This window comes from Esox lucius, chromosome 18 (assembly GCF_011004845.1).
Source record: "Esox lucius isolate fEsoLuc1 chromosome 18, fEsoLuc1.pri, whole genome shotgun sequence".
Classification (NCBI taxonomy): Eukaryota; Metazoa; Chordata; class Actinopteri; order Esociformes; family Esocidae; genus Esox; species Esox lucius.
In genome coordinates, this window is record NC_047586.1 from 22,403,329 (window position 1) to 22,454,492 (window position 51,164).

Consider the following 51,164-nt stretch of genomic DNA (forward strand, 5'->3'; position numbering starts at 1 on the left):
ATAGTTGCATTTGGCCTAAAGCTTGCTTGGGGTTCATTTGGACAAGCATCGTTGGTATAAGCGTAGCTGCACTCCCCTGCTAGAACCTCCAAAGAAACTGAAGGCCAAATATTGACTAGGCAAGCTCCAAGACTTCAAACACATCCATATGAGGAACTTCACATTAAGCCGGAAGGATATATGAAAACTTCTAAACTGGTTCTACACTATGACAAATAATTCAGGACAGTAAACATATTAAATAATAGTAGCAATATAGTTGCATTTGGCCTAAAGCTTGCTTGGGGTTCATAGGACAAGCATCGTTGGTATAAGCGTAGCTGCACTCCCCTGCTAGAACCTCCAAAGAAACTGAAGGCCAAATATTGACTAGGCAAGCTCCAAGACTTCAAACACATCCATATGAGGAACTTCACATTAAGCCGGAAGGATATATGAAAACTTCTAAACTGGTTCTACACTATGACAAATAATTCAGGACAGTAAACATATTAAATAATAGTAGCAATATAGTTGCATTTGGCCTAAAGCTTGCTTGGGGTTCATTGGACAAGCATCGTTGGTATAAGCGTAGCTGCACTCCCCTGCTAGAACCTCCAAAGAAACTGAAGGCCAAATATTGACTAGGCAAGCTCCAAGACTTCAAACACATCCATATGAGGAACTTCACATTAAGCCGGAAAGATATATGAAAACTTCTAAACTGGTTCTACACTATGACAAATAATTCAGGACAGTAAACATATTAAATAATAGTAGCAATATAGTTGCATTTGGCCTAAAGCTTGCTTGGGGTTCATAGGACAAGCATCGTTGGTATAAGCGTAGCTGCACTCCCCTGCTAGAACCTCCAAAGAAACTGAAGGCCAAATATTGACTAGGCAAGCTCCAAGACTTCAAACACATCCATATGAGGAACTTCACATTAAGCCGGAGGGATATATGAAAACTTCTAAACTGGTTCTACACTATGACAAATAATTCAGGACAGTAAACATATTAAATAATAGTGGCAATATAGTTGCATTTGGCCTAAAGCTTGCTTGGGGTTCATAGGACAAGCATCGTTGGTATAAGCGTAGCTGCACTCCCCTGCTAGAACCTCCAAAGAAACTGAAGGCCAAATATTGACTAGGCAAGCTCCAAGACTTCAAACACATCCATATGAGGAACTTCACATTAAGCCGGAGGGATATATGAAAACTTCTAAACTGGTTCTACACTATGACAAATAATTCAGGACAGTAAACATATTAAATAATAGTAGCAATATAGTTGCATTTGGCCTAAAGCTTGCTTGGGGTTCATAGGACAAGCATCGTTGGTATAAGCGTAGCTGCACTCCCCTGCTAGAACCTCCAAAGAAACTGAAGGCCAAATATTGAACTAGGCAAGCTCCAAGACTTCAAACACATCCATATGAGGAACTTCACATTAAGCCGGAGGGATATATGAAAACTTCTAAACTGGTTCTACACTATGACAAATGATTCAGGACAGTAAGCATATTAAATAATAGTAGCAACATAGTTGCATTTGGCCTAAAGCTTGCTTGGGGTTCATAGGACAAGCATCGTTGGTATAAGCGTAGCTGCACTCCCCTGCTAGAACATCCAAAGAAACTGAAGGCCAAGCATTGACTAGTCAAGCTCCAAGACTTCAAACACATCCATATGAGGAACTTCACATTGAGCCGGAGTGACATATGAACATTTCTAAACTGGTTCTACACTATGACAAATGATTCAGGACGATAAACAAATTCAATAATAGTAGCAATTAACTTGCATTTGGCCTAAAGCTTGCTTGGGGTTCATAGGACAAGCATCGTTAGTATAAGCGTAGCTGCACTTCCCTGCTGCTAGAACATCCAAAGAAACTGAAGGCCAAACATTGACTAGTCAAGCTCCAAGTCTTCAGACACATCTTCATGAGTCACTGCACACTGATGCAGAGTGGATATTGTTAACACCTTTACTGGTATTGTACTATTACTACTGACTCAAGACCGTAATCACATGAAAATATATGTACTGATTTGGCCTAGACTGGTGCTCTACTACGTCTGTTTGCTCAAATTAAAGTCTGTATTCAAAATGATCCAATCCGGAATCCTAATAATACCACAACGGTTATGAATTCATTAGCTCATTTGAAACATATGGATAAGAAATAATTATAATTTTTCAACATTTCCGATTAGTCGGGAGACAAAAGAAACAACAATTACAAAATAGTTATTTCATTTCTGTAAATTATATGCAGTGTATATTATACATAATGTCTGTACTGGTGCTTCTATGCGGGCCGTCGGTATTACAGCTCAAACCATTTTCCTCTGCTATGTAGACACCTGTTCAATCAAAAATCCCTACAATGCAATGTAAGTGGAGATATTTCAAGGTGTGAAGTGAATTTGCTTGTGTGACCTGCACCCCAGTTCATTCGTAAGTATCGCAAGACAGCAATTATGTCCAACAACAGATTTACTGAAGAAAGCAGTAATAGTGTCTGTGCTATTGAGGCCATAAAATGTATTGTGTTGAAGATATCTGCTACATGCATTATAATTAGAAATGTGGCCCGATGAATGTTGATGCCTTCACCAGATTCTAACCGGGGTTTTTACAAGTGAGAGGATGTGTCTGTAACCACTACCCCACAGCGCTGTGCTGTTGCAGGGTGTCGATGTAGCATCTCTAAATTAGATCATTTTGTTACGCATTATCATCACGTCAAATTTGAATATTTTTTTGCCAGTAATAGGCTTACTACTACCTACTAACCAACTACTTGGAATAGTCAGTCACTCCCACATACATTCGCTCTTCTTGGCCAGCACCGCTCACGCGGTCCGGCAAAAACAGTAGTCCCTGCTAGTTACATCTATTGCACTACAGTGTGGAAGAAATTGACACTAATGAGATGGCTTAAAATAGTGCAAAACATGTGAGATATTGTGTCTTATAGTGTTAATATGAGCAAATACAGATACAATGTTTTCTATTACCAATCCTCTGACCTTTGGAAGCTTCTGGCTGAGGTGATTCACGACACTTTCCATGGTCAACTTCTTTTAGCCTTTCCATAGTTATTGCTGTGTCTACCGGCTTTAAATGGAGACTGTTTGCGTCTTATCCAACCTACCAGAGACACGATTAAAAATGTTTTAACATTTTGCTAGCTACAGTGTCAGTTTAGCTAAACGTGCCATTACGGTGGTATAGCCTTCGATTTAGCATCATTCTTTCACAATGATCTTAAAAGTTCACAGGACAACACAAAACAGATCTGGGATAAGGCTACAATTGCAAGGGGTGGAATGCGAAACTACCGAAAACGTCCTTAAACAGTATAAGATTAACCATCTTATAATGTCTCTATGAGACCCACAGAAGCATTATAATAGCCCTATTGCCTACACAACGTAAACAACAATGAAAAGTAAATTAAACAGAATATCTTTTTTTAATTTAACATACAGACATACATACATCTTAATGATTACGTTACTTGCCTCAGCTGATAGCGGCGAGTCAATATCTTCTTTGCGCTGATTTTTCATTTCACTAGGCAGTCTGAAACCTACTCATCTGCGCTGCACTCAAAAATCAAAATCGTATTAGACTATTTGTAAAACTTTCCTCTGTGGTTAATGTTTCTTGGTCTTTCGTGTGCTGATATTAAGTTTACACAAGTTACAAAGAATGCATTTATAGCAGGTTCGAAATTCCGTTGAATGACGTCACAATGAAGGCGAGTAAATGTGTCATAATAATGCTAGTGCGGCAGGTGCTGGATGAGCGTATCCTACAACTAACGGCTGTATGTCAACAAACAGCCTAAATTCACCCTCACTGAGCCCTGGTTATCCACTTAAGTGTTTTTAAAGGAAATGTTGCACAAAGACTAATTTAAATTAACCTTTAATAGGCTAGTTCACATGTACAATTTCTTCAAAGCGGTAAACTAGAAAATAAACAACATACTGAGTCAGCGGGCGGTCATGTAAACCTATGTTGATTGATACGGTGTAACGACGGCGCTGTCCACCAGCACCGCTAAGTACTTCTCTGACCACTTGTGGATCTGTTCCTACGCGATAGGCAATGATTAAGGTTATTTAAACCTTATTCAAAGACAAAGCCCAAATAAATATAATTTAGAGACGTAGGTTACCTTTGAACTTTGTTATTTCGTCCTCAATTTTATTATCAAAGGCCTACTGTGTTTGTGTTCATGTGAAGGTATCACGCTGAATGGACATGAAGCGCATGGAAACAGACTTTGTTCCATGTATCCTACCATCCATATAACCTATAGCTTTAGCTTTGGAGTAGTCAAAGTTTTTACAGTATGACTATGGCGTTGAATACTGTGGTATTGCATTTGCATTTGAGCTTTCAGTTCCACTTCTCTCAATATGTTTACCCTTTTGTAATATGATATTTTTTATATTTGAATAGTTTGCTGAATGACATAGCTAGGTGATCTTAGAAAGTGAAAAATTGATAGGGTCTATATTTAATTTTAAACACTTAAATTTAGACATCAACGGTAGTTAAATACTTATGTGTTGATGATGATATGCTTGGGCAAGGATCAAATTTTGTATGGTAATGTTTTCCATCCCGGATAGTAATGATTCGGCGGATCGGAGGCGGTCCTCCAGAGACAGTAGAAGCGTCAGAATGTCTAAATCGCAAACACTTTTGCCGGCTCACCGCCAGCTGCTTTTTAAAAGCGTCAGCCGTTTTCCTACCACCTGTGTTCTGCGGCCGGCCCGTGGGCCAACCGCCGTTCCACAGAAGGCGGATCTTCCGCTGCAAACGCTATTTTCGAGCGATCTGCCGCTTTTATATATATACACATATATTTAATATTTATAGCATACGGTTTATCGAGAATAATGATTGATCAAACCAGACATATTTCCATTTGGTGTTTTAATTCCATATTTCAAAGTACAGTCACTGTCATTCAAACAAGATGTGTCAGATCACTGAAATAAATAACAGGCAGAAAAAAATGGTTTCCATTTACATTTTGGTAAAAAAAATAAACAGCCATACAAGCAAATTATAACACAAACACAATAATTGTTAATAATATAAAGGTCAGCTCTTGGATGAAAATAATTACCAGTAAACATAAGTAATGAGGATATTTAGTACCAAAGAATGTGCAGGATACCAAATAAATCGAGGTATAACATCACATTTTCAAGCCATTTCTAACAATAGGAAAAGTGGTAATAATTTAGAGTAAAGCTCTAGAGTAGAATAGACCGTTATAATGGCATTGCTGACCTGGAGCACAAGATTTACACCGCACTGCAATAAGATCTGTGTCTCTTGTATCTGTGATAAACTTGACATATATATTTATATAAAAATACAGAGGTAAAAACAGTATTAGAACAGACTATTATAACTGCAATGCTGACCTGTGGCACAAGGATTTACAAGCTATATTTAACAATAGAATAACAGTTAAGCACTGTGATGGAATGAAAAATGCTGATGTTAAAAACAGAGTAAGTAGAATATTTGGTACCAGGTAATGTGCAATATCAAGTATCAGAGATACGAAATAGTATTTCCAAGCTATTATTAATAGAATAACAGTTAAGCACACTGATGAAATGAAAGTAGAATTTTGGTACTAGTTAATGTGCAATATCAAGTAACAGGTGGTACTGACTGCAGGATAAAGAAAGTGTTCCAGTTGTCAGTGATGCTGGGGTGTCAGTAGTCAGCCTAGGTTTAAGGGGTCGGCTGTGGGTCCTTCTCAGCTGTGCGGCGCCTTTTCCTGCCTTCACGGTCAGATGCTCCTTTCAGGTAACGCATCTACAGGGGTTCCCAGAATAAAAGAATAAAGTAGTCAGTCCTGGTCCCTCAAATACTAAACTACGACATTTATATCTAGGTCTACTACATGTACAGTTATTAAACTAACAACCACAGGTGTTGTTTGCAAGTTGTACCTGATTGCCCAGTGAGAGCAAACGTCTTCAACATTGTCCCAACTTGCTTCACCTGCTCTTGAAGTGAGCCGCTGTCATCCGAAGCTACAAAATCAAAGGCATATGGTAATTCTGAACCTACATTACACACAAAAATGTAAAATTTAAGAAAGAGTGCACGTTCTCACCTGCTTGTGCATTGCATTCCCTCAGGGCTTGGTTCTCCTCCCTCAGAGCTTGGTTTTCATTCTGGAGTCTCTGGAAATCTATATAAAAAAAATTAAATAACAACTACTAAAGGCAATATTTTCAATACTGTTAAAACACTGGACAATAAGACATAGGCCTAGAATAGCTGAAAACTTTGTGCTGTACACGAGATGCCAGGGGCGTCCAAGGGCCAATAACAAAGTGATTACTTTCTCCTATTGATAATCATTGACGTAAAAATATGTTTGAAGTAATTGCATACATTTAATTAATTGGACTTAAATGTAAAACTTAGTTTAGCGCAATGTATTTACATACCTCCAGTGTTTTCACCCATATGCTGCCAGAGTAAATTTGCTGCTGGTGGTGTAAAGCTTAGTACTTGACAAGCTGGGGGAACAAACATAACAGCTTTAATTTCACGGCAGAGATTGCATATTCAGTAATGAAACAATAGTTGAAATGTGCAAAGCTAATGATATGTACAACACACCGACACCTTTTTTCCAGAAAGTCAAGTGCCCTAATGAAAAACAGATTATGGATAAAAGGATTCCTAATCTTAAATAGAAGCAATAGTTTCCAAGACAAAAAACGTCACAAATAACATCACTTACTTATACTCAAACTCTGGGCTCTGTGAAGTGGAGTCTGGATTACTGGGGAGAAACCTGGTTCTGAGAAAGAGGGAACAGAATTTTGAAAATCTAACAGTGTATAGTTTAGTTAACCGGATCACAAATTAATCACAGCAATACATTTTACATACAGCTCTGAAGTCTACAGATGGCTCAACATTTTCCTGGTTTTCTGGAATCGATGCAACATCTGTAGCATGTAGTGATTCAAGTGAATGTTCCTGTTTGTCCCTCTGAACTCTTTTCAATATTATTTTCCCTTTGGCCCAGTAAACAGACATTGTGACTAACAATGCATTTACCTTTAAAACCAAAACGATTGACCAACCGTAGGTCTCTTGGGTGAAGATAACCGGTTATGCTCAGGCCAAGGTATCTGCAAGAAAACGTGAACAAAACCGAATTGTTAACGTTAGGAATATACAGTAGCTTTGCTGTGGGGGGGAAACACTATCATCCAAATGTGTAACAGTGAAATTGTTAAAAATAAAATGTATTCACCGAGTGTTGTGATTCAAGTGAACACAGAATTTTCCTCAAACATAAAAAGTACAGCAGTTCAGAAAATTTGAAATCATAATCGCCTTAAATCCAGTACAGTAGCAACACAGCACAAAACTTGCTAGCCACGGTGTGTACTGTAACAAGGGCAAAACAGTATGTGCTAGCTAACACTTACTAGACACTCTAGCTACTGGACTAGCAGCATACTTGTTCAGGCAAACAAAATAATTTAAACAACATATATACATCGTTATTTTTGTAAGAAAACCCTAAAAGTTAAACTTAGTCTTTCTAGATGTAAAGCTTTTTGCTACCTATTATAGTTCGTTAAAATTCTAGTTGTACTAGCAACATTGCGTAAACAAGGCTACTTTAGCTAGTTAGGCAAGAACAAAGATGACTACACATTTTAAATATATAAACTAAAAACAATGTAAACATAATATTGCGTTACACAGAAAGGAAACATGTACTTACCATAGACTGTATATAAAACGATGGTAGTCGATGACTTTGCTAGCTAGCAGGCTGTAACTCGCGATTGAGCGACGAACTGATGCGAATGTGTGTCCAAACCAACATGGCCGGTCGATTTTGAGAATAGCCTTGTATTTAAAAGCGTCTTGCCGCCGGACGACCGCGGTCCATTAGACCGAGGCAACCGCCAGAAATGGGAGCGACGTATTCGGCGGCAAACGTTTCATCCCCGCCAGCAGGACGCACCTATAGCCGACAGCTTAGGGCCGGCGGCAAAAAGAAGCCGTGCGGATATTTTTTGCTATCTGGGAAGCAGACAACATTTGTCTTTCATTCATGTGACGCATATGGGAGTTATGATGTGAAAAGAGAAACTTACCCTATAGTCTCAAAATGTCTTCTCCTCATTGACACCGGATAGACACTGTGGTATTTGGGTGTTGGGATTGTTTACCAGTTTTAATTGAAACGCACCAAAATTCTGCATATTGATAAAGGTTTTGATTGAAAACCTTTTTTTCCATGTTTATATATAATAATTGACTTTTAATAAACGGTCAAATTCAACAGCTCTTGTGTATTTATTGTGAAGTGTTTACATAAAGTGCTCATGATCGTGGAATTCTGGAAGATGAGATCGTTTACAAGTTGATGCTTTCGTCCCACATAAGCGACTGGGCCATTCTAGCTGTTTGCCTGCTGGTAGCCAATCATCCAAGCTGACACAAAATGTGTGGTATAGCTCAAACTATTGATAAAACCATTGAAACATCCAGACAGCAGGTTCATAGGTTCATGGTTCCTTTTTTAGTATCAAGCCTTGCTGTAAGGAGTGGGCCTAGGCTATATTGATGAACACAGTCAAATGTGCGATTTGTCATTTCCTGCGCTTATTTCATCCCAAGTACAGCTATAAACACACAATGTTTTCATAACATGCTTTTAGTAGACTTTCATTGGATTAAAATCAGTCAGTTCAATTAATTCATTTCAAATTATTCCCCCATCGCTGGCCATATCCTTACATAATGTAATAATTGGATACTAGGAAAAAATCTAATTTTGTTGACATGGTGGGGTTTGTAACAATTATATATGTATTTTTATTTAAATGAATCTGCAGAATGGTGTCTCAATCTTTGCGAACTGAGCCTACAAGGGCTGTCAATTACTACATAACTGCCTGATCGTAATTATTTGAGTCAGATCGCAATGCTTTTTATAGACAACGGTCTTCTTGCACAATATTTTGATTCCAAAATCATATGTTTCCAATCTGAATAAGGGATTTTAGGCCAATGTTAGAAACGTCTCAACAAATAGCCTACAACGTGAATTGTGTTTCCATTGGATGTCTAGACCACGCGTGCAGTAGTGTGTTTGACATGCTCTGCATAAAGTTGTCAATTTACGGAAACTCGTTTGCTTCTTAATTTCAGTATGTTTAACCCTAGTTGAGAATGGTTTCGCAATGCACCTTAATGTAGCCTAATTTCGCAACATTATTATTAGACAAACAGGTTTCATTCGCTTATTTGTTGCATCTACTCTGATCTACAATAGAAAAACACTCAAGCGTGTAAGTCGATTTTAGTCATTTCCAACCATATTTCCTAATTAGATAATGCTCAATAAAATGTATGGGGAAAGAGTTAGAGACCACTGCAACTTTTTCTTTCCTTTCCAAAACAGTTGCAGTGGTCTCTTAATTTTAACCCTTCTGTTCCTCACTCAAAACCTTCCTTTTTGATTTTTTGGAAAGGAAAGAAATAGGTGCAGTGGTCTCTTAATGTTTTCCTGAGCTGTATGTTGTCCCATTGCAAAAATGTTGAAACCCCGTTTTGCTTAGTCACACAACCAAACACTTAGGAATGTCTTACTGTAAGAGCGAGCAGAGGCTCGCTGTTTTCTTGGCAACACATAATATAGGTCACACAATATTGAGCTATTTAATATTTGAAAATGCTTTTAATCAATGTATTTATTCAATTGACATATTTCCCAACTGACATTTTGGCCGTTGATGTTTTCATCTGCATGACACCTGATACCTCTTGCATTTGCCGGCGTAAACCATGACATGCACACACACACACAGACTAATCAATATCACCAAAACGTGGTGTCACCTGGTGACAGATAAGGAGAATTACAGCTTTAAAAAATAAAATAAAAATGGTGTATAGAGCATCTGGCAGAGATTTGGGCAAAAATTGCTTTATATTTGCTTTTCCATTCGTTATATTTTCATACAGAAAATGTGGTGATAAAGCATGCATATCTAGGAGGATTCCTAAAAGGAGCATCCTGTAAATTTATCAGGTTCCATTAAAAATATTTCTTAGGTACCTCTGGGTCAAATTGACCCCTTCCGGAGCTTCCAATTTGTTTTTATTTAAATACCAATAAGTAACCAATATCGGGGTCAGTTGGACTGTGATTTTACACATCATCCTGAACAGATACTTTTTGTGTAAGTGTAAACATTTACTGAAATGTTCAGCGTTGTATTGAAATGTTATTAACATTACACAATCTGCATACAGCTGAATCTTTGTATTCTATATATCAACCAACAGTGTGGAGCGGGTGATTTTGGAGACTGCTATAACACCATAATGGCTTCAGTTACGGATCCCCCCCACCTTGTGGCTGTAGTTTTTTGTTTCATTGTTGCCCCATTACACAATGCTTGAAAGCTGAAGGTAATACATCTTTACAGTCAACTCATCAAAACTGTGATGTATGTAAATGTATGTTTGAGTTAGAATATTATTTTTACCTGAAAGTGGATCGTTATTTACATACTAACCTAGAGAAATGGCGATAGTGCCAACAAGACCAAACGCTGAACAATCAACAACCTCAACATGTCCAACAGACCGTACTTAAGACGCGACAATACCACAATAGATACTACTCACAATACAGCGAAAAGACCCTGCATGTCGTCGCCAGGGTCACCCCATCAAGAGGTACAAAACTGTCAATCTGTTAATCTAAGGATTACACATGAACTAGTCAATACATATTTGCACAGCGATACAGACATTAATTCACAGATGCAAGGTTTGTTAACCGAGATTAGTAGCCAACATTTTTTGGATGATCTAGTTGACTTAGAGCCGCTGCTCCTCCACATCGAGAGGGGTCAGCTGAGGTGGCTTGGGCATCTGTTTCGGATGCCTCCGGAACGCCTTCCTGGGAAGGTGTTCCGGTCCCGTCCCACCGGGAAGAGACCCCGGGGAAGACCTAGGACACGCTGGAGGGACTATGTCTCCCGGCTGGCCTGGGAACGCCTCGGTGTCCCCCCGGAAGAGCTGGAGGAAGTGTCTGGGGAGAGGGAAGTCTGGGCATCCCTGCTTAGACTGCTGCCCCCGCGACCCGGCCCCGGATAAGCGGAAGATGATGCTATGCTATGCTATGCTATGCTAGTTGACTTCCCCACAAACTCTCTGACGCATAGGCCTACTCTTTACAACAACCTGGCTGATTTTGACAGGTTCAGATCTTTAACACAGACCGGTAATGGTGATGTTACAGTGATACAACGGAATAATTTTGACATTGTGGAAATACATGATCGTCTGTACATCTCCAAAATATTGGTGAAGTTGTTGATTTCGGCGCGTTCTATGCTCGCATTGTGGAAGGCTTGGATACTTTGATTGTTAGAGCTTCATACTTTGTACTAGGGCCCGGTGATCGTCTACAGATAGTGGGTCGGTGAATCTCTGATATCCTCAGTACGTGCGACCATAATAACTGATGTATATAATGAACACACGTTTGGGGGTTACTCGAAAGTGTTATACAGAATTATGCAAAGCTTTTGGTTGATTAATCATTAGAGCTAGTGGTGCAAATTGTCAACAACCGTGAGGGTGGGGGGGGGGGGCTTGACGTAAGACTCAAACGATATTGCTAGATCAGATAATCACCCAAAAAAAGAAGACATTTATATGTGGTGTTGAATAATTAATCTACATGCTTTTCAATTTGTTTGATGGGTATATTGAACCCAAAGTACACGTATGGTGAGGCCGTGGCTAGTGGTCGTGAGTTACATACAAATGCTGGTTTAGCCTTAGATGATTGTGTGACATTCACGGATATTGTCCGGTTTGAACAAATGACAGGGTGTAAAATTGTCGTCTTTCACCAAGCCCAATATGGGGTTTTACTAAGTTTCAAAACAGCGAGGACCAACATCCTAGAACTTTCTTTATGCGGATAGGTTATGGCCATCATAAAGGCTTGAAGTTTCACAAGGTCGTTGGGTTAGCAGGTCTGATCACAAGAAATACTGTGTTCAAGTTTGTGTGTGCAATAAGCTTTAATAACGAGACGTTTAGGCAACCGAAATATGTATACTGACTACACCTTTATATCACACAACTTGAAAGGTTTTGATGGTTACATCTTGATGCAACACCTTGCTAACCACAGTAGTGGCACAACACTTATTGCTTATGGTAGCAAGCTCATGATTTGTCCAGACAGTACATTCAATCAGAGATACACTGATAGTCATTGTTTCGATGAAGCTGACGGCTTTGCCACGTGCTATGGGTTTTAAGGATTTGAAAAAAGGCACCTTTCCTTACAAGTTTAACGTCAAGGAGAAGGAGAACTATGTTGGCCCCCATCCGGAACCACATTAGTACGGTGTGAAAACAATGATGGCTGAAGAAAAGGATGAGTTTTTGCAATGGTATGAAACGGTTTTCGCAGACCCCTTTATGAAGGATGAAGTAAAGGCTTGCTGCGTGAATGATGTGGTCATCTTGAGAGAGGGGTGTATGTGTTACAGACTCGAGTTCCTGGAATGTGGTGGTGTTGACCCCTTCAGATCAATTATGATTGCTTCGGCTTGCATGACAGTCTTTTGCAACAGATTCCTCACCAAGGACACAGTTGCATTGGTCCCCTGCTAACTACAATAGTTAGCAGAAGACATTCTCAAGCAGCTTAATCCAATGGCTTGAATATGTGGCCTCTGATGAGAATTCTTTGATACAGCACACCCTGAACCGGGGTAAAATGAAAATCGGGGCATACTATGTTGATGGATATGCTGAACGCGATGGTGTGTGCACACCCTATGAATTACTGGCACGGTCACCCAAAGTGTCATTGGTCAACAAGCACCAACCTACTGACAAAGATTCAGTGTGGGTTGATGCACCAGCAATGGCTGGCAAAGCTTGAAGCTTTAAAAGAATAACACAACGTACATGTTCAGTTCATATGGGAGTGTGAGTGGAATCAGCTTAAATTATGACCGCCCCCGCCCTCCCACGGTGTTCCATCAGTCTGATCGCTGGGAGGCCTGGGAACTTTGTATCATCCCACCCCACCTAGCGCAACTGAATCGGTGGGGAACATTTCCCTACAATTGACGTAGCCAACCCCGCTGGTGACTGGGATGGTCCCCGACTAATTTCAGATGGAGTGTTCCTGCAAGAATAGAGACAGTTCCGGCTGCCCCTCTGGCCCCACCACGGGCGACCCAATGGGATCACGCAGGAACCCTAAACCGCCTGAGGTAGGGTGCTGATGGTCAGAGGAGGCGGGCCAGAGAGCATCAACCGGTGAGATCTTTCCTTAACACAGCTCTGGTTTTTCTCTGACATATTTAGAATATACAGGATTTATACCTTTTCAGGATTTATAAACTAGGTGGTTGTTTCGGTATGTCAGGATTGATGGATTTAAGGAATGGTAAATTGAAGTAATTCTTTAGGGTATTTCAGTTATAGCTAATGTAGTTAAGCACCCACAATTGTTCTGTGTCCTGATAGCACTAGTAACACTCCCATGCTCTTAACCTATTGTGGGGCGATTCCTGCAGGATTTTAAGCAGTTAGACTGCGGCAGTTGGACTGTGGGAAAATCTGCAATTAAGGTTGGACCTTAAAATATGCAGTTAAGGTTGGACCTTATAGTCAAAATCTGCAGTTAAGGTTGGACCTTATTGTTAAAATATGCAGTTAAGGTTGGACCTTATTGCTGTATATTCGCGCGCACCGATTCCGGATACGGTCATGGCCCAAGTTCCGGGCATTTGTGAATATCTGGTTATGGGCGACCTAGTAAATACATTTTCCCTTTTTGTATTCCCTGTGCATGAGGGTTCCGATTGGCTGCATTTTGTATTCCTTGGTGGAATATTTGATTTCGTTCATCGAGATTGTTGTTAACCTGGAAGTTTTTTGAATTCACCAGGTTTTGCTTTGTTTGGTGTACGCTTGGGTGAACGCATTCATTGCATCGGTAATGTGATTCTTTGGCGTGGCCCACTCTTTCGGCTTTTGCCTTAACACCAACTCTTTGAAATTGAAATTTGCCTTCTAGTGTTGTGCTGGTGGCTGGCACACATGGAGGTATTCGCCTGGTAAAATATTGTCTTGTGGTTTTCTTGCAAAAGGTTTAAAATATTGTGTTTCTCTCTCCTTGTATGGAGTTGAATGAAGAACCATATGGCAATAGTCTTAAATGGTAAGAAAACACACTGTTTTCCATTTAGACTGGATTTGCATCCAATATAGTCATAGCCTGCAAACGAGCTAAAATAGCCAAAGCCGGTGAAATTAGATTTGAAATGTTGAATTGGGTTTGGTTAAATAATGTAGTTTCACTTTCTTTGTATTTACAATAACTGGGATAATACATGTGTTTTAAGACCAACACCGGATACTTGTTATTAGAGTGTATATTATAAAATGGTACACTGACAATTGGACAAATGGGGTCGATTGTGACAGTGTTTAGAGATCTAGTTAGAGTATCCTGGGGAACACTCATTGATTGTACCTTGATTTTAGTGACATTGTGAATCTGTTTTCTGTTAACTTGGCCTTTCTGGAGATATTGGATGAGTTGGGTAATAACTCTCACTACAGACAGTCTGAAGACCATGTCATGTTTCATGAACATTTTAAACAATCCATTTGGCCTTCATGGCCTACCAGAAGTGGGTAAAGTCCTGGGCTCCAGAAAGGGGGGCAGACCCCCCGAGATGGCTTCTACCAACCTTTCCCATTACAAAACGAAATGTAAAAAAAGTAGCCTATTACTGCGGGTTAAATTTGAGTGTTCTGACTGGTCTCACCTGTGTATTCACTTTTGGGTTAATCAGACGTTAACTGGAAGCTAAATATATTCTCCTCTCAGTAGCGTTCATCTTGAAATGTATGATTTTGAACCCAATTTGTTATCTTACCACACACCTTTTTCCCCTTTAAGTACTGATGATTGTACTGTATTAATTTAGAGACTCCTCAGATGATTATCCTGTAAGCTTTTGATGCGTCTCTCTATTTGCAAATAAACTGTTGATTGTGCCAAGAGAATTTTGTACTTACTCCTTTAAGAGTGTCTATCGATGGAATTACCGTCACACCTTTGATGCTCCAGAGCGTCTTGACTCTCGGGATGCTGTTTTTGGTGGTCGTACCAACGCAATTAATTTGAAGTTTACGGCTCAAGAAGAGACTATTCAGTATAACGATGTCTGTAGTCTTTACACCTTTGGCATCCAAACATAATCGTTTGAGATTTCAAACCACTAGACACCTACTTTGGTATTGTTAAGGCTACGGTGTGTCCGCCGAAAAGGCCTTTATCACCCCACTTTATCGCACAGAGTCAGTGGTAAGATGTTCTTTCCCTTGTGTAGATTATGTGCAGGGTCTGAAGATCAGGTAACTGATTGTTCACATACTGATTCAGAAAGAGCTTTAACTGGCACCTGGATTTCTATTGAGCTGGTTAAGGCTGTTGAGAAAGGTAATTGCATTGTGAAAACATTCAAAGTCTGGGATTTCAGAAGGACATCAGAATCTTTTTGCAGATTACATGAGAACATAACTTGACCGATGAGTTACCAGATAGTGACAGCATTGCACAATTTGTTAGTTTTCCCCCAAAGACATACAGTTACAGAACCGTTACAGTTTTGATCTTTTATTGTAAATTTGGAGACACTAACAAGACTGGATCGATAACTTTGTAAGAGGCAAAGGTGGTGATGACAATTATGTCCTTGATAAATCAGACACACAATTGTTGAGATAAGAGTGTTCTCGTTGAAAAACAGAGTAGTGTCCAAGCGCTTCAGAGTTGTATATAACAAGTGTTTACTGCTCCCCGATTACAGCACAAGGCCTTACGGGTACTAAATCACATTCTAGGATGGATAGTTGACCATGGCAGGTTTGACCCACGACTACAACACCCATTCTGCTGTGTCATTAGTGGATAATGATTGCTGGATAATGCTGATGTTGTTTTTGCTTAAGAAATTCAGAATATAGTCTGGTATGTTGGCAACCATTTTATGACGAAATATTGAAATTGAGATGAATTGTTTTTATAGAAGGTTTACCAGCATCATTGTGTGATGACAATCTGTTACCGATTCAGGAAAAACAACCTTTTAATTATTGATGATTTAATGAAAAGTGCATCAGATAAAAATGACAGACCTCTACATGCTTTGTAAGTAGGAAAACCTGCAAAATCGGCAGGTTATCAAATACTTGTTCTCCTCACTATACAAGATCTTGTCTCTCTTAGCATTTTTAAATCATTGATGATGGACTTGGAATCTGATTCCCTTACTTGTCTATGTTTTTAATTATGTTCCTTCCACATCTGCAGAATAATGGTGTAATTGTCTTATGGTTGTATTGATTATAATTGTATTTGTTGTATTGTATTCTGAAACATTTTATGTTACGACTTACGGCTACCTATTCTTAGCCAGGATGCTCTTGGAAAATAGATTTTTAATCTCAATGAGCCTATCCTGGTTAAATAAAGGTTTAATAAAAAAATAAAAAAAATAATTATCAATGATTACAAAAGCTTACGTTTAGCTCCTATTGTCGTCAGTGAATCCTCCATCGTTGATTCCTGGATCCCATTCATGGGACATTTTTGCATGCTGCTGCTCGGCATGTGGGCAGAATGCCTTGTGTTCAAACTTCCTGACTATCCTGTCTTCGTCCTTTGGTTCTTTTCCTTCTTGCGACACTCATTCTGCCAGTGCCCAGGGATTTTCACACTTCAATGTATAATCAACATGTAAGTGCATGAATCAACTGTCGAAAAGAGACTGCACAAACTTGGCCTTCATGGGAGGTCAGGAAGGAAGAAGCTTCTGCTCTCAAAAAAGAATATCAAGACATGACTGACACTTGCCAGACAACACCTGGGTAAAGACCAAAACTACCGTAACGGTGTTCTCTGGACAGATGATTCAAAGTAGTAGTTTGTCCGCAATGCCAGACACCATGTTTGCTGAAAATTTAAGATTTCCATTGAACAGAAGAACCTTATATCAACCATGAAGCATGGAGGTGGTGGCATTATGGTTTGAGGCTTCATCTCTGCCACAAGGCCTGTCAAACATGCCATCATTAAGTCAACCATGAACTCCAAATTGTAATAGAGAATTCTTGGGGAGGATGTGAGACCATCAGTCAAAAGGTGGAAGCTGAAACAAACATGGTTCTTTCAACAGGACAGTGATCCCAAATACACTAGTAAAAGTATAACAGAGTGGCTCAAAAAGAAGACATGAAGGGTTTTATGGAATAGCAGAGTCAAAGCCCAGATCTAATTGCTATCAATGCTGTTTGGGAACTTGAAGCAGACTGCACATGCAAAAATGCCCTTGAACATGACGCAGTTAAAACAGTACTGTGAAGAGTGGGCAAAAATTATTCCTAGTTGATGGGAGAGACTGAAAGACAATTACAAGAAATGGCTACATCAAGTTATTTCAGACAAAGGGGTAGCACCAACTATTGAAGCTTTTGATGAAGATTTATGTTTTATGTTTTCTTTATAGGAGATTAAATTAAGCGACGACCGCTTTGTCAAGGATCGGAAGATGCAGGCAGAACATATGGACCTCATAATTGAGAGGATGGAGGACTAGGTCAATTTCTTGATTGGCTCTTACAGGGATGAACTGGTCCAGTTTGAAGTAGGATACAACCCCCCTAGGGGCCCCCTGATTCACACACCAACATGACTCCTGACATATGCCATCTCCTGAAGATTTAGATTATAGAAGCTTTCTGCTTTGGTTGTTCGCTTTTACTGGGCTGTTATGTGGTTATTGACATATTTATTGATATTTTCGATGATGGCTGATGATCTGTTCTGGTTGATCTGTAGAATTCCCTTGAGCAGGAGAGGAGGATTCTTTTGACGGGGAACAGGAGGAAATGGGAACAGCACATGGAGGAGCGTCATCACAAAGAGGTCAATAGGACTCTAACCCTTCATTCACACATAAGTGGTGAAATCGCTTGCCGTTCCGCTAGTGCCAACTGGACACAGCTGAAATTGTCCTGCCTTTGCTGTTTTGACCAATCAGTTACTTACTTTAAGCTGGGAAAAGTAGCCTATTGTGTTCAAAACCATACAGTAGTAATCTCTGTTCATTAAATGAAACCCTGTAAAAGAAAACTTAGGGGATTTGAGCAGATTTCTCTGCTATAGCCTACAAGCAATTCAAGAGAACCGTGACAGCCTCGCAGAAACGGTTCTTTAACGAAAATGGGTGCATGGCAGTTGTTTTAAAAACGACATATGCTCTAGCCGGTAGCTACTTATGGAGGACCAAACCTGCCAAAATTGGAAATAAACTAACAAATAAATATATGCATCAAATATTTATGCATAACAATATGTATTAAAATGTATTAATCAAATATTATTTCCCGATTAATTTAATTCCTTGATCATTCACTTGTTTTTGTTTTTTTATTCATTTCCATTATCATATATTTCTGTATTTATTTATTTCCATATAACTTTATTTGTGTATAATTTATTTCCGTGTTCTTTTATTTCTGTGTATTTATTTCTGTATTTCCTTGTCCTTAAGCTAATGAGTAGGCGGGACTAATAGTCAGACTTAGCAATCAAGCCCAGAGCAGCAGGTAGAATCTGACTGAAGACGTGAATGCTGTTTTACAGTAGATCCTTGGCGCATCCCCATGTTGCCAATCACTATTCCTCGCACATGCATCCTTTAAGCATAGATGACATGATTAAGGTATCGATAAACTGAGAAGAGTTTTCAGAAAAACACTAACACTATCAAGTGAATAGGCTAAGAGAACGGCACGTCTTTGCGGGTCTGTCTCAGGAGTCCTTGCATTGAAATTGGTTCATTTCAGTGCCTGTGTATAGGACCAGACTCATAATTTAAGCGATCGTATTCTACCAAACTCCTTTCGGTTTGGACCTATGCACTGGTGTTTAAATGAAGACGTTATCCCTATCAGATCCCTGCAATGATCTGCAATGTAAGACAGCGTGTTTCCTCACTACTACGGGCAGAGTTGGGGAGTAACTGATTACCTGTAATCAGGTACATTACCAACCAAATTATTGTAATCGGATTACAGATACTTTTGAAAAAATGTATGATTACTTTTGGATTACCTCTATTGAAAAAGAATAGGTGCCCGAAATGAGTTTATTATTTAATGTTATAAAAACATCGTTATTTGAACCAAAATATGAATAGCGCGTCAGTTGTGTGTGATCATCATGAGCACAAAGTTGTACAGGAATTGTTGAATAGATTAGGCAACTATTTGTTAGACAGCTGTAACATGGCGCTGTTCAAAATAAAACATTATATGGAATTTACCACGACATTTGAGGAGAAAATGTGTGTTGGGAATCACTCTGCCAAAAGATGATTATTTGCATTTGACGCAGCCACATCAACTCTGTCCATACAGGTAGGCCATGTGATTCTGCTTGCTTTGCATCTCTGAAAATTGTGTTCATTGGTTATCATTGGCTGCTGACTTCATTTACTTTAAGCTAAGAATGCATGTTTATAATCACAGTTTATGTCTTTCATTTGCGTTTTGAAAATCCTTCATGGAACCCATAATAATCGCAAGTTACGTTCGCGCCGGTAAGTCTTATTTCTATGTGGGTGTTCAGGATTGCATACGGGCATTCGCGTGCGTGGGGTTACTGCAACATTTTGACAACAATGTTTTGAAGCAATTAAAAACATGAATAAAACACAGAACAGAACAGGCTTAAGCATAATTAGATTTCGGGTTATGTTCAGATAGTCAGTTTCTGGAAGATCGAGATTTATTGGATTCATTGGAATGACTGAATATCTGACAGACCTTTAGCATGTAATGTAGAGATGTAGCCCAATCATATTGAAGTAATAAGCAAAAAGCACTGTAGCCTACACAACCCATAAGGTAAAATGCGAATTCCATTTCTGGCCAGCTATGTAAACTAACAATGATTGATCCCGCAAAAGGTGTTCAGTTTGTTGTAGGCTATTCCTGTTTGTTTCCCAGTGCCTCTTAATATGAAAGTAATCTAGAAGTTATTCAAAGTAATCGGATTACGTTACTGAGTTTGAGTAATCAAAAAGTAACGTTACTGATGACAAATGTGGACAGGCAACTTGTAACTGTGACAGATTACATTTAAAAAGTAACCTACCCAACCCTGCGCACAGATTGTGAGAGGCTCACTTCGCAGGACGAGGGCGTTTAAAGACCGTGTAACTCCTTTAGTTTACCCCAATGTTGTTTTCTAATAAAGATCTTTATTCTCATCTGAGGGAATTCGGTAACTTTGTCATCATTATGCTGCCTCCCTGGCTTTGATGGCCGCCAAGGTGTTAGGTTTAGCCTTTAACCTTTCTTTAAACTCCTCATAACCTTTATAAACGTGCATACTTCCAGGAAAGAAGATGGAGCATGAGCCATTGTGCAAAAACTCAGCCTGGGTTACCATACGCGCCCTTTTTAGTCAACTAACATAATCACCGTCATAGTACCGTTTAACACCACTGTAGGCAATCAAAGTGTGTCAACCCTGACTTTACTTGATTTTCAATATATATATATTTTTTAATGTTATCACTTAGTAACAGGTAGTGTGTAGATTAGAGTTTTTACAATTAATCTCACAATTTATGTCTATAACACAACAAAATGTAGAGAATCTTAACTTAATACTTTCCAAAGAAAGCAGTGTGTGTACACACAAACACTTATCAGGCATTTGAAAGGGCCATATGTATAGTATATTTGTACTGTACTACTTGCATAAATACAGGCAAAAATTACCAGTAGACATCTGGAGTTAATGTTTTAATTGATTGACTTGTAATCTGTTCATACTTGCTTTAGCAAATACTAACATACTGAAAACTGAAAATTCAAGGAATGGATGTAAAATGTATTGAAATTATCAATGAAAAATATGATTTAAAAAACAATGAGATTATATTTTGTGGGGGGGGGGGGTTTGGCAGAGAACAACCAACAATTGCACAAACAAGATATAAAATGTGCTAGTCAACATTACAAATATACTCAGAAAAAATTGGCATCACAGGAGTAGCGTTTAAGAACTTAAACAATACATTCATAAATGAAAAGATTTATTAAATTTTTAGTCTCTAATTTTAATAGCAACAATAAACTGAGACAACCCACCACTGTACATTAACTTAAAAATAATTTTAAACTCAACTTGATGAATTTAAACAGAAACTTTACATAATTCAGTGAGGACTTCAGTGAGAAACCGCCTTGGATTAACTCCTTCTTTACTCCTCTTCCTGGGTCCTATTTTCCGCCACGGTCTGGATCATCAAGACGCAGGATCCGAATCAGGTTGTTGACTGGGAGAGAACTAAAGAGAAGCCCCCAATCAAGATACTTTCAATTAAAGCACAAGTTAAGTGCAAAGCAAATAAAGTACAAAATATTTAGGCACAACATTCTTAAAATAATTTTTTTAATTAATCCCAGAATAAGAAAAATTCTTCTGCACAACCTTTAACCTAATTGATCTCCAGGCACTCACATTGACATCTCCCTACACCACTCAAACTTGGGTTTGATTTAACAAAGAAGCCAAATCTTGTTTGAATGCCTGTAAATACAGACAAATAACCCATTTTCCAAAAATGGAACAGGCAGATGATGGGTGAGGCAAGGGGTATGGTTGGAGTGGCTGAATTTTAGAGAGTTTTAGAGCGGGAGTAGAGAAATGCATACATGTAAAAGCATATTTCCTGCAATTTCAGACTCCATGGATCCCATTAAAATATTGGTTCAGAGACCATTTATCCATGCAGAATCTCTCCAGATCCTTCAAGTCATTTTCAGCTCACCCCACATATTTTCAGTTGGGGTTCGGTCAGGGGACTGGAATGAGCATGGCAAATTCTTGATAATTGTAACCAGAGTCGTGACATTTCCCCAGTGACCTTTGAACTTTTTAACCAAAAGTACAACAATATCAAAATGGATAAATCGACAGTCTTACACCCAACAACATCTCCACTGAACACGAGAAACCATCCTATCTCCCACAGTTATCCACTTTATCAACAAGAACAACTACTAGCTAATGTTACTCAGTGTGAGGGCAGATGAAACTGGAGGCCAAAATACCTCATGCTCTGTGGGGTGAGGAATATGAACTGGCGGTAACGTTGGCTTGCAGCGATCTTCAACATCATGTCCATTGATATCCTTCGGTTCACCATGTCCTAAAAAGACAAAAAGGTTACAGTAATTGACAATGAACTGAAACAATTTAACAGCCATACAAAGAACAACGTGTCAGTTCAAATAATTCATCCATACAAGACATTATTACCATGTATACATCAAACTCATCCAAGGCACGAAAGGGAGCCTCGGCAATGGCCCAGAGAGAGAGAACGAAGCAGACAGTGGAGAATGAGCGCTCTCCTCCAGACAGAGAGCGCATGTCGCTCAGTGCAGCCTTATCCCCCAGACCTGGCTGGACCTGGGGATGGAGGAAGAGAATGAGGATGAAAAATACATAAAGTAGGGCCGGGGAATGGGAGGGTAACAGCGATAATGATAACTATGATAATGTCATCCAGTGTGTTTAACCTAACTGCTTTTGTGTTCCACAAGGGTACATGAGTAAAGTGTTAGTACTGTGGTGCGTTCTTACGGAGATGGACAGGGTTTCATTCTTGTGCTCGAATATCATCTTTCCCATGTAGCCTCTCTGCGACAGCATGGAGTCAAAGTACATCTTGCAGCGTAATGACAGAAGCCTAGAGAGATATATACAGAAAAGGAATTCAAGTCAATGAGAAATCCATAGTTACACAGTTTTGCTATTGAGCTATATCTAAAAACATTTCCAGCTTGAGATAGCCTTTCACCTTTCAATTAGTACTTTATGGCATTTTCTGAAAACGTAAATGAATGGTGTTTTTCCATAGATGTCTTTTAGTACACAGATTGTCCATAAGGGGGTGACATTCATCAACTGAATTTTTTTAGTCCCAAGCAATCTCGACCGGGCACAAACGATACATTGTCGAGAAACGCGTTTAATGTTTTCTTATCTTAATGACCAAACAAGAGTCATGTTTGATATAACAACTGATATTATATTAGACAGACAGCTGGGCTGGGCTCAACTCCATTTTAATTAAGTCAATTCAGGCATGTTCCTCATTGAATAAAAATTGCCCCCAAACTACACAGGATAGGAATGTAGGGGGTACCTCCTCAGCTCCGTGTAGGCCTGGTGTCTATCATCCATGATCTTTGACAGGAGGACGATGAAGCGCTTGAGGCCCTTCACCTGCTGGTTAATGTTATTGTAGTTTTGCAGGGCCTCTTGGTACTGCCTGCATGGGGGAAGAGACAGGAAAGCAAACAACATAAACCTCATAACCCATTCATAATATTCAAATGGACAAACTTAAGGAAACACTGAGAAAACATCAAATTTGCAAGAAACCAAAATGTCTATCTACAAACAATAGGGAAATGACAGCCATAGCAAGTGGAAAAACCAGTTTGAATATTCAGGGGGAAATTCCTTGTGTGGGGTTAGAGGGTCAGAGGATGTGACCTGATGATCTCTTCTCTGTCTCCCTGCTGGTCCTGCTGTGTGCTTATCTTCTGCTTTAGACGGGTTATCTCGCTGTCCAGACTCCTGGCCGCCCGACGCACGTCGGAGCGTTCTGGGCAGATCTCTGTAGCCTTCGCTACAGACGTCTTGGGTACAGATCGAGGTACACAAAAACAGAAGAGATGAGCAACAAACATGATACAGCTAGTCAGTGTGCTGTTAGCATCCGTATACAGCATCTCCATCCAGACGTACAGTGAGCTCCTGCTCCTTGAGCTGCAGGCAGGCCTTGATGGCCTTGATGGTGTTGATGTGGGTCTTGCGTTTCTCCTCATAATGTTTTTTATGGTGTTTGCTTTTTTCCACTTCCTGGTCAGTCTTACTCAGCTCTTCCTGGGAAAACAAGGAAGGAGCATCAAATATATTTTGTGTTTTTATACATTTTCACAATCGACGTGTTATCTAGTGGAAAGCCCCAACCTCCCACAGTGATATAGATGGAAGTATTTGATGAGACTGACCTTAATGGGATCGGCCTCCTCTGCTAATGTGCTGATGGACTCTTTGTGCTGGCGGTACCTCTGCTCCGCCTCCTCCCAGGATGCCTTCAGCTGGGCCATCTTCCCCTGGGCTTCTTCACAATCCACACGCGCGGCTGAGATCTTACAGTTGATCTCTTCAAGCTCCTCCTCCTTTAAGCCACAAGGTGCGACAGGGAGAAGAGTGTGTGTTTTAAAAATGGAGTGCAAGAGAGAGTGTGAATAAGGGAGTGCGAGTTAAGGAGATACACGAAGGAGATCAGCTAAAACAAAATGCTGAGATACTATTGCCATTCCAAGAGCCATGTGCCCACCAGAGGGTTGAGGTCTTCAGACTGGGGCTCCTCAACATTCTGCAACTCACTGATCTCCTGCTGCAGCTTCATGATATCATCCTGGAGGAGGGGGGGGCAGAGTTTTTCAGTAGTCATAAAACTTGTTCTGGAAGCTGGCATTAAACATGTTGGATTCTGGACATTTGATTAGGGTTAGTGTTTGTACCCAGCCTAAACTTAACCACAGGTGGGTTAAAATTGGCGATATCAGAAATACATTGATATGATATTGATCGGCTGGGTTTAGGACTAGGCGCTGGCCCAGAGTGCACAGGCAGTGTTCACGCTCAAAACAGTGCAGAATGCAACGATGGCTAGGAGGCTAGGTAAACTACTGAGCCACTAAAAATCTATCAAATACCTGTATTTTAGTTACCAAGCCACGTCAACAATCCCAATTCAGCCCAATTTAACCATTATGGACCCAGACACCACAAATATAGTAAAACCTAAGAATGTGGTCCCCACAAGGCTATTTTTGGCTTAAGTTTAGGATACTCAGATTTAGGTAAGGGTCAATTTCAGGGAAATGTGTGTTTTTGTGTGTAGGAATACCTTGACTTTTTTCCTGTTTTCATAAACCGTATTTAGAAGACCTTCATTCTTGCTTATGTTCTGCTGCACCCTTCGCAACTGCTGCTCCAAATGAGACCTCTTGTTGTGCAGCTCCTCCTGCAACTGCCTGAAAGAGACATGTAGGCAGTGAGAGACTGGTAGAGGGGACAGGTAAAGAGACATGTAGGCAGTGAGAGACTGGTAGAGGGGACAGGTAAAGAGACATGTAGGCAGTGAGAGACTGGTAGAGGGGACAGGTAGAGAGACATGTAGGCAGTGAGAGACTGGTAGAGGGGACAGGTAGAGAGACATGTAGGCAGTGAGAGACGGGTAGAGGGGACAGGTAGAGAGACATGTAGGCAGTGAGAGACGAGGTAGAGGGGACAGGTAGAGAGACATGTAGGCAGTGAGAGATGAGGTAGAGGGGACAGGAAGAGAGACATGTTGGCAGTGAGAGACGGGTAGAGGGGACAGGTAGAGAGACATGTAGGCAATGAGAAACGGGTAGAGGGGACAGGTAGAGAGACGTGTAGGCAGTGAGAGACGAGGTAGAGGAGACAGGAAGAGAGACATGTTGGCAGTAAGAGATGGGGTAGAGGGGACAGGTAGGTAGTTTTTCTTTGAGGGGGTGAGGGACTACAGACACACAGTACCTGATCTCGTCCTCCACATCTTTGCTGAGGTAGTGGTACCTTCGCTGGTCGCTGGAGTAGTAGCGGTCGGTGTAACACTGGTCTCCTTCTTTGGTGAACGCCATGCGGCAGTTCCTAGGTGGCTGCCTTCCATTCATCACTCTGCGACATTCTGTCTTATCCTACAATGTTACAGACAAAGCAGCTGGAGCTACTGTTGGGCCGAGCACACGGACAAAACCAATATCGGAACAATGTAGATTTTTGCCGGACCATGTAAGTGGAGCCGGCCAAGCTGAGCGAATGTCGCCCGACTGATGGACTACCCATTGTTAAACAGCATAGTGGTTAGAGATGCCGACTATCATGCAGGCGACCGGGGTTCAATCCTCGACACCAACAAAACAAATTAGGCATTAGGATTTGTTCAGACTAAACCTTTGCTGGCTACAAGCTTTAGTAGCTACATTATTTGAAGTCAAAATTAATACTGTTCATGGTTATATTCCGATGGACGAACTACACCTACAACAAACATATTGCTTTTGATTTTGATTGATATAGCATAGTTCACATAGCATAGTGGTTAGCTATTCAAATGTTATTGTATGGACGACCATAGAGTAGTCTTTGTACAAGGGTACACTTAAGTTCCGCCAACAAACGTTCTGTTGTCCATGTCATTTCAGCAAAAATGTAATGTCTGAGGTAAAAGTTGCATTCCCGCTGTTTAAATAGCATAATGGTTAAAGACAGTCTGCCACAGAAAACCGCGGATCAAAACCAGCCAGGAACAACAACATTCATCCCTTCTAATCGCGGGCCGGCTGAACTAGGCTTGCCTGGTTCCTTTTCTGTTTTTATCAGGAGCAGATGAGCCATGAGTGAGCAGACATTATCTATTTGTAAACCATCCCTATTAGCATCATTTCAACTCTGTCCTTGTGTAGATGTGTGCACACCTACACCCCACATACTATCCTCACACAGACACACACCCAATCAAACAAAAAGTCACCATGGACAGCCCCAATCGGAGCACCCCGATCCTCAGTAGGTACTGCACAATCCGGGACAAACACATTAGGTGGGTAAAGAGTTGGTATTCCAGACTCAAGGGGGGACATAAGTCTGCATAAATAATCCTGTACCTTTGTTCCCTTGGCCATCACAGGCCTGCAGAGTAGTGTTCCTCATTAATATATTTCATTATAGTAATTGTCTTTCTTCATCACATACTTCATCACTATACTTGTGTGTGCGCACCGAAGTACGTATACAATTGTGCTCATACGTTTGCATACCCTGGCAGGAATGTAGAAATTTTGGCATTGATTTTGAAAATATGACTGATCTTGCAATGAAAACTGCCTTTTATTTAAGGATAGTGATCATATGAAGCCATTTATTATCACTGTTGTTTGGCTCCTTTTTAAATAATAATGATAACAGAAATCACCCAAATGGCCCTGATCAAAAGTTTACACACCCTTGAATATTTGGCCTTGTTACATACACACAAGGTGACACACACAGGTGAAAATGGCAATTAAAGGTGAATTTCCCACACCAGTGGCTTTTTAACTTAGTGTCTGTGTATAAATAGTCAATGAGTTTGTTAGGTCTCATGTGGATGCACTGAGCAGGCTAAAAACTGAGCCATGGGGAGCAGAAGAACTTCCAAAAGACCTGCGTAACAAGGTAATGGAACTTTAAAGATGGAAAAGGATATAAAAAGATATCCAAAGTCTTGCAAATGCCAGTCAGTACTGTTCAATCACTTATTAAGAAGTGGAAAATTCAGTGATCTCCTGATACCAAGCCAAGGTCAGGTAGACCAAGAAAGAGTTCAGCCAAAACTGCCAGAAGAATTGTTCAGGATACAAAGAAAACCCACAGGTAACTTTAGGAGAAATACAGGCTGCTCTGGAAAAAGATGGTGTGGTTGTTTCAAGGAGCACAATACAACAATACCTGAACAAAAATTAGCAGCATGGTCCAGTTGCCCGAAAGAAGCCTTTACTGCGCCAACGCCACAAAAGCCCAGTTACAATATGCCCGAGAACACCTTGACGCGCCTCACAGCCTCTGGCACACTGTAATTTGACGAGACCAAAATAAAGCTTTATGTTCACAACCATAAGCGATATGTTTGGAGAGGGGTCAACAAGACCTATAGTGAACAGAATACCATCCCCACTGTGAAGCATGGTGGTGGCTCATTGATATTTTGGGGGTGTGTGAGCTTTAAAGGCATGGGGAATCTTGTGGAAATTGATGGCAAGATGAATGCAGCATGTTATCAGAAAATACTGGCAGACAATTTGCATTCTTCTGCATGAAGGCTGCGCCATGGGACGCTCTTGGACATTCCAGCATGACAATGACCATAAGCACAAGGCCAAGTTGACCCTCCAGTGGTTACAGCAGAAAAAGGTGAAGGTTCTGGAATGCCCATCAGCCTCCCGACCTTAATATCATTGAGCCACTCTGGGGAGATCTCAGGCGTGCAGTTCATGAAAGACGACCAAAGACTTTGCATGACCTGGAGATATTTTGCCAAATCAAATGGGCAGCTTTACCACCTGCAAGAATTCTGTGCCTCATAGACAATTATTACAAAAGACTGCACGCTGTCACTGATGCAAAAGGGGGCAATACACAGCAGAGGTGGGGGACTTGAGTCACATGACTTGACTTGAGTCTGACTTGAGTCACAATTTTCAGGACTTGTGACTTGCTTGATTAAAGTATGAAAATGACTTGACTTTGACTTGAGAACAAGTTGCTTGAGACTTGACTTATAAACAAACAGCAATAAAATTATTTTATATGTGACATCAGCACCACTAATCAGCGTATGTGCCTTTAACGCTGCACAATTCAAAACGCGCCAAACATGGCAGACAGTAACGTTAGTCGAGCTCCACAAATAGTATCGTTTGGATACAAGGACTTTGAACTGGACCGTGTGAATAAAAAAAGATTTGCCAGATGCAAAATATGCAACAACGTCAAATTTCATTCGTCATTTTAAGAACAACAAGGAAAGGTAAGAAAGTAATCTCTTTATATTCAGTTTCACTAAGATCTATAACGATTAAGTTACTAATGTAATGAATTAATCTTTTGTTTGTCATAATTTGGCCTTGGTTGCATATTATGTTTAGTTTTTTTTCTTGTTAGAAATGTGACCATTATCATTACTGAATACGTCTGGTAAATAGATGTAAGGGAATTTGACTATAACAGTTGCATAGCCTGAATTTTAATGTTGATGGGCATCTTAAAATGAGCGGGCATGTACATTATTACACGTAGGCTATAATGTCTGTATTAAATGTGCGCATTTTCAAGTGTTTGTGGACTGCGTGTGGAAACTTAAAAGCATTGTGCTTACACCATAACAGTTAACTTTACTGCATGAAAGGCTAACATGGAGGAGCCGATGTGATTACTAGCACCTAAACATTTCGAAAAGTTTTTTTTTTTTACTCATACAGACAAGAATAATTACAGCGTAATTACATATTAGGCTGTTTTTCAGTCACAATAATTAGTTTATAAGGTTGTTATTATTAGCCCTTATTACATGTATTGGCTGAATTCCAGTGCAGAATGCGTGTTATTTCTTGATAACAGACCGTTGCCATGAAAAACAGCGCGTTGCTATGGACGCAGCAGGATTCTAACCAAAGACGGAACGGACTATTTTCTTTAGAGGAAGCAATACAATCGTTTTTAAATCAATACATTCCTTTTGAAATCAATATTTTGTATCAAATTATTGATTTATTTGGTAGGTATGTAATAAGCGGGATAAGGTATAGCGAGGCGGTTGTTATAGCGAATACAACCCCTTCAGGCTGATTCAAGATCCCTCCGCTTCGTCCCCCCAAAAAATTGTACCGCGGAGGAGAAAAATATTTGATTTTGAAATCGAGCTTCGCACCGAGCGCACGTCAGAAACAGAGGACAGTGTGTGTGTGTTCATCTCTTTAGTACTGTGACTTGACTTGAAACTTATAAGGACTCGACTTGACTTGCTTAGGGTGAACCCTTGACTTGACTTGACTTGCTTGATTTATCTGAACTGTGACTTGAGACTTGACTCGAGACTTGATGGTTAAGACTTGAGACTTGCTTGGACTTGACCATGTGTGACTTGTCCCCATCTCTGTTACACAGTATTAAGAACTAAGGGTATGCAGACTTTTGAACAGGGGTCAGTACATTTTTATTTTATTGCCATGTTGTATTTTATGATTGTGCCAGTCTGTTATGACCTACAGTTCAATGTGAACTGTGCCTCTCTTAGGTCTTAGATGTAGAATTTCCTAAATATGACTTCTGTGTCACAGTAAAGGATCATAGTTGCAGTCAATACTGGCAAATATGACGTGTTAGAAATCGGCTGTTTCGTATAGTGGTCAAATAATGTAGAACCCGTATCAAATCGAGGGAGAAGTTTGCTCACGTTTATTGGAAAATTACAGCACAGATGTCATTCGGTGAACGTTCTATCTTCTTCTCACTGTAATGTTGGTTGCCAGCTAGCCTATACATTAAGGGTGTTACTACATAGCAAAGATCAGGTTTCCAAGACAGTAACCCCCATGCCATATGGCCATCATAAAAATTCCTATGGTCATTAGAGCACCATCTACAGAAAGATAATCTAAACAGAGATGTTTCTGTTCTCATTATTTAGACACATTCACTTCCAATGAAACGTACATTCATATTGTAATTGTTAATGCTCAGATTCCACAGAAGTGATATGAGATCTCTGAACTCTTAACTATTGGTGCACTAGATTCCATGATCCTACCTTGATGAGCAGAATGCATTCAATGCCTCTCTGGTCAATCAGACAGTTGGCCACCACTGGATCCTCAATCTCCAGAGACTGCAAGACTGATGGGTAGTTGGAATGGTATACAGCCCTGGCAGACAAAGACACAGGTTCTTATGGGGTTACAGAGCTTCAGGTCATTTACCTCTCCCTGGCTGGTTTTGATCTGCGGTTTCCTATGTGGCAGACTGTGTCTTTAACCATTACGGTATTTAAACAGCGGGAATGCAACTTTTACCTCAGACATAAACATTTTGCTGAAGTAACGTGGACAACACAACGTTTATTAACGTAACTAAAGTGTACTCTTGTACAAAGATTACTTTAGATGGCTAGCTAATAGCTATACAGCCTACCTATAAACAGAACAATGACTACAATAACTTCATGTCTGGTTCGTTTAAAAAACAAAACAATAACAGCATAAAAGGGACATGTAATACATTTTTTAAATATATGATATTCATGGTATTACAGAGTGGATATATATTGTTGTGCGACGGCTGAAAAGTACCAAGTGGATCAATATTTCTGAGAGACAAAAATGTGAACAACTGAGAGGAGAATCGAACCAGGGTCGAAACATAGAAGGTTGGGGATAATCCCAAAAGACCACTGGGCTTGCTGGAAGGCAGCCCACCTCCGTATAGTCTCCAAATACCACTTTTAACCCAGCCATTAAATGTTTGCAGAAATAACATGGGCAACAGAACGTTTATTAACGAAACTGAAGTGTACTTTTATACAACGATTACTGTAGATGGTCGTCCATACAATAACAGTTGAATAGCTAACCGCTTCTCAGATATCGAAAGCATTTGTGAATCTCAAATCACATACTACAAGTACATACTTCACAGATGATGGTGAAGTATGTACTGCTTGGTATATAGTAAGCTAGCATGCTAGTATTGGGACTGATTGGGACATTCTACCTCATCAGAAAATTGCATCTCGACATAAGATAATTTGGTCACGCGTTAACATCACGCCAAGTTTGAATATTTAGCTAAACACCATTAATCACTGTGTTAAACTGACTAACGTTTCTTATTAAGTTTACTTCCAACACAAATAGCATCTATGAACTGTATGGCTTTTATTAGCCAGTAATAGGCCTACTAGTATCTACTTATTAATTGGAATAGTCATAAGAATTGAGCAATTGCTAGTGAGACTGAACACTGCCAAAGCTATTTCATTTCATGGCACAACGTTAGTTTTACTTTCATTCGTGAATGACATTGATAAAATAACTATCAATATAGGTGACAATAACTGACTTTCGTTAAGTGAAAAGAGAGAATGATGGAAACCCCTCCTCTTTTACTGCGCAAGGGGTTGTGATCTATAGGCTATTAACCCAAAAAGCATGCATGGATACATTTGTTGAAAATCCACCAGAAATAGTTGCAATATAACCGTAAACATTAAGGCTTACTATAATGTAGCTACTGAAGGATGTAGCCTGCAACGTTTTTGTCTATGGTGAACAAATCGGCGAGACTCGAACACCAGTTACTTGCGTGAAAGACTGAGTTAGTAAGAGACATTCGCTCTTCTTGGTCGGCTCCGCTCATGCGGTCCGGCAAAAAGGAACAATTCCTAGTATTCTTTTTTTTTTTATATACAGTATACCTTCATTGACCATGGGTTTCTGCCGGACAGACAAATAGAGGGTGATCCAATCATATTTGATGATTTTTCAGAGCTGCCTGAAATAGGCTGCAGGCATTAACACATATAGACATGTGTAAACAAACAGCCGGCCCGCAACAGAAAGTGTTGCCATCGAGATTCGACCCGGTTCGCCCAAGTAAAAGGCTGTGTCATTAGCCACTACACCACAGAGCTGTATACTTGCCAGGTGTCAGTATAGCCTCTTGTCTCTATCCTGAACAAATCCTCTTTTGCCACAGGTCGTTGTAATAGTTAATTGGCCATTTGTGACTGACATTGATACAGCCAAACTGACGTTCACCACCACAAATAACATCTATGTATGCCGTTTGCAACTGGCCATTTTAGCAGCGTATTAGCCAGTAATAAGCTTTAGCGGTATCTACTAACTTACTAGAATAGTCATAAGAATTGAGCAATTGCTAGCAAGTCTGACAAAGCTATATCATTTCATGGCATAAGAACTTATTTTTTTCTTTCATGGCAAAACAACATACTTTTTTCTTTCATTCATGAATGACATTTATACAATAACTATCAATAAAGGCGACGATAACTAACCTTTTCAACTTTTTGCATTACACGTTTCAGCAGTCGCTAGACTCCATTGAGGATTGTGTTAAACTGACTAACCTTTCTTAAGTTTACCTCCACCATGAACTGTTTGCTTTTGCCACTGGCCATTTTAACTGCTTATTAGCCAGTAATAGGCTTACTAGTATCTACTAACTTCCTAGGAATAATCTTATGAATTGAGCAATTGCTAGCAAGACTGAAGATTAACTTTTCCATGCCAGAAACAGTCGCAATATAACCGTATACAGTTTTAGTTAAAGCTTAATATAATGTAACTAATGTATGTTGTAGCCAGCAAATGTGTTTGTCTATCCTGACCCAAAACGCATGCACGGATGCGTACTTCGAAAATCCCCCAGAAACCGTCGTAATATAACCGTAAACTGTATTATTTCAGGCTTACGATAATGTAGATACTTAAGGTTTTAGCCAGCAAAGTTTTCCTCTATACGGAATAATTCATAATGCATACTTTGCTTCGCCTGCGAGGATATATGAACTCAGGACCTATAGATTACAGGTCCGCCTCTCTAACCACTACACTATTTAACAAGGTGTAGTCATTCAGTCAGTCAGTCACTCAGTGACATTCGCTTTTCTTGGTCGGCACCGCTTACGCAGTCCGGCAAAAAGACCTATTTCATGCTAAAACCCCCAGTTGCTAAAGCCTCCTATTGCAACTGTTGTAACATACACAATTAGCCCTTGGAGCATTCAAACAATCCTAGACAGCCCGAACTCGGGTGTGCCCAAGCACACTACCTCTGACTTGTGTCGTGAACTCTGTTGAAGAACGGGCTGGTAATAATCTGGGGTCTTTTTCCTGGCTGAAAGCGGTCTCTCATGAGTCTCTGCAGCTGCTTCTCGTCATCGTGGTTGTCACAGGTGAAGGCCACCATCAGGGCCCCCAGACAACACTCCACTGCCTGGGCCTGCTCGTGGTCATTCAGACGGATACAGTACCCTGCATGGGGCAGACCAGGAAGACTGCGTCACCATGAGCTTTATGTTGCTCAATGACAATAGGAATGAATGAAAAGAAAATATAATGAGGAGAAAGACAATAGTGTTCTCTTGCACGCAAGTGCACACTCTTACCCAGCGGCCCCACCGGTTTCTTCCTGAACTGGCCCTTTCTGTGGGCATCCTCAATGTCGGCGAGCAGGGCAGGCATGTTCTCCCCAAAACGCCGCAGGCGGTCGGAGCGACTGCCCTCCATATTCTCAATTTTCCTTTTGATGGCGTTCATCGACCCCTCCTGGTCCTTCTTTTCACGCCTGAGGAATGTAGATGAACACGCACACACTTCAGATGGCCACTCAACTCATGAACATCCTAATAACTGTTGCGTGTTGCTGCTAAACAGCTGCTTGTCTCAGCGTTAACAGGCCTGCGTGTGACAGAGGGTCCAGTTCCTACCTTATCTTCTCCAGTTCATCCTTGGCCTGGGCCACAGCCGACTGGAACTGCTCAATCTGCTGACCCAGGGTGTCGTCCTTGAAGTTCAGAGCGTCCAGATCTCTCTGCAGCCTCTCCATTTGCTCAGCACGCACCTGGCTCTCAGCACCAGACGTCTGGTTGATGCTGCAGAGATTCCAGAAAAGCAGTTGAAACGGCAAATGAAACGCCCCATATATGAACGGGCCACATGGAATCACTTCTGTCATGGCAGTCACTGTAACATTGGTACTTTAAAACTAAGGAGGAGGGAGAAGATCGGAGACGCTACCTCAACTTGAGCTCATCAATTCTCCTGGAGAGCTGATCCTTGTCCTTCTCCAGGTCTCTAAGGTTGGTTTTGAATCTGTGTAAGTTGGCCTGTAAGAGAGACACCACTTAGCTCAATCAACAACTAGTGGACCAGAAAAGTCTGCTCCTCATTAATGAGCATCATATGTAACTATTATTGCGGTCTGAGCTGGATGCTCTGGTTTCTCATTGTACGGAACTGAACTTTAAAGGCTTTGACAGCGTGAAATTCAGGATGACAGTTAATGGTCAACCAAATAAGCTGCCTTGGCAAGTGAAGACCTAGAACACCTTGCTTTCCACAACAAGGAGCAGTGAAGTTCCTTGACATTGTCTGAGAGTCTGTGGTTCATGTTACAACAGAAACAGACTTAAGCATCTAAATTCCTGGCCATCCCGTCTTCAGTCAGCTGTTATTTCCACACAAATCCTATTTATTATTACGGGGATGTTAAGATAAAGCATGCTATGCCTTCTGACACATCCCTGTACCCTCACCTGAGCTGTGTTAAACGCTTTGTTTCTGCTCTGAGCCTCGTTCTTCAGTGTGGCACACTCTGGCTGCAGCAGTTGAACCCTCAGAGTGAGGGCCTCCAGCTGCTCCCGAATTGCCTTGTACTTCCTCTCTGCCTCCACCACCTTGGCCTGTACAGGAAGTGAGGTCATAAGGAACAAACACCAGCAACTAAAGAAATACTTCACACCGAATAGTATTTTTCCCACTGTGTAACATGAAAGGCAGGTCGTGCATTTAACACCGTTTACCGTCCACTCCTCTACTTTATCGTCATATTTAACAGTGGCCCGCTCCTCGGATTGAAGTTTTTCTTTGATCGGCTTCACCTCTTTCTCCATTTCAGACACCTGGGCAAAGGTGCGGAGCAAACAGGATATATCAGTTTGTATATTTTGCTGGGTATTTCAATCTGGTGCACATTGGGCCTAATTTACAATGAATGGACAAAAAAAGGAATAGATGTTTATTTATTGAGATAGGCCCCCCCACCAGAGCCCAAGCCATCTGATTCTTCAGCTCCTCTAGTTTACTGTGCATCTCGTCTAGCGAGGACAGGCTTTTAAACCGTTCCTCCTTCTCCAGATACTTCTTTTTTAGTTGCTCTAAACACTGAAACGTTAACAAACAGGAAGGCACATATGTATTAATAAGTTTGAACCAAACTGATATTTCATGAGATGGTTTATTGTTTCACATCACCACAAACCATTAGCTAAGTGGATCCTTACCTCCTCGTGTTTAATCACATTGTTTTCAGTCAGACCTTTTGTCAATTTGATGTAACTATAATCCTCTTTCATCTGCTCAAGCTGCGTGGCTTTCATAAAGAACTGAGGAAAGGAAAAACCTCATTACAGTGGTCCTAGTTTCCAGCACACTAATTGACAGTGAAAACTGGAGAGTCCAGCAGAGAAATGGTACATGCAACGCAGGCTGGCAGATACAACCCATTATGTTCATCCACAAACACAATTCCATAAACAGAAGAATACGTTAATGAAACTGACCTTGTACTTGTCCCCTTCTCCTTTGGAGTGCAGAAAGTGCTTGCTCATCTCTTGGGTAAGCATAGACACAGGGTTGTCCACCTATATGGAGAAGGGGAAACATGAGTCAACCGAATATCACTACTCTATGACAGCAACATTCACATTCATATAGTCCTGCGGGAGAGCCACCAAAGTTGTACTACCTGGATGTTAAAGTGATCCAGGATGGCTGAAAGTTCCTCCTTCTTCCCTGACACCAGCTGACCTGCAAGTACATCGTGTGCTCACATTATAATATTGGCTGACATTAGGAATAAACTTGATTTTGAAGGGAGTTTGTCACTAGAGAGTCAGGCACCTATGTCAGGTTGGGGTTCACAGACTGTGACAATAATTACCAGCTTGGCTCTTGAGCTTGTAGGTCCTTAGGCCCTCACGGTTTATCTTTAGGTCGACAATGATGGCCTGGCCGAACAGCTCTGGCTTGTAGGCATCCTTGCCCCTGTTACGCAGAGTTATGGAGACGTCAGCCGAGCTGAAAGAGAAGAGAAATGAAGTCACAGGGTCACACTATGGCTATGTTTGGACAGTGGAGAAATAAAGGAAATAGACACAGATTGATATCGTTTGTAAACAAAACTGACTGGCACAAAGGGCCGGAAATGAAGACCCGCCAAATCGCCAAATGCGGGTAGATTTTCCGTTTGGTGAGTAAATCTCAGAAGGCTATCCGACACACGTTGTATATAAGTTAGCTATGCCATAGCCTATGGTAATGCTGCCGCTTGTGTTTTCATTTTGTGAATAATTAGACAAGTAGCTAGATAATGGGTTCATATTTTACCTGTAAAACCATGGAAAAAGGCAAAATAGCATTATAATTCACCTCTCAGAGTAAGAAGCCACGAATGGAAACTACATTAGCAAGGTGACCATAAAGCCTAAAAATGTCACTGACAAAACTTTTTAATAAAATGTTAAATATTAATAATATCTAATTAATTTCAATAACCCCATGTAACTGCTTTACGCAATTCAAGTAAGTATATAGTTTTGGAAAATGGATTGTAAAGCAGTGAGCCAGTGACTGAAGCTGGGGTAGAGGTGCTGCAGGAGTTACTGGCAGGAGTTGGAAGACAGTGGCAGGAGTTGGAAGACAGTGGCCTAGAGAGTAGTGAGACAGTGACTGAACCAACAGAGTGACAGAGGTGAGCAAGGTTTTCATTTGGGCGATTATAGGAATAAAATCCTGACCCATGACCATATACAGTATACATTGTTTATATAAGTGTAAGTAGTTATAAAGCCATTAATAAATATGGGCTTTATAAAGGTATTCATTCAATATTTTCACATTACAATAGAAGTCATGTATGACTAGTTTTCCTATTAGTAGCCTCTTTACCCCATTTCTGCCAACCTGTAGGAAAACATAGGGCAAGTGGGTTTGATCCTGAATAACTTAAATGCAAATGTTTCATAGGACATGTATATCTGTAAAAAATTATCAAAACATGATATGTCATTTTGTTGTCACAATAATTATATATTTTAATTGCTACATCAAAATGTTGAATGTGTATGCAATGTTTGCAGGAATATTTTTCTCAGCTCCATGGGAAATTTTTTTGAATTTCAGGAAATTAGCTTAAAATAAACATATCCTTGGAGAATCTGTAGAATTTCAAGATTTTCTTTTAAATATTATGATAGGGAGGGGCCAAATCACATAAAAAGGTTTTGTGAGAAATAGAGGTTTGGAGATAAAGGAGTTTTCAAGAGGCTGGCTACAGTATAATGCTGAGGCTGTGATGATGAGTAATTCTGTGTGACACAAAAAGGCAATTTATTATTTTGGCCGATAAAAAATATACTTGGCTGGTGGATTTTTTCATCTACCAGTCCCCTTGGCAGGTCAGCCAAAAAGGTAATTTCAGACACTGCCGGCACACATGGGAAGTATCAGGGCAGTTGAAAATAGTGTTTATGTAAACAGTTAGTGACTGTGCATCCAATAGGCATCCGGAATCAACTTATCAAGAAAGAATGTTGCCAAAGCCGATGAGTGTAAACATGATTACCTCTCTCCTTCCTTAACAAATCCCTTCAGGGAGGACCCTCTGTTTGTGGTGGTAGCTTTCCCTCCCAGGCCAACCATAAGAGCTGTGAGGACAGCACTCTTCCCACCTGGCCATTTAAAAACAGTACCACATCAGACACAGAACTGTGACAAATCATTTAGATCAATAATGAAAATCAAGACCCTTGACAATCATGCCAGGTTGAGAGTAAGTAAATGAGAGGAGTAGAGGAACTGACTTCCATTGTTGCCGACGACAAAGTTGACATTGGGCCCAAACGTAAATGGTCCCAGCATAGAGTGGCACATGAAGTTCTTCAGGGAGATGCTCTCCACTATGCCCACCTCTCCACTGGACTGCATCTTAAAAAAAAAAACAATGTGTGTAGATTGTGTGTAGACTGATACTTTCAAAAATATAAATTAAGATTGCCATACAACAAAATCTGGAGGAAGTGAAGGGGTCTGATGGCACAGTATAACTGAATTGGCTAAAGTGCCTGCCAACTTTGAGTAAGAAATGTATTTTTCCTGTTCTGGCCACTTAAAAATGGCACCAATGATAGCATATCAATACACATGCTAATGTTTCAATTATATCAGGTCATAGATCCTTTCCCTGCTAATAAAATATATAATAATAGATTTTGCAGTGTGTTAAGGTGATAGTGTTGCCACTCACAGCTTTTTTTCAGACAAATTGAGAACTGCCAGTACTCAGTTCTTAGGCCAGGGATTTTTAGGACAGGACCCATTCTCCTATTCTCTACTCTCCTGTCAATTCCCAAATAAATATATATTTTAAAATTTTCTCTAGCTCAGGTAGTGACAATATTCACCCAGCATTAAGTAGTTTCATCTTCTGAGTTTGCTTGAAGATCATATCTGTATAAATGCTAGAGTGACATATCTGATAAACCAAGACGCACCCACTGAATTTTCAGTTTCGTTTTTCAAAAATCTATTTTAATTGGTTTCCATAGGAAAAAAGCATGTACTAGATGCTAAGGGACCATCGTAAAGTGCAATCAGCAGAAACTATATGGTTTCAATACATTTTTTTGTTTTGTTTTGCAGATTACACGTTTTGCTGATCCCGCAGGCAATGTGCTATTACGATGCAGTAATGTTTTTTTGGGCTCCGTTTAACTCTCGATAGGAATAAATGGGGAACTTTATTATCTACCTGAACTTAGCTCTTTTTTTGTCGATCTAGAAAAGTGCGCGCTGCTAGGTCGTCCACATGTAAATATATGGTTATTATAAGACAATTTTTTAGTAGCTGGACACTACCCTGACAATAATGGACAGTACTCTCTGTTATAGCGGGTCTCATAATTTGTTTGTACAGCTATATATGTACCTGTGAAGCTGATGGCAACGGGGGTTGGCTGGGACCCACTTCATTATCATCATCGTCGTCGTCATCACAGTCCTCTGTGGGTCTGGCTCTTTTCGGTGGGCTTCTTCCAACTGAGTTACTCTTTCTCTTTGACATGTTTCACATCTATGAACACATAGGAAAAAAATCGTTGGAAATATAGCTAGTTACTTTGTTTAGTTACACTGTTATATTATGAAACTGGCCTCGATGACGAACACAGCGATGTAAGCTTCATCCGGGAAAAGCGTTAAGATATTTTAATCTGTCCAGCCACAGTAAATAAAGTACATTATTAGCAGGATCAACTTCTAGCTAACGTTAACTAGCTGTGTTATATCAGTTCTTACCTGCATTCAAGTTTTTAAACAAACCTGTCCAAATCGACAAATATATAATTTTGTTACTAGGAAGAGTTTATTTGTAAAGTATCTTGAAACAATAGTTGGATATCGAAAGCCAGTGAACAAGCGAGGAGGAAAAGTGACGACATTTTTTAGAAAGCGATTTACCCAGGAGTGCACACGATTCCCCGCGTAACGTCAACAATTCAAGGGCAGGGTGGCGCACAATAACGTGGTCCCCATTCGCTCATTATCACGTGATGGGGGTGTAACCATAGACATATTTATTATGTCTATGGGTGTAACAACCATAGATAATAGAGCAGTAGATGGCCGATGTCACAGAGCCCCTACAAATCAGAATGGAACAATTTGACAATATTTATTTATTTCCATAGATAACAATTAACTGTGGTTTTAAATTAATATACACGTATGTATTGTATATACATATAAATATTATAATTTCATCTCATTGTAGAAATCACTTTTAGTAACCGTACGCTAAACGGAGCAAGCAAGCTCACTGAATTTGGTATGCTAGCCGCAGCATGTAATCGGAGGACGGAAATAGGAGTAACAAGGCCACTTTTATGTGGACAAAAATACCCAACATCGCCATCTGCTGATTATATACAGTAATTATGTTTGTTTTTTTGACAGAAACGCGTTATTTCACATATATTGTGTGCAATATACTGTAGCAAGCTAGCTTGGTTGTAGCAAGCTAGCTGAGACCATTATAATAGAAAATTGAACTCTGATACTGTAAAGTTATGTAGCTCAAACAGCTAAGATCAGGCTGGATTAGCTTACTTGTTCATTGATTAAAAACATGATATGTACAGTTAAGTATGCTATCATACATTTCTACAGTATTGCTAATGCATGAACAATGTTTCCAACCTCCTTGTATCATTCATCATTTTTCTGGACCAAATTACTGCTGCACAAAATACCACCATGACTAGTGGCTTGATCTTTTCCGAACTGGTCCCAGGTAAGATGGTGGAGCTATTGAGACGTCAGATAGAACTATATGTCCAATCTATGCTTTATATCTATGGTAACAACCATTGATATAGGGAGAAAGTATATTTCCGTGTCCAGGGATCGGGTTATCTAGGCCCCCGCCTTCGACTGCCGCCCGATCCTCTCTGCACCGGCCCCTTATGGTCCCTCCTGTGGGTGGTGAGCCCACGGGAGGGCGGCCCCATGTCGCTCGTTCGGGCTGGGCCCGGCCGGGCCCCATGGGGAAAGGCCCAGCCACCAGGCGCTCGCGAACGAGCCCCAACCCCGGACCTGGCTCCAGGGTGGGGCCCCGGCTGCGCCATGCCGGGCGACGTCACAGGACACCCCGGAGGAGACCCCGGGGAAGACCTAGGACACGCTGGAGGGACTATGTCTCCCGGCTGGCCTGGGAACGCCTCGGTGTCCCCCCTGAAGAGTTGGAGGAAGTGTCTGGCAAGAGGGAAGTCTGGGCACCCCTGCTTAGACTGCTGCCCCCGCGACCCGGCCCCGGATAAGCGGAAGAAGATGGTATGGTATTGTATATTTCCGTTTAAAATTTTTCCCAGCATAAATCCAACGTCACCTTAAAGTAACAAATGTTTCAGGTTTGCAAAAACAAAATATCAATCAGAAAGAAATGTCAATCTTTCTTTTGCAGATCAGTCATTAATGTCAACCAAGTGAATGGTGAATACTGTGATTATTAGCATAATTTCTGCACCCCCTCCTTTCCATCCATCCATCCATCTTCTCCCGCTTATCCGGGGCCGGGTCGCGGGGGCAGCAGTCTAAGCAGGGATGCCCAGACTTCCCTCTCCCCAGACACTTCCTCTAGCTCTTCCGGGGGGACACCGAGGCGTTCCCAGGCCAGCCGGGAGACATAGTCCCTCCAGCGTGTCCTAGGTCTTCCCCGGGGTCTCCTCCCGGTGGGACGGGACCGGAACACCTTCCCAGGAAGGCGTTCCGGAGGCATCCGAAAAAGATGCCCAAGCCACCTCAGCTGACCCCTCTCGATGTGGAGGAGCAGTGGCTCTACTCTGAGCTCCTCCCGGGTGACCGAGCTTCTCACCCTATCTCTAAGGGATCGCCCAGCCACCCTGCGGAGAAAACTCATTTCGGCCGCCTGTATCCGGGATCTTGTCCTTTCGGTCATGACCCAAAGCTCATGACCATAGGTGAGAGTAGGAACGTAGATTGACTGGTAAATCGAGAGCTTCGCCTTGCGGCTCAGCTCTTTCTTCACCACGACAGACCGATACATCGACTGCATTACTGCAGAAGCTGCACCGATCCGTCTGTCAATCTCCCGTTCCATCCTTCCCTCACTCGTGAACAAGACCCCTAGATACTTAAACTCCTCCACTTGAGGCAGGCACTCTCCACCAACCTGAAGTGGGCAAGCCACCCTTTTCCGACTGAGGACCATGGCCTCGGATTTGGAGGTACTGATTTTCATCCCCACCGCTTCACACTCGGCTGCAAACCGTCCCAGTGCATGCTGAAGGTCCTGGTTAGAAGGGGCCAACACGACAACATCATCTGCAAAGAGCAGAGACGAAATCGTGTGGTCCCCAAACCTGACACCCTCCGGCCCCTGGCTGCGCCTAGAAATTCTGTCCATAAAAATTACAAACAGAACCGGTGACAAAGGGCAGCCCTGCCGGAGTCCAACATGCACTGGGAACAAGTCTGACTTACTGCCGGCAATGCGGACCAAGCTCCTGCTTCGGTTGTATAGGGACCTGACAGCCCTTAGCAAAGGACCCAGGACCCCATATTCCCCAAGCACCCTCCACAAGATGCCGCGAGGGACACAGTCGAATGCCTTCTCCAAATCCACAAAACACATGTGGATTGGTTGGGCAAACTCCCATGAACCCTCCAACACCCCGTAGAGGGTATAGAGCTGGTCCAGTGATCCACGGCCCGGACGAAAACCACACTGTTCCTCCTGAATCCGAGGTTCTACTATCGGCCGTATTCTCCTCTCCAGAACCCTGGCATAGACTTTCCCGGGCAGGCTGAGAAGTGTGATCCCCCTGTAGTTGGAACACACCCTCCGGTCCCCCTTCTTAAAAAGAGGGACCACCACCCCGGTCTGCCATCCCCTCCTTTCCCCTTTTTTTATTTTTCTAATGCATATTCTCATACTCAATCACACAATCTCACACATACAAAAAAACACAAAATAGAGAGAGACAAACACTACTATGTAGTAGTACTATGTAAGCCCACAGTCCAGAAACCCCCCCAAAAAATTGCATCTGGTTGGTGCCCCACTCTGAGTGAGGCTGTGGTCCAATCCCAATGTCCCCCACTAAACCCTAAACCCTGAACCCTCACAGACTTAACTGACATCACCTGGTGAGTGATTGAGTGCAAGAGGCTGCAAGGGCTCTAAATGCTATAAATAGTAATGGGACAGCACTTTGCAACTTTATTATGTTACCTTGACGACACTGAAACATGTTGCACTCTATTGTGTGTTTGGGACTTTTTATTTAACAATTTTAGAATTTAGAAATGTGTGCATTTGGAAATGTCAGTATTAGATTAGATTCAACTTTGTTCTCATTTAACAAGTACAAGTACAGTACAACGAAATGCAGTAGGGATCTAACCAGAAATGCAAATAGAAGATTGCATGAAATGCACAAGTGAAACAATTAAGAACAATGGATGTTATAGGTGGGAATTTACTATTTTATTTCTGTAATATAAGATTTGTCGAGAGTCTGAATAATCTCAATATTTTTGTATTACGCACATTCAATTCTTTTAAGTAGCTTATGCATTAATGTATTGTATATATTGAAATAAAGGGCTCAACATTTCTGCGAGAGTCCTCGCGCACTTGACGATTTGAAACGATTTGAAACATATTTAGCGAGAACGCACTTCAAAGTCTGTGAGTCTGTTTGTGTGGACATTAAGACTGGGCCTACGCCTACATTAACACGGACTTGAGATGGCACATAGAACACATGAAATCAGAGGAATGCAATTACCTTATTACACACCTAGTTCATCCAACTATTTATTTTAGTTTTTGCTTAACGATGCTGTTTTGACCAAATACAGATTAATATTGACAATTACCTCTCGTCCACTCTGTAGGGCAAGAACCTGCATGACATATAAATCAGTCATTTAAGTGCCTTGGCCGCGAAGACAGTAAAAAACGTTAGGTAAAAAGTCCCAAACCCACAATAGTATGCAACATGTTTCAGCGTCGTAAAGGTAACATGATTAAGTCGCAAAGCGGTGTCCCATTACTATTTATTGCATTTAGAGCCCTTGCAGCCTCTTGCACTCAATAATTTACCAGGTGACGTCAGTTTTGTCTGCGAGGGTGAGGAGGGTATATCTGCAGACCGCAAGTCAGGGGCATAACTTAATATGGGGGTTCCTTAATATTAAGTTACGCCCATTGAAGGTTTCCATTGGTGGAGGAGGGTATATCTGCAGACCGCAAGTCAGGGGCATAACTTAATATGGGGGTTCCTTAATATTAAGTTACGCCCATTGAAGGTTTCCATTGGTGTGGTGTTTTCGATTAAGTGCATGCATTTATGAAGGAAGTATTACAGGGTCAATGACGAAGATTTTGGTAAGTGCTTCCAATTGACAACCGCTAGCTATATATTTAGGGATAGTTAACGTGTTCGCTAAGATCGCTTATCTACTAAAATCTTTGAATCTGAGATTCGAATAGCTTTCCAGAGACAGACTACACGACAACCCTTATAGTTACGTTTAAAGATAGCTAGCTACGCGACGAGGTAGGCTACTTGTTATTATTTCTGCCATGATTTGGCACATGGATTAAAACCTACCGGTAACGTACCGCAGCGTTCCAGCTTGCAGTGCAGCTGCAACTTTGCTTCAATCGAATCCTGGTTGAGGCGTATTGACAGTGCATGAGGCTCCAACAGAGGGTGGTGCAAAATGTACACGGCCCGGGATTTGACAGGTGGATGTCAAACATGGTTGCTTGGTCTCGCACCACATGGGGCTTAAGCCAGGTCTAGTCTATAAGGTTACGTTATAACTAGCTAAAGATGTGTGATGCACCTGTCACTATGCAAGCAGGCAAGATCTATCTATTTTGTAGCTTAATAAACACTGTTGTCATTATTCAGAAATGTAAACAAAATAATAATTTGTCATGGCCATCTTCTATGCAGTGGTGTAAAAAATAGTATTTGGCTGTGTTCACCGGTTTTGTGAAGTTGCTAAGGATGAGCTAAATTACCTAAACAGAGTTCATAACTAACCAGTGATCTTAATTGATTATTTACACTCTTCCTTTTAATTTTATTGATCACTGGTTCGTTTTGAACTCCCAAAATTGTGTACAATTATGAGATTAGAGTGTTTGGCAAAAAAAAAAAAAAAGTATTAGTAAAGACCTGGATTCTCAGGCCCAGGGATCAAGTGCGTAATCTTGGTGTTCTGATTAAACTCTGACCTCACATTTAACAGTCATATTCAAACGGTCACCAAAACAGTATTATATCACCTAAAAAATATTGCAAGATTTTCAGGCTTGGTGCCCCAAAAAGACCCAGAGAATCTCATCCATGCTATCTCTAGTAGGGTTGACTACTGTAATGGCCTCTTAACTGGACTCCCCAAAAATACTTTAAAACAGCTCATTCAAAATGCAAACCAGGACCAAGAGAAAAGAGCACATCACTCCGGTTCTTAAATCTTTGCATTGGCTTCCAGTCAGTTACAGAATAGATTTCAAAGTGGTGCTTTTAGTTTATGAATCTCTGAATGGTTACATTTCTGATATGTTTGAAAAATATAAACTGAGCAGGTCTCGATGTATGAATTATGCTATATAAATACATTTGCTTGCTTTACCTGGTTACTTAGATCTTAATTAGATACTTCCCTAAAGTGGTGAACAAAGCCGAACACAGTTAAGTACTTTTACTTTGGACTTTGTACACCTCTGCTTCTATGTGATTTTTGTGATCTTTCATTTCAGTTCCAAAGATGCGTTGTTGAGCTGGGGGATGCTGTTGCCTGGGTAAATGCCAACATGGGTTTTTTCTGAGACTGGGTAGTCCTCACCCCTGAATGATGAGGAAATACAGGGTGCTCTGCAGATGCTCATAGAGGCTTCAACTCGAGAGGAAGAACAAGAAGCTCTCTCCCATTCATGTTTTTATTTAATAATTTTGAAGACACTGAAACATTCATAGATGAAATAGACAAAAGAGGACTTAGTGATAATTTTGAGCTTCCTTGTTAATTATGTTTGTGTCACGTCCTGGCTGTGCCCCTAGCCATCTCTGCGCTGGGCTCGGGGCATAGCCAGGACAGGACAGGAGGTGGCCTTTAGCCACCTCTAATCCTTTTTTGGTTTCCCCAATTGGAGGCAGGTGTTAGTTATTGCCTCCAATTGGGGACCCTATTTAAGTTCAGTTTGTAGGCCCAGAGGTGTGGTTCATTTTGGTTTTGTTTTTCCTGTGTAAGGAATACCCACGGCACTGGTTGCTGCCGTTTGTTTTGATGGAGTCCTTTTTGTTTCAAATAAATCATGGATTATCTTCAATACCTTTACTCTGCGCCTGTGTCCTTCTCATCCCATGACCGTGACAGAATGAACCACCACAAAGAGACACAGCAGAAATGGACGGTAGGGGAACTCCTCGGTTGGCCTGACAGCGACACTGAGGAGGAGGAGAACCCCTACTGTCCCCTGCGGCACACCGGGCCAACACAGCGTCCACCCCGGAGGAGACGTAGACAGAGGCGACGGAAGCAAACCTCCGTGTGTCCGCCCCAAGAATTTCTTGGGGGGGTGCTGTGGGGGTAAGCGGAGTGGAAGGACACGGCCGTGCCACCCATGCTCACGTGTGGGGTGGCCCAGGTGCCCCAGCCCTGCCCGGTACCAGCTCCTAGGTGTCGGGCAACAACGCCGGTGGGGCCTATGAGGGCTTTCCCAGATGTAGGGCGAAGTGAGGACTGGTGGGGCTTTCGGGACCCGCCGTACCGGTTCTCCCCCTGCTGCCTGGGAGCCGCAGCCAGCGCCACCAGCGCCCCCTGCTGCCTGGGAGCCGCAGCCAGCGCCCCCTGCTGCCTGGGAGGCATTTGTCTAATATGTTGAATCTATGGAAAATACATAAATGGTAATACTGTATAAACTTGTGCAAAAGGGAGGCCTGTTTCACATTGTAACATGAAGAGCTCAGATCAACTATATTTTAACTGCAATAAGCAGAATTCTCAACCATCAACCTCCTAATGATGGCCTTCTACTGTGTCACATATTACCAAGCAATGGCTACTCAAAGAAAAACTGACCATGGCAGGCATAGTGAGTATGACTGTGTATGTATGCATGTGTCTGTATTATAACTGCACTCAGCAGCTTTCTAAACCACCCATGTCTCATTCTTGTCTGTAACCAAAACTTTTTTAGAGGCACTTCAGTTTTCAAATGAATGTATATCAGTTGTTTGTTATCAAACCATTTTAATCCTGAAACAAAATACAATGAAATGTTATTGGAAAATACAATTTTATTTTACATAATTGGTACAAGCATAATCAGACTAGAGTGCAGTAGTCAAAGCAAATACACTTTTGTTTTCTATATCAGTGCTTGAACCGCTTGATCCTAGTGTTATATCTTGACAAATGATATTGAATGAAATCACATGGACTCTGAGATAAAGTTGTAACATTAGTTTACTCTTCCGCCATTGGTACACTCAACGTAATGACCTCATACGCATACATGACACCTAGTGTTGAAACATGTGTCAAACCAGGATGTACCCAAACTGACCAATGGCGAAAATCAGAGGGCGTAATTTAATATTCAGGAACCCCCATATTAAGTAACGCCCCCGACTTACGGTCTGCAGATATACCTTATTGGCGAGGGTTCAGTGCTCTTTGGGGATATTGGGATTGGCCCGTTTTCCCGGACTCAGCCACTAACCCTAACCCGGTGAAACGAACCACGTATACAGCCGTCTGCTTATGGTTAGCGATCGTCAATAAATGACATGCCTCAAAGTTATGTATTCCATAGCTTTTTAACCATGTGGCTTAGAAACCCCAAACCACTTTCAGATTGTTGAGAGGACAATTTTTTTTTTTATTGCGATATTAACAAACAGAATAAGTCGATACATACAAGAAATATAAACAATCTCTCAAAACAGAAGAGAAATTATGATTCAGTATACATTAAAGGAGGAAATGTGAATCTTTTAAATCTAGTCAACAATAGTCTTAAAAAGTAGGAGAGAAGAAAATAAAAAAATAAAAAAAGGAGAAAACAAAAGAAAATTAATAAAAAAACACATTAAGGGAAAATATTAAACATGGCACACATTCTGGACGTTTATATTGCTTTCTTGTTAACAGAGGTTGAAATTGTATTTAAATACCTCAAAATTTTTCTTTGAAAAAGTTAAAGTGGGGTTTTCTTTTCATATATTTACATTTATGGAAATGAAACTTTCCAATTTATAAAAGAAGGTTTATATAAAAAGTTGCATTAATAAGATTATTTTCTTTGATATAAAACCCAAAAAGAAAGTGTCTATATGATAAAGAAAAGGTACAAAAACCTTTTGGACAATCAGAGCATCAATATTTTTCCAGAAAGAGTGAGTAAAAGGACATTCCCAAAACAAATGCTCAACAGTTTCAGAAGAGGCTTCACAAAAAGAGCAGAAAGTATCAATATCACTTCTAAATTTCTTTAAAAAGTATTTAACTGGATAAAATCTTTGAATAATTTTATAGGATATTTCTTTAACTTTATTTGTTAGAAAGAATTTCTGAGGAAGTGACCAAACATATGAACTTTTAATATAATCAAAAAGGTTATTCCAATAAGAAATGGAGGAAGGAATTGAGGTAACAGGGTCCAAAAATAATGACCGGATTTTATAGTTGGATTTATGCATTGAAAAACAAATAGAACCAACCACAGTGGAATCAGGTCCAGGGGGATAAGCAGAAGTCACCGTACTATTATTGTTTCTAAACAGCATACAGATTTCCAAAGAGATGGCCTTGAAAACGATATTAAATTCTTTACTAGATACTGGGAATTGGTATCTTGAAAAAAAATCGGAATAATTTAATAAATTACCTTCACTATCAAATAGCTGGTTTACTAACAACACTCCATTATTAAACCAGTTTTCAAGAAATAAAGATTTCCTCTTATGTAGAATATTACAGTTGTTCGAGGAATTATGCTTGTAAATAAGTCTCCAAGCCATAAGCATCTGCTGATGATAATTGGAGAGTTTGACAGGAAGTTTACCAACTGAATAATTGCACATTAAAAGGAAATGTATACCTCCTAATTGAGAAAAGATATATCCTGGGATTATACTCCAAATAGAAGATTGATTGTGAAGAAAACGTTTAAGCCAATTAACTTTTAAGGTATTGTTAAGAGAATAAAAATCAATGACATTTAAGCCACCTTTATTATAAGAATTCAAAATAACTGTTTTTCTAATATAATGAGTTTTATTATTCCAAAGAAATTTGAGCAACATTACATCAATCAACTTGCAAGTAGATTTATCCACAAATAAAGACTGAGCAGCATAGGATAAGCAGGAAATCCCTTCTTTTTTTGTGTTTTCCCCACCATTGAATTAAAATTCATTTGACATCTTAGTTTAGCATCTTGTATTATTTTTATTCCTAAATAGGTGACACTTTCTTTGATGGGAATGTTTGAGATAGAGGTTGCAGCACATTTCTTTAACGGGAGTAATTCACATTTATTAATATTAAGAAAAAGGCCAGATGCCTTTCTCCGCAGGGTGGCCGGGCGATCCCTTAGAGATAGGGTGAGAAGCTCGGTCACCCGGGAGGAGCTCAGAGTAGAGCCGCTGCTCCTCCACATCGAGAGGGGTCAGCTGAGGTGGCTTGGGCATCTGTTTCGGATGCCTCCGGAACGCCTTCCTGGCAAGGTGTTCCGGTCCCGTCCCACCGGATAAGCAGAAGATGATGGATGGATGGATGGATAGTGTTTTTGGTCACATGTCCTAGACACCTCAAACCCTCTTTGGATTGTTCAAAGCCGAAACGATATTTTGCATTCTTTGGTTTTCTGAATAAGTGGTGATATAAGAGAAGCATATTCAAATTGAAATGTAGAAATTCATTCACTCATTCATACTCTTTTCATCACATGATCTGTTTAAAACATTTTCAATGTCATGTTATAAGTTTTTGTAGAAACAAAAAAATTTATTCACTTACAAATGAACAGCATTACCAACACAGCAGACACATCAATTTAGTTGTCTTCACGGGTGTATTTGTTGGTTTATCATGGTTGTCCTGTTATACTGCCACTTGCAGGTGATGGAAAGTAACAACGTATATGTTTTCTACTTGTATATTTTTTATAATGAATCTTTAACAGATAACAACATTTTAAATTACAGTGTAGAAATACAAACAACAAGTAAGATCAATAATCAAGTTGATATAATAACAATTATTAAAAATATTGATAGTTGTAATTATAGGCTAATATACATGTAAATGAAAAGCAAAATATTCAAAGGCTGTGCAACATGTGGGTGTCCTCTCTGAACGATTTAAAAGTGGGTTGTGGTTTCTAAATAATTCAACAAAAAAGCTATTCAAATTTTCAAATGTTTAAAAAAATTATATTATTTTGGAAAATCCAAAGGCCGTGCAACAGGTGGATGTCCTCTCTGAACAATTTGAAAGTGGTTTCAGGTTTCTACATCATTCAACAAAAAAGTTATTGAATTTTGCAATTTTCAAATGTGTATTAAAACAATTCAACACTTCATGAATAATGCAGAGACAGTGCAACATGTGGGTGAGCTCTCTGAACAATTTGAAGGTGTTTTGAGGTTTCTAAGCCACATGGCTCAAAAGCCATTGAATACATAACTTTGAGGCAGGTCATTTATTGACAGTCCCTAATCACAAGCAGACGGCCGTGTTCATCTTTTGATAGACCGGGTTGTTCGGGAAAACAAGACTAGAAATTCAACAATACAGTTGTTTGCTCCTTGGGGTTTAAGGCCGGGTGTTTTGTAAAAATACTTTGTGACAACTGCGGATGTAAAAAGGGCATTATAAATACATTTGATTGATTGACTATGGTTTCGAATGTCCATTGAATATCCAATATCAAACCAAATTTAC

At 40.6% G+C, this 51,164-nt stretch overlaps 1 protein-coding gene across 1 annotated transcript; it reads right to left on the reverse strand.

Moving 5' to 3' along the window:
- Nucleotides 1-20,956: 20,956 nt before the first annotated feature.
- si:dkey-119f1.1 (uncharacterized protein LOC557127 homolog) lies at nucleotides 20,957-40,155 on the reverse strand. The gene is made up of 27 exons (XM_010904629.5): nucleotides 39,969-40,155; nucleotides 39,601-39,744; nucleotides 38,477-38,600; nucleotides 38,239-38,344; nucleotides 36,556-36,692; nucleotides 36,361-36,422; nucleotides 36,176-36,256; nucleotides 35,897-35,998; nucleotides 35,658-35,777; nucleotides 35,417-35,515; nucleotides 35,150-35,296; nucleotides 34,632-34,720; nucleotides 34,322-34,486; nucleotides 34,001-34,179; nucleotides 33,665-33,866; nucleotides 30,623-30,737; nucleotides 25,813-25,973; nucleotides 25,160-25,286; nucleotides 24,584-24,664; nucleotides 24,252-24,422; nucleotides 23,986-24,123; nucleotides 23,731-23,876; nucleotides 23,378-23,503; nucleotides 22,813-22,918; nucleotides 22,486-22,638; nucleotides 22,278-22,375; nucleotides 20,957-21,510 (listed from the first exon to the last, which is right to left on the reverse strand). Exons 2-27 carry the CDS (start codon nucleotides 39,733-39,735, stop codon nucleotides 21,444-21,446), a joined length of 3,237 nt encoding a protein of 1,078 aa, XP_010902931.2. The 5' UTR covers nucleotides 39,736-39,744; nucleotides 39,969-40,155; the 3' UTR covers nucleotides 20,957-21,443.
- Nucleotides 40,156-51,164: the final 11,009 nt, after the last annotated feature.

What these genes read in the sequence shown, in the direction of transcription:
- si:dkey-119f1.1 (XM_010904629.5), bottom strand. Translation starts at nt 39,735, where the DNA reads ATGTCAAAGAGAAAGAGTAACTCAGTTGGAAGAAGCCCACCGAAAAGA. An exon ending in ATGAGTTTGATGTATACATG is followed by an intron (nt 22,376 to 22,485) that starts GTAATAATGTCT and finishes TTGTCTTTTTAG; the next exon opens with GACATGGTGAACCGAAGGAT. An exon ending in CTCACCCCACAGAGCATGAG is followed by an intron (nt 21,511 to 22,277) that starts GTATTTTGGCCT and finishes GCTTCTCTTTAG; the next exon opens with TTCTCTCCCAGTCAACAACC.